At 35.8% G+C, this 60,982-nt stretch overlaps 3 protein-coding genes across 3 annotated transcripts; 1 reads left to right on the top strand and 2 right to left on the bottom strand.

The window, feature by feature from the left end:
* Nucleotides 1-14,463: 14,463 nt before the first annotated feature.
* On the bottom strand, nucleotides 14,464-18,273 carry LOC143588811 (replication protein A 70 kDa DNA-binding subunit B-like). Its single transcript, XM_077069723.1, has 9 exons — nucleotides 18,253-18,273; nucleotides 17,877-18,144; nucleotides 17,686-17,776; nucleotides 17,462-17,604; nucleotides 17,282-17,372; nucleotides 17,042-17,177; nucleotides 16,778-16,953; nucleotides 14,623-14,743; nucleotides 14,464-14,511 (listed from the first exon to the last, which is right to left on the bottom strand). The coding sequence occupies exons 1-9, from the start codon at nucleotides 18,271-18,273 to the stop codon at nucleotides 14,464-14,466; spliced, it is 1,095 nt and encodes a 364-aa protein (XP_076925838.1).
* A 3,686-nt stretch (nucleotides 18,274-21,959) lies between these two features.
* LOC143588814 (zinc finger CCCH domain-containing protein 41-like) lies at nucleotides 21,960-25,209 on the top strand. Its single transcript, XM_077069727.1, has 4 exons — nucleotides 21,960-22,909; nucleotides 23,021-24,034; nucleotides 24,112-24,459; nucleotides 24,590-25,209. The coding sequence occupies exons 1-4, from the start codon at nucleotides 22,262-22,264 to the stop codon at nucleotides 24,956-24,958; spliced, it is 2,379 nt and encodes a 792-aa protein (XP_076925842.1). The 5' UTR covers nucleotides 21,960-22,261; the 3' UTR covers nucleotides 24,959-25,209.
* A 349-nt stretch (nucleotides 25,210-25,558) lies between these two features.
* Nucleotides 25,559-36,266, bottom strand: LOC143588813 (protein RST1-like). Its single transcript, XM_077069726.1, has 25 exons — nucleotides 35,811-36,266; nucleotides 35,433-35,714; nucleotides 35,244-35,327; nucleotides 33,802-34,078; nucleotides 33,385-33,620; nucleotides 32,264-32,447; nucleotides 31,991-32,184; nucleotides 31,816-31,916; nucleotides 31,593-31,668; nucleotides 31,368-31,499; nucleotides 31,206-31,287; nucleotides 30,999-31,071; nucleotides 30,752-30,920; nucleotides 30,507-30,637; nucleotides 30,312-30,403; nucleotides 30,121-30,212; nucleotides 29,825-30,040; nucleotides 29,662-29,739; nucleotides 29,191-29,373; nucleotides 28,234-29,097; nucleotides 27,656-27,934; nucleotides 26,804-27,466; nucleotides 26,472-26,622; nucleotides 26,246-26,364; nucleotides 25,559-26,083 (listed from the first exon to the last, which is right to left on the bottom strand). Exons 1-25 carry the CDS (start codon nucleotides 36,198-36,200, stop codon nucleotides 25,727-25,729), a joined length of 5,505 nt encoding a protein of 1,834 aa, XP_076925841.1. The 5' UTR covers nucleotides 36,201-36,266; the 3' UTR covers nucleotides 25,559-25,726.
* Between the last annotated feature and the right edge of the window lie 24,716 nt (nucleotides 36,267-60,982).

The following is a 60,982-nucleotide window of genomic DNA, read 5'->3' as shown; positions in this document are numbered from 1 at the left end:
GACTGTAGCGGCGGTTTCCGGCGAAGGTGAGCTAATGGCTTTGTCGATCGGGACGAGACGGTTCCGTGGCCTCTTGAATCACTCAAATCGGAGTTCGTTTGATATGGTTTTGAGCATCTCGAGTGATTTCATACAAAAACCTCAAAGGTATGTTTTTGTTAAAAAGACTTACTTTTCATGAACGGATTTACATGAAAAATTATAGGATGATAGATCGGGTCATGATTATTGATAAAGTAATGAACTTGATAATAAACGGGTTAGTTGGTTCGTTTCGGGTAAAATGAGTAGTGTTTGGTTTGTAAAAAGGACGGGTAAACGAAGTCGGTTTTGCATGAAACTTAGTAGGATAGTAAATCGAGTATAGCTATACCATAAAGTTGCAAACTTGAGGATTAAAAAAAAGGACTTAACGAACTTATGGTTATGAACGGTTCATGAAATAAACCCTAGATCTAGCCTAAGAACGTTTTAAACCATAAAGGTCCAAGTTTTATGGTTACACGGGTCATGATTTGGCCGAACGTGGTTAAGGAAACATTAAGGGTTAAAAAGAATACCATAATATATGTATAATTAATGAAATACCCTTTTGATATAAGATAGAAATGAAAAGATGGACAAACAGGTCGAAAGCATCAGACCTGGGTTCTCTGTTAAGAGTTCTCGGTCCTGATGCTAGTTCTCGGTCAAACTTGATGGTATTCGGTCAGTAAGAGTTCTCGGTGCCATGAGTTCTCGGTCACAATGGGTTCTCGGTCAGACAATGGTTCTCGGTCAACGGAGGGATCTCGGTAGTGTTTTCGGTCACGAGATCTCGGCTGGGTTCTCTGCCTCAGAGTTCTCAGCCAGTTAGTGGTACATTGTGGTCTGTGGGCCTGGCTCAACTAGGCCCAGAAGCCAAAATGAAAAGTGGCCTGAACTAACTAGTTGCTCCATCTATATAAGTTAAACAAACGAGCCCAACTTAGAAAATGTGTTGGTTAACTAAATTATACAGTTAATTAACAAATATATATTTAACAGTAAGGTTGGGCTCAGTTAAAGAAGGGTATAACCATTAACGGCGAGCGTAACAGGATCCAGGTGAGTTTCTAGCCCCATTTCTTTGTTATGTTTTCGGGGCTGTGTGCATACTCGATGTGATAGTTAATACACTTACCTTAAATGGTAAGTGTATGCCATGTATGATTTATGTGATAGATATTATGTTATGTATGTGAACGAAAGCTTGTCGGTACGTGAACGATCTTCGGATATTGCACGTATTGACAAGGGAGGTATGTATGTGAAAGATGAATGTGTATGTTATATATATATATATATATATATATATATGTACAACATATGAGCATGTAATAATGATTAACGATAGTATATGTATGTTACGGGTATGTAAAGACAGTATGTACGAAGATGAAGAAGTAAGGGATTAGACCCTAATAATATCTTAGATAGAGAAGAAAGGGATCAGACCCTAATAATATCTGAGATAGAGAAGTAAAAAGGGATCAGACCCTAATAATATATGAGATAGACAAGAAAGGGATCAGACCCTAATAATATCTGAAATAGACAAAGGAAAGAGGGATCAGACCCTAATAATATCTGAGATAGACAAGAAAGGGATCAGACCCTAATAATATCTGAGATAGACAAAGGAAAGAGGGATCAGACCCTAATAATATCTGAGATAGACAAGAAAGGGATCAGACCCTAATAATATCTGAGATAGACAAAGGAAAGAGGGACCAGACCCTAATAATATCTGAGATAGAATGAACAATAATTATATAGTATGAAAGTAATAAAGCATGAACATATGTATCAAATTATGTAATGAAAGTAAGTTAGTAAAGTAATCATTATGTATCTTCGGATGCATGATTGAAGGTAAGAGTATGTATTATATGATATATGATAAACCAGAACTCACTCAGCATAGCTAACTTTTAGTATGCACGCAGGTGAGTAGAATGAGACAGCTGGCTTGAGCGGGGACACATGGCAGAAGAATAAGAGTCTGGCATCTGAAGACTGATGATGTTTTATACTTATCGTTTAAATTTGAAAGACAAGAATGTTTTAAGACAAGTTATGGTTTATTATTGTTATGTTATTGAAAGTTTTATATTCCGCGCAAAGCTTTAATTAACTCTGATATTTAGAACTGTGTTCATGAGTAAATCCAACGTCTAAATGTGAGGCACCGGTAACGGGGCCTGACAGTACATCATTCATACTTGTGGCTCTGATACCAATCTGTCACACCCCGACCAAAGGTGACAGAACATGCTGGGGTGCAACCGATTGCCCAAATACACAAGACACTATTTAAGTGACAATATTTAATCAGTTCATTTATTTCATAAATCAATAATCAACACATCTCGTTCACACAAACAATTTGAATACAAGTAACAATTATATTGTTCGTTTTACTAATACCCTAATGGTCTTGGTAACGTTTTTCGTCAAGTCCTCGAGTCAACAAAAGTCAAACCTGTAACATTTCATAAAATAAAGTTTGTCAACACAAAGGTTGGTGAGCAATTCATAAGATTGAGCATATAAGTATATAGTAATAAAAAACCACAAAACTTATATACAAAACAATAAATAAAAGCCATAATTTGGATAAAATCGCTAATAGACTTACGTTAGCGACACCTGCCATAAGAGAATACCAGATGGTTCAGGATTTAATAGAATATCGTTAATTGCATTACGTTAAAGACACCGTGCTATAAGAGAATACCAGATAGTTCACGGATTTATAGACTTCCACCAACGAAAAGCGATAAACACATAGGCAAATAAGCATAGAACATCATATCGAGCAAGTATTTAAGTAAGTATACAATCACGTTTGTGGGTTTAAAGATTCCAGTAAATAAAGCATTTAGTTTGATAAGTATGAAATGTCAGCCCAAAACGAAAGATGGAAAACGGGGTATGAAAGTACTCACCTCGATTGACGAATTGAGAAACTAATAAGTGATCGACATATAGAAAGCTTGTAAACGAAACGAACGAATCCGACTTGAAAGCTAATTGAAAACGAATAAATAAAATATGTTAATGAACTTGAACTTTGGTTGGAACTACATTTGAAGCATTGAATGAGAAGGTTCGGTTGTTAAATCGGGTTACCGGTTAGTTTTTTTAATGATTAGGTACTCATACTAAATTGATAATTAAAATAAAATAATATTATTTTATTGGGCTTTTAAATAGCTAAACCAATATTAAAAGAAAAAGACGGGTTTAAATCAAGAGTTCGGTTTTATGAAAATGAATAGATAATAAAGTTTATAATAATATCATTAATGATAATGCTAGTAATGATAATAATAATTCTAAAAAATATGTTATATATATATATAGATGTATAAGATAACGATGATAATAATAATATCAATAATTATTATTAATAAGACTAATATAGTATGATACTAATAATAATAGTTAAAGAATAAAAATCCAAGTATTAATTAAAGCGTTGTTGATAAAAATAATAATAATAAATAATATTGATAGTAAATAATGATACAATTCTCGATATTGGTTCGATTTCTAAACGAGTTCACGAAATAACTCTATTAATATTATTGCTAGTAATTAATGATAAAATATGATTTTAATAGATAATAATAATATGACCTTTAATAATATTAATAACAACTTTAATATTTATAATAATAATAATAATAACAATAATAATAATAAATAATTATAATAGTAAGTTATATGTAATAATACTAATAATAATCTTTATGTATTGATGTTAATACTAATAGTAATAATAAATTTATTAAGTATAAAAAGAACTAAAACCGATCTACGATGAGACCCGAACCCGAGACCTCTCGTTTAATGAGTAACGTACAAATCAACCGAACCAAAATAACGATTGTTAATTAAACCCATAATTAAACCCAAAACTGTTAAGTTACCTATTAGGTGTTCACGAGTCGTCGGAAGAAGGTTGTCGGAGACGTGATGGGTCACCGGAGCCAATTCCGGCCGCCAAAGGCGCGCCGGAAAATCAAATCAGAGAGAGAGAGCCGAGAGAGGTGAGAGAGAGGGAGGCGGGGAGAGAGAGAGAGCGAGCGAGAGAGAGAGAGAGAGACAGAGAGAGTGAGAGAGACGGAGAGGGATAGAGAGATAGAGAGAGCCGAGAGAACAGATTCCAGTCGCCGGAGGCGCGCCGGAAAAATGGGGCAGCGAGAGATGGTTGCGTCAGAGATGGTGGCCGGAACTCGGGCTCGCCAGAAAGAAGGACGAGGGAGGGAAGGAGGGTGGTGGCGTTGGGGTTACGGACCAGAGGGGAGACGGGGTGGCCGGAAGTGTCTCCGGAAATGGAGGTCTGCCGGCCACGGGAAATTGCAAAAGAAAGAGAGGGGAGGCTGGTGAGTTAATGTTAGGGTTAGGTTTATTTTGGTTTAAATATATGTTACATATTTACATAAAATGTCCTCCAAGTTCCAAGTGTTTTACGGAAAGGTATAAAACTAAATAAATGTTAATATAGGTTCGAAAATAGCAAAGATTACCCCTTACAATTTATAAACTAATTCTTATGTTAAATGAACAACGGTTAGTACACGCCTACATGACGGGTTTGATGGACTAAGTACGTGGAAGATTTAAAGATCGACTTAAAAGATGTATAAAATTACTGGGTCAGGTTTACAATACAATACGGGTTCGACGTATAATTTATTAAAATAAAACGCGAAAAAGAATAGAAATCCGAATTTGACGAATGTCACAGGCGTTATAACCTCACAGATATTATAAGGGTCTGGTCCCCAACATCACAGATATTATTAAGGTTTGGTCCTTATCCTCACAGATATTATAAGGGTCTGGTCCCTTATAATCATACAAGGCATACACTTACCACTTAAGGTAAGTGTATTAACTATCACATCGAGTGTGCACGCAACCCCGAAAACATAACAAGGAAGTGGGGCTAGAAACTCACCTGAATTCGGTTACTCTCACCGTTTATGGTTATTCCTTTCTTGAGTTGTGCACGACTAACTGTATATAACAATTACACGTATCAATTAACTATCACTACCCATATCGCGTTTCTTGACTAATTATAACCCTCAACGAACAGGGGTCCGGGGGCAGCGCCCCTAGAAGCGGGGTTCTAGGGGCGGTAGCCCCTATCGGGGTCCAAGGGGTAGAGCCCCTGGCTGGGGTTAAGCTGTCTTAACACATTTTCCATTAAGATTTCATGATAATATTATATTGTTAACCTCTCAATCCTTTAAGGTATCTTCTATATATTAATAAAGTTCATGAGCTATTTTATAATTAAATCATTCTTTTTTAAGTCCATGGACTGTTCTGTCATTTCATTAAACTTCTAGTTCGTTACTTGGTTCTTCAACGAATTGGTTTGTCATAACGAACTGGTCCTTGTAACGAATTGAACCCTCTAACGAACTGGTCCTTGTAACGAATTGAACCTTATAACGAACTGGTCCTTTGACGAATTGAACTTCCTAGAGAATGACCCTTCTGTAACGAATTGAACCTTCTAGTTCGTTATCTCCTTCTAACGAATACGAATGGTCATAACGAATTGGGGTTAATTGGTTATCTTTTCCTTAACGAATTGGGATACGAACTAAGGCTAGTTCGTTATGCTTCCGTTAACGAATCACTTGACGAATTACCTCTAGTTCGTTAACTCTCCGTTAACGAATTAGGGTTAGGTCAGAGAATGTCAGAGACATTCTCTAAACCTCGTACCCACTTTCCGGTGCCGCCTTTCCGGCGCCGTCGGCGCCGGAAAACCACGACTTCACCGAAAAACGAGATCTGACTCGTTTTCCACCGTTTTTCGTCACGTTCGATCCGGATATGAGCTAGGGTGACTCCTAGGCTCATATTATGCTCTGTTCATACCCGATTCCACCCGGATCTCGAGACTTTAATGGTTTAAAGGTGTCGGCTCGTCATTTTGTGACTAAATCTAACGGGTTTGAGTTCATACAATATCATACTATCATTACCTTAGATCGGGATCTGTTTTTGTTGCGTGCGCGTGTGGCTTGTAAAATATAAGAGGTTGGATTATTTGCTTTTGCACAAGATCTTGTTTTAAATATATAAAAGTGATTTCTACAAAGACTAAATACACACAAAATAGGCAAGTGTACCTATCGTATATGTAGAATAGTATTGGTAAGAACCAAGTATCGATCCGTGGACACAAATGTTTCTAGTAACAAATCGTTGTTTTACTTTAATCGAAGGTTTTAATCGTTTTGGGGTTAATTTTTGAACTTTTTATAAAATATAAATTCTTATATATAATATATAGGTGACCAAGACGAGAGATTCTAAACGAGTTGTTCAATTATGCGAAGGTTACCATCTAAGATCAAGAATCCACTCCATTCTAACATTGATAGTTAATATTTAAGCATGTGATAAACTTGCCATAGCAATATATGATAGATAGCTCCTTAAACCTTAAGTGAGCATCTTTGGCACTAAGGAGATAGCATGCGCATTTTAAAGTCCACCCTTTCCTAATGTCATGCCATCTCAATGATGTCAATTTAAGTTGGCAAGTAGTTTCGTAAAGTAGAAAGATTATAATTGACTTCGATTTCTCAAATACCAATTCTAACAACTTCGGGTGGTTGTAGTTAATCACACAACCTCCCCTTGGTTGATTTATGTAGGTTATGATTACACATTCCATTAACATATGATTTCTTTAACTAGCATGATATCCTAAGCAAAGCTATTTTCGGATTACCAAGACTTAGAGAAATACATCATAACTTATATCTCATCATTTCTAAGTACAATATAAGGATCCATGTTTCGATAATGTATCAAAGTATTTCTATCTTTCAAGAACATGAATCGATTATGAACGCTTGCCAATAGAATTGACAACCACCAACTTTGAATTAGTGATTTAAGATGGTGAAACATTTCTCATCAAAAGATAATTGTAATATAACAATGTACTTTACTCGACTACATTTTATATAATTATCAAGTAGAACAAAGATTCTTCATAGAATTTAGATGGTAAATGGAGTTTAGCTCATAATGAGCATGATGATAAAAATTAAGATGAATGATGATAACAAATACATGATTAAACTTGGAATGATCTTGTAAGGCCCCGTTCCCGGTGCCTCACTTTAACGTCGGATTCACTCATAAACACAGTTCTACAAATCAGAGTTTATTAAAACTTTCACGGAATATAAATCTTTAACCGTTTATTACAAAACATTTAATCTTTTCTTTAAAACCATAACATAAATCATCGTAATAAAACATCCTTTCTTCCATACTCAAATGTCAGCCGTTTGATCCATGCCATGTGCCATCCTCATGCTAGCTCTTCGGTCAAGTCACCCGCGTGCATACTAAAAGTCAGCTACGCTGAGTGAGTTCTAGTTAATCAAGCAACTTATCATACAACCGCTACATGCATTATATACGTATCCGAAGACACATAACCCACTATCTGACATGCTCATCTTACCACTTAACCTCTTACTTAATCCTACAACTTTGCCACTTTAATAACGAAGAACGTTATGCCACTTTAATAACGAAGAACGTTATGCCACTTTGCCACTTTAATAACGAAGTCACGCATAGGCTTACCCTACCACGCACTATCGTCATGCCACTAACACCGTTACTAGACCCTTGCCACTTCTATCACATTCTACCTCTGCTTGTCTACAACACACTTCCTATCATTACATCATTTACATAATAACCAAGTTACATAATAACATTTACACACACTAATAACCACTTAGAGATGATTCCCATTAGCGGTACGTGCAATATCCGAAGATCGTTCACAGCACCGACAAAGATTCGTTCATAACATAATACTTACTATCACATCAATCATTATGACATACACTTACCACTTAAGGTAAGTGTATTCACACTTCACATCGAGTATGCACACAACCCCGAAAACATAACAAGGAAATGGGGCTAGAAACTCACCTGAACTCGGTTACGTTCACCGTTAATCGTTATTCCCTTCTTGAGCTGTGCACGACAAACTGTATAACAATTATAAGTATCAATAAACTATTGCTAACATATCGTCCTTCTAGCTTAATTATTACCCTCAACGAACGGGGGTCCGAGGGCAGTGCCCCTGGCAGCGGGGTTCTAGGGGTGGCAGCCCCTAGCGGGGTTCAAGGGGCAGAGCCCCTGGCTTGGGTTAAGCTGCCAGGTCAGCTTGGAAAATTTTTATTTTCATTAACTGTCTTAACGCATTTTCCATTTGGATTTTAAGTTGTTATTCTATTCACCTACTCATTCGTTACAGTGAATTAAGCCTAATTCGTGGTCTAGTACTGGTTTACTTTTACTTAGCATTTTAAGCGAACTTAACATTAAGCGAACTTAATCATTAAGCGAACTTAACATTAAGCGAACTTAACATTAAGCGAACTTGACATCCGACGAACTTAACATAGGCGAACTTAACATAGGCGAACTTGGCGTGTTGTGAACTTAGCTGCGAACGAAGTTATATGGCGAAGTTACCCAGCAGTAGTTACGGGTTTGATTTTTATCAACCTTAACAAGCATCTTGCGATTTTAATACCCTTGTTATGGCTCGATATCACCCACTAACGTTTCCTAATCGTTTTCGTTCATATTTATCTCGCATATACCATAAAGCTTGGACCTTTAAGCTTAAAAACGTTCAATACAAGTCATTGTACATAGCCATAGGTTCATTAAGTTTGTTTCCAACGTCAAGTTTGCTACTTTACATTTCGTTTAGACCCGATTTACTTTATGTTTCAAGACTAACCTTACATGAAAACGCAAACTTTAATATGAAGAACATACCTTTATGCGTTCTTTAGGTCTCGGTTAGCTTGTTTATGGACTCTAAATCTTGTAAGAAGCTTGTTTAATGAAGATCTATCAAGAATCAACGTTTTTTTGGTCTTGGATCTCCCTCTCCCCCTCACGGCCGAAAGCGGCTATGTGTGTGTGTGTTTGGAGTGTGTAGGCAAATATGGAAAGATGGAAATGAGGATTAGGGTTTTAGGATGGTTTAAGGGGGGGTATTTATATCCCTTAAAGCCCATGGACCTAAGGCCCATTACCCTTTAATCCATCTTAAATAATCCAAGTCCATGATTATTTCTTGTTTAATATTAATTAAATATTAACACTCGCTTTTAAGTCATAGACTTCTTTTATTTATCATTATAAAATCGGGATGTTACAGATCTAACCAAATGTAGATGAATCTTCCTTCTTAATGATGGTGATGATGGATGATGATGATGGTTGAGGGTGATGATCTCCAAACATTCAAACTCTTCACTAAATCTTCTATGTGGGTGTTAGTGTGTGTTTTTATAAGAGAAAACCGGATAGAATTCTTTTCAATGCACACTCTTCAAATGGCACAAGAGCCACTATTTATAGGCTGTCTGGATATCTATATGAAATAGGAAGAAGGTCTTCTAATCGTGGAGTGAATCTTCTGTTCCAATGGCCGGCAAATATTGAAAAATCGAAGTTATATTATTTTTTATGATAATTAACAATAATAAATGAAGAGTCGTTAAATTTTAAAATTGTGAAAAGAAAATATTTGTATGGGCCTGAACTAATGGGCTTAGTATATTGAATCTTGTTAATAAGATATAAAATTAAGCAAAATCTTTAACAAAGATATATAAGTCAATTATTAAATTCTATTATCGATTTGTTACAAAATTACAATTTAAAATAAGTATTTTATAAAGATATTCATGAATATATGTTAAACATACTTAATGGAATCCGATTTTTATTAAGGTCTAACATTTAGTAATTTATTATATAAAATATTCAAAAAAATAAACTATATATTTGTAAAAAAAATATTAAAAGAAAAGCGTTGTATAGAAAATTAGACAAAAGTTGAAAAGCAAAAACTAATTTATTATTATACAAAAAAGGTCTTAAAACAACAAAAGTTGAAAAGCAAAAACTAATTTATTTACTTTTAATGACAAAAAAACCTTTTCATATTATAAAAATAAAAGGTTATTATAAATGAAAATATGTTTCAAATGTAAAACAAATTTGTTTCACATTAAAAGATTACTTGCATGGCATATTACAAATTAATAGATTATATATAGACCAAACAAAGAAACATTAACTCAAATTAAGTTTATACATAAATATAACCAAACATCAAAGGTAACATTAACTCAAATAAAGTATCAGTTTACACAAGGATTGACATTAGATAAGTAAGAAATCTATATAAACAACCATACAATATCATAAATATAGAACTATATATAAACATTCAAGTAGTCCAAATAAAAAAGTAGTAAATAACATTGTCTACATAATAAGTTGATAGATACACCTTGAATGTGTTATCAAAAACATTAAAACATTATATATTAACATGAATTCATAAGGATTTTCTTGAAAATTTCCCTCCTTATAAATCATCCGCCCAAACCACCTGAAAATAGAAAACAAACCATGGAAAATAATTAAGTAGAAAACATAATTAAAAATGTAAACTTATATCACAATGAATGTATGATAGTTAAATATCTACCTAATTATGTTAAAGTATATAAGAAAATTTGTTAATGTAACACAAACTAAATATAAACATAAAAAGTATATTCAAAAGTAATATATAAACATGTGGAAGTTTTGTTTACCAACCATCACTTTGAACCAAAATCCACCAAAAAAAGCTAACTGTCATGACAACCTAATAAACAAAAATAAACGATTATACCAGTGTATTGTACTTTTTACAAAGTTTGTAATTTAAAAGTAAACTAATAACATAAAGAACCAAAACAAAGTCAACAATAAAATAAAACTATGGACTTATCAAATAAATAAGTAACTTAATTCATATGTGTTACCTTAAACTTCCAAATCAGAATCCAAATAGCTTTCAATATCATCAAATTTGGATTCATAATTTTGACACTCTAACAACCATTTAACCTTCTCAGTGACCTCATTTTCCAAATCGAAATGTGCCCTTTGTTTTCTCACATTAGAAAGCTTCAAGTGATCCAAATCTCTTAAAAGATAAAGATAAGTGGATTGCAATATTGTTTTAGGTTGAACAGTAATTTGTTACCCATTCACATACTGATGTGCTTAAAACAGTCAATTAAATATTAACTAACTTAACAAGTAATGAAAACTAGACTTAAGACTCAACTACACAAAACACCGGCAAGTGAACCGGTCAATTGTACTAAAGCTAAGTAAGTCCGGAATATCGAACCCACAGGAATCTATAGATTACGTTAATTAACTAATTAGACTCGACTTACGACACGAATATTTATTATTAATGTTTAAAGGGGTTTTTTTAAACTAAGATTAAACTAAGAAAGCAAATAAACAAGTAAACTAGAAAACAAGCAATTAATCACAAGATCGAAACCAATCAGAGAAGGAATCTACCTAGCTAAGAATCTCATGCATCAACAATCATCAAGCAATGGACAAATAACATGATATGGAAACTGATTTCTAAACATATTCATCTAACAAACCCTAAGGACCCTTGACTGAATCAAACGAAATCCCAAAAAACAATTATTAGATTATTAAGCAATCAGTATTATTGATTTCCGCAAAGTCATCAATTAGAGTTAATTAATAGTATCAAAAGCAAGCAATCTTACGAAACACTAAACCCTAGATAACTTGATAAACTTAACATGACATCATGAACATGGATCAACACAATAAGCAAGAATATTGTCACTATTTATCCTAGCATGCAATTGACCGAGACACATGAATAAATCCTCACCTTACAGCTTTTGGAATTTAGCAAAGCATTTAAAATCCTAATCAACGATTAACAAGCTTCTATGATCTAATACGCATATTCAACCATAATAATCAAAACACCAAGTAATGATTAAACATGAACCCTAATATCTAAAGAACACAATCAATAGAAAGCAAGATCCATGTGAAGCAATAATTAATAATCAATCAAGATAATAAATACTTATACGCATCATGAAAACAAAATCAAGTCTTTACTATTAAAATAACGAAACCATAATCAAATATTATCCAAAGCAAAAAATCATGCATCAAACATGTTTATCAAACCTAGGTAGACATGAAGTCTATCCTAGAATCATTATTAAAAACAATCCTAAACAAGTATTAAAAACAAAGAGGAAAGACATCAAAAATAATGAACAAGGAACGAAGGTTAGAGCGATAAAACCCCTTTGCAATTGATCCTTGAACACCCGGATGAAAGAACTCTTGATACTCCTTGGTTCATAGCTTCAAATCACCTTCAAAACCTTGGAAACCTCTCAAAATCGGCTGCCATAGAGCTTAGAATCGGCTAGGTTAATAAAAGATGTTTATATAAGCGAGTATGGGCTTGGACTTGCAAAAACGAGCTGACCAGAAGGCCCAAGGCGCCGCGCGGCCCTCCTTAGGCTTGCCTTCATGCAGCGCGGGGCCCTCTTGGAGGGTTCCACGAATTTTTGTTGTTAAATGTTGCTAATTATTTGTTAAATCTTGATTAATCCCTTCTTGAACTCCAAGCAACATTGAGAACCTTCTAGAACTTGCTTCCCTTGCTTCTCCAAGCCATGAATCTATAAAGAACATAACAAAACACTAAGTGAAGCAATCACGTAATCATTGACGAACACGACGAACTTAAACTTCTCACGAAATAATAGAAAGAATTAAAGCTTAACATGCAAGACACCAAAAGAGTTAAAACACTATAACTATAACATACTTGACTCAAAACTTAAATAATAAAAGATAAACAAAACTCGAACTAAAACGAACTCAAAATATTAAAGAAACACAACTTTACACGGGAGACGAGATGTATAAATAGACGTGTATCACATACTTTATGACAACATTATTTTGCAAAGGATAATAAAACCACTCACTAAAATTAACCATCGGAAGTAGTTGTTGTTCATGTTGTTGAATTTTTTCATGAATAACATTCAGTAGTGCTTTCTCTTCATCGGTTTGAACTTGTTTTCGAGTACCGATGTTTCGTATTTGGTACTTAAACAGAATACTAAAAGACATAACAGACTGAATAGAATCCTTGTGGATTATTGACAGATCGCTAACAACAAAGTGATAGTTATTAAAATCGGATGAAAATTTCCAGTTAACAATTGTGGCCATGGTTGAAGAAATGGAAGAGAAGATAGGTATTCATGGAAGAAGTTATAGTGTGTATGTTGTTATTCAAAACTGAATTTTTTTTAATTAAAATGGAGAATGGCAGTTTACAACAATCAAGAAAACTCATCATTTACCCTATATGTTTTAGACTATTTATGAACATTAAACCTATTTTTATTTTTACTTTTTAATATAGTATATTGATAACTTATATAATGCATACAAAATATATTAGAATATGGATATAATCAACTATAATATATTAGGATATAAGTAAAAGGTTTGAAATTTAAATTTCTTAAATATTATACAAGAAACATAAAAAACATGTTAATAAACTAATATCCACTGGACTTGTTTCACACTTAAACATAAAACAACCAAACATTAATTAGTTCAAATTAAATCAAAACATAAATATAACCAAACATCCAAATAAGAATAAATTGTTCAAAACAACCAACATTCAAGGATAATCGTTCAAAAAAACAAATGAAAAAAACCAAACATAAAATATCCAAATCTCTCAAAAAGACTTAACATAACTGTAAACCGAAAAAAAATTAAATTGTTCACTTAGATTCCTTATCCACTTTAGGAGTTAAAAGTGTTGCATCATCGCATGATTCACTGGTGGTCCCTATCTCTTCGATAGTCTTAGACTTCAATTTAGTGGCCGACATGCTAGCATCATCGTCAACTTCAAAAACTTCCACCATTTTTCTCTTAAGTTTATCGTCAGAAGACGTTGACATTCCTTTTGTATCAGCTGCCACATCCTGAGCATCAACATTTGAACTTGGAGTTTGATTATCTCCAATATCAGAAAGCTGTTATTAAAAAAGTAAAGTCCAATACAAAATCATGTTACACATCTTTCTGTTAACTATATCTATAAGTTTGAACTATTATATTAAACAAAATATCTATACCTTAATAGAAACCGAACCGGATGACTGGAATTCAGAATTAGATGCTCCCAATGTAAAAGAATTAGAATCTGATTGCTGATAATACAAATTGGAACATCAACATATGTTAATTGAAATAATTATGAAATAAAATTAGTAATAAAACAATGTTAAAATTATATATTTACCAAACGACCATTCTGTCTTTTCTGTAATTCAGTGATTATATTAGTGTCATCAGTAAGCTTGTTTATACCATAGTCCTCGACATTGTTTCTGAAGTTGAAGTCTGCCACATCGACCTTAAAAGCGAACATCTTTTCTAAAGACCATCCAACTCAGCAGGGAATCCACCATTTTCAATATTATTCTGTAATAAAATAAGATGACAAACAAATGAATATAATATTAATCATTGTTAAACCTAACAATATAATGACAATGATGTATAAATAATAAAATAAACTAATTGAAAACAAACCTCATTTTGAGAATCAATCAATTCACTTGTTGTTTTGTTAGTCAGCATTTTAGCATCTCTATCAAAGAGAGTCAACGACACAACTCCAGTGGAATCTTGCACCCTTATCTTGATCTTGAACCTAAATAAGTTTTAAAAATAGGTAAATAGCAAGAAAAACATATATATACTATTATAATAAACAAAAATAATTGTTGTGTCACATGGCACATAATTGTCTTATTTTTGTGCCAAAGTGGCATAGTTATGGTTCATTTTCGAAAGTCAAAACTATCTAATTATAACAATTAATAAATATTTAAACATTCCATATTAATGATATCTATGATTTTATAATAGTAAATAAAGTATAAAAAAAGTTATAAATAAAAGAATGTATGTAGAACTTTTGAAACTCATTTTTGTGTGTGTAATTCGTATTGTATGTTTTTAGTTTTTTAGTGACCAGTTCAGAAGGTGCCATGATTTGTATTTACTCTAAGCAATACAAAAATGGTTCATCTCACTTGATTATTGTTTTACTTTTAATTATGTATAATAAAATTTTTTATATGTATTGATAACTTTTGATAAAGTTATATAATTCAACATTCAAGGAGAATAATTGATTGACGATGGTGCATATCGGTACTCTTTCTTTTAAATCTAATAATTATATGAATTTTTTGTCACATGTTAGTTGATAGTGAAATTCATTGTGCTTATATACTTCATTTGCAGGTTAGTGTATTATACAAACTTGCATCAACTAAAATTTCGGGCTAAACTAATGTACAAATAAGTTGTTTGATCACGTAATACAGTGGTACCATAGAGAGTTTTTGTTTATATTTATTTATATTTATGAAGCAAAATTCATATCTTATTGGATGAGTATCCTGGTGGTGATGACATTGTGTTGTCTATTATAAGAACAACACTCATTTTGTTTTTTTTTTTTTTTTGTTTTTTTTTTATTTTAAATCTTGCAAGTTTAGACCATAAATTACCACTAAAATGATAGGAAAATGGTTGTAATTATGGGTGTTGCAAACCGATTCTATACAAAATCATTGTAAGATGATTAGCAGGACGTTTGAAATACTAATCTGTTTCTTTTAAGTTGGTTGATTAATATTATGATTTATTTATGTTCTATCTTCTATACAAGAATCTTGAAGTTGTTTGATATAAGAGAGGAATGATGGTTTGTTTTTCAGTGAGCTACTTAATTCTTGTGAATAAAAACTATTGCAACAATTTTTTTATTCCGATTTACATATTGGGTCACAACAAGTTCCACTTGAAACTGCCCCTCTTCTAGTATGACTTGAAACATGTTGGGCAAGTTCAACTTGTATTCGGCCCTTTAAGTAAACATGTCAAATTTGCTACTTGTGTTCTCTTTTAGCTGGCAAAATGGACAGGTCATGTCAGTCGGCGCAACGCATAAGAACCTGTTTGGTCGGTGCTGGTCAAAACTGGTCATTTTAAGAAAAATATTACTTTCGGTCTGGAACATGTTTTCTTTACACATTTTTTTACTTTTACACACATATAAAACTCACTATTACCGTTAAGTTTCTTGTATATTGTTAGAGTTGAGTAAAATGTGTCAAGATCATCTAAAGTTATAACTTAAGTAAGACGACATGTTTGAAACTGAAAAAAAAATGTTATAAAATGCCAATAACTTTATTTGTATTACACTTTCTTTGACGATATTACCAAATATGTAGTTGCCCTTGCTTATAATTTTCTAACATAAGGCATGAACTAGAAAAAAAGAGATGAAGTAAGGCACACAAGTTTATTTATTTTTAGTTATGGATGGTTAATAATTTAATATCATTAACCACCCCCCCCCCCCCCAAATGTCTACTTTGGTAATTTTTTGTACCAATTGAAAATCTTGCAACTGTTAGTTCAGTATAAACCTATGTTGAGACTAACACAACAATATACTTGGAAACAGCATGTTCACATTTTTCAGCTCTTGTGGTTTTCTAAGAGTTTTGATGTGTTTTTAATATATAATTATTGCAATATAAATAATAAAATCATATAATAATATAATGAATAAGATTTAATTTTTCAAACCCGTGTAATACACGGGTTTCTAACCTAGTTTCTACAATGGACAAATTACACATTTGAATTTGTATTCAATAAATACCTAGGTGTAGGGAGAACACCTAAAACATTGCATCTTACTGTTTTGCATTCATACTCCTTTCCACCTTCACCATTATTTTCCATGAGCTTACGGCTACAAGTATTACAACCAATGTAATACCATTCCGTATCTGGACAGATGGTCTTAATTGTACTAAGGATAATGATACTTTTAGGCTGCAATAAAGTAAAAAGCTCTTAATTAATATTCAACTAGTATTGAAAGATAATTAGGATACCACAAAGAGTGTAATAATTAACTTACAAATATAATGGTACAAATATCACAAATGTTAAAAAAAACTGTTGCTCTCAAAAACTCATCATCAACAGACGACAACATCTTCACCGGAATCGGTTTACGAACAGAAACATCATTGCTATTTAGCAAACCCAACAAACTACAAAATTTAAAATTTATAAATTTAGGAATCAATAAGATAATATAAAATTTAAATAACAAAATCTATGAACTAAAACAATAATTACTGGTTTAATAATATACCTGTTTTTGTATTCTTTTATTTCAAATAAAAAGTCGTTTATAAAGAAACGGCTAACATTAGATCCAAAAGAATTCGACACATACACTTTCTCTAACAAAAATAAAGATTATACAAGGAAACATTAGTTTAAGTTAATACATTTAAAACTCAAGTAACTTCAAAACAGTAGACATAGTTACCTTTACCATCAGAGCCGGTGTAATACTTAACCCTACCAAACTGCAGTACAATAATGGTCTGGCCTTCATCAAAATGTTCAATGACATATTTAGAGAGCTCCAACGCATAATGATCCCATAGTCTGAGATATACACAATTTTCACTGAAATGAGAGAAGTGTTAAATACAGTATAAAGTATATTAACTAAAATATGTCATCAAATGTTAGTGTAGATAGTAATACTTTAAATCACACATCTCCATTGTACGCTTGTTTTTGTCCTTGACATTTGAAGCATTGCTCTTGAACACATGAACCACGTGACCAATAATATCTAAGAAAAAGAAAATTAATAAATAATTAATTAACAGATTTAATGGAAATCTAACGGTAAATTTATAAAATAATTTATTTGAATTAAAATTTAATTATACCAACTGTGGATTTCAAATAAATATCTATATTGATTAGTGATTCAAATGAAATCATTTTGAAACCAAACATGCGACCATCAAACTCTTGACATGGATTTACATGTGTGTTTGGTCCCAACACCAATTTGTTGGAACAATCAATCACTCGGTAGTTGGATCCATTTAGACCAACGCTAGGATTAACAATAGTCAGAGTAGAACTTTCCTTCAAGAATCTTTTGAAACGAAAGATATCTTGTTTGTAAATGGTGGCTTGGATTCGATTCTCCTGTCATTAAAGAACAAAATATATATGAGAATTACAACTCAATCAATAATTAAGATATAAAAAAGTAGAATCTGTAACATATATACAAATTCATAAATAGATACTTACATCTTCATCCATTAGCACCATCTCGATCAAAAAATCCTCGTTGACATTTTTGTTATCTTTGATGCTTCAAAGTCTTAGAACTCTAACCTTAAGAGTTGATGGTGATGTTTTGAGAACATCGATTTCATTTAGCATGGTAAATTTTTGAGCTTCCATTGTCCTATGAATAAAATTAAAATATAAAACAGTAGACTAAATTATTTAAAACATAAAAACAATTATTAAAAGGGTAGATTGTTGTAGAATATATGATTATGAAAAGTATGTTAAAGGTTTATGTGATTAGTTAGATATTATATAGTAGGATGTACTGAATATAAATTTGGTAAACTTATTATGTTTATAAACTTTCTAAACATAAGTTTGAATATAATTAAAGCGGTTTAGTGTAAATGTTTTATTCCAAAAATAACCGATTGATTATATTCAAAATGTATATTTAGAATGTATTATTATACAATAAATATTTTATTTAAATATTTAAGGTTTAATGAAAATCAGTTAATATAATTAAAACGGTTTATTGTAAATGTTTTATTCCAAAAATAATCGATTGATTATATTCAAAATGAAATTTAGAATGTATTATTATACAATAAATATTTTATTTCAATATTTAAGGTTAATGAAAATCAGTTAATATAATTAGAAGAATATGTTGCTTAATTTAGGAATGAAATATAATAACAATAATAAAAAACATAAATTCTTTACTTAATTATTGTTATTATAGTCAACATTAAACTTTTTGTTTAATTTTAAAAATCACAATTATGATTTAGAAAATTTACTAAATTTACAATTCAGTAAATATTAATAAAAATTTAGAAACTTTTTAATAAATATTTCTTGAATATTAAATTGAAGATTAAAGATCAATATCATATAAGTAACAGAATTCGAACTTTTTGTTTTTTGTTTAAACTGAATAAACTTTGGGTGGAAAAAAAATTGAACGGAAATTAGGTTTGTTAATATTTATTTAAGAAAACAGTATCAAATTGGAGGCAAAAAAAATCATAAATTGGACGGAAATTAAATTACAAATATTTACAAAACAAAACAATAAGAACAGTTTAGCCGGAAAATTTAAGAATTGGACAAAGAAAACAATAAAAAATTGAACTGAAATATATCCAAAAATTGGTCGAATATAAACTTCTTAAAATTCACTAAACAAAACAATAAGAAATTGACCGAAAAACTCAGAAAACATAAAATATCCGTATAACAGTTGGCCGGAAAGATCCATCGGATGTTAAAAATAAAGAGTGTTAATTGATAAAATAACAAACTAACTCTATATGCAACAATGGATTGTTAATTACCTTTAATATATTCATCGGAGAATCAATCAGTTACAATCATCAATAAATAATATAACATCGGTTTCGGTAGGAATCGAACAAACGGTTTCTTCAATTCCAAGGTTATTGTTGTCTCCAATATGTTCGATTCCGAGCGGCGGAATTAGGGTTCGTATTGTTGGTAAATACTGTAGAGGTTGGATGTTGGATCTGAACAACGTAATTAGGGTTCGTATATTCATCGGGAGGTTAGACAGAAAATCAGTGGTGGAATTGGTTATGGATCTCAGTGACGAAATTAGGGTTCGTATATTCATCGGGAGATTAGAGAGAAAATCAGTGGTTCGTATATTCGTGAAGAGGTTAAAGAGAAAAATTAAGTCTGGAATTGGGTTGTGAAAATTAGACCGAGTTTCTTTTTTGGGTGTTTGGTGGACAAGTGGCAGCATATTAGAGAGGCCACGTGGCAGCATATTAGGGAATCTGATAATGAAAATTTGCTGACTGGATTGACTATGTGGACAGCCTAGTAGAAAGTCATGTGGAGGAATGGTATTGCTTTAATAGTATGTATAGATTTAGATTAAATAAATTGAAATATTACTAAAAATTGAATATGTTATGAATAATTATTATTGATGATAAAAGATTCACATTGTTAACCTACTTGTTAATATTATCTATCATCGGGGTTGTCTAAATTGTTCGTTGTTATGAAATTCGATAACTATTGGTATCATATTGATCCCAAAACCTCAAAAAGTTAGGATTGAAAACTATTGGTACCATACGGATCCCAAAACCTCAAAAGATTGGGATTGAATTGGTACAACGGTACTCGATTTGATACAAGTATCATTTATTCATCCCTATATAAAAATAAAAACGGAATAACAAAAAGTTATGATTAAGCGCAATAAAAGTTATGATGAAAATATGAAAATCACATGGAAGTTATTTTTCGGAAATGATTTCCATGCTAATCAGCATTCCATAATCCAAGTTTGGGAATTTTATAAAAACTAGTCCCTCAACTTTGCAGGACTTGTCATTCATTTCATAATTTGATCTCCTGTCATTTATTTAACCATTATAAATCTAAGCAATAAATTGGTATTCTGTTTTAGTCCAAACATAACTCTTGAACGACAAACTTTATTTACTTAAACTATATGCACATGTGTACGTTGAGAAAAAAACATTAGAGAAGATAAAAACAAAGAAAGAGTGACAAGAAAGAAAGAAAGAAAGAAATCATTCTTTTTCTTCAAATTGAACATTTGCATTGATGCATATTATATGCAGATATGGCTCTTATGTGTCTCGATCCATACCGCATAACTAAAAGAAGTTTGATACGAATAAATTAACTGAAAAGAAAATGTACCAAGTATTAAACTTATAATAAAGTAGAAGGGAATAAACTGTTAATTCCTCACATCCCATTTGTCCGTGTGTATTTGTTGGCCTGTAAAACCTTCCTTCCCGTGGAGAAAACGATACATTCATTCATATTCATATTCATATTCATATTCATATTCATATTCATATATAACACTCACAACCATTACGTGTCTTCCACCATTGTTGAGACGAATAGAATAGGTACTACACTCTCGAATGCAGCATTTATAACCCTAACTCTGTCTAATTCTATTGACGGAGGTTATATTCTCACATCGTCTCGTACTATATGTGTTCATTGTGTTACATAATTTGTAGTAATTGTGTTATTTGATCCATTGATTCGTCTAATTCAATTCTGATTTGAAATTACTTGCCTCTGTAGTTTAATATATAGGTTTCATTCAGTGATTATATATAATCTGAAATTTTCAAGTTTTTAGGGTTTTTTTGTGTCATCATTTCATTTCATTTCATTTGTATGATGCCTGTCGTCGTTTACCGATTCCTGCATTTCGTTATGTCATTGTTTACTTGGAATCGTTATTTTCAGAGTGAGATTTTACATCTCTAACTATGTATATTATATGATGATTGATAGATTTACAATACTGATTCTAACTTCGGACTTCTATGTCTAGAATTGAGTTTAGTGATTCTGCATTATATATAAAAATGGAGTTTGCAACAACGGTTCATATATAGTATGAACACTGCACATTATATCTTGTGATAGGCTAGTTGATGTCTCATGTCGTATTGTACTAGTTCTATTCACATGTAAATTCAAGGTTGTTGACATTGTAAGATTCGTTTTGGTTTTGAATTAATATGTTTATATCGTTAGGACTGATTTATAGTTTTCTTTGAATCACATTGTATTTGATGAATAATCATATGGAACCGTTTTTTAAGATTTGGAAGCACGTACTGTATCAAAATTTGTTACCATATTTGTGTGGTACCTACTGTATGGGGAGTTTTTCAATGTCTTTATTGCAGTTATGGAATTGAATACATGTTCTGTTTTTTTGTCTATTTCTCTGAAATCGTGACTAGTGTAATCTCTTTCTTCTTTGTTTCGGTTATGTTTTTCAAACTTGAAAATTTGAGTTACATGCTTTAACGAATCACAAGTTATAGAAGAAATAAGCTGGGAAGTGTTTTGCTGTAGTTTTTTTTCTTTCTTCTTTGTTTCTGCATTAAACTTTTATCTTTTGCAGCATACCCTTTGTGTGGTCTCATTGTCTCCTCTCTGCGAATTCTTTGATACTTGGCTGTTCCTTTAGTAACGCTTAATGGAGCTTAGAGTTTCATCCCGAAGGCCACACATGTCACATGAAAGTTATCCTGATGACAAACAAATCAGTGACGATGATGATGATCGCAACCATAAGCATCGTAGAAGGGGCGACACGAGGTGTCGGTTATTAGAGGATGAAGTTACAGGACACCTATATACAAAATCATACATAAAGGGAAGTAAATCCTTTCAAAACGGGCGTCTTAGTGGAGAAGCTGGTTCTCAGTTTAATGAAACATGGAAAAAGTATAGTTTTAATACTCTGGATGAAGAGATTTCTGTGAAGTTCAACCAAAAAGGACCTCAGATTTCTAGAGGATTCTTAGACGTAAAGCAGAAAAGTAGGTTAAACCGATCATTTTCTGGGCATCCTGGTCCAGTTAGGGGTTTAGCAACGGTTTCAAATTCTCAAGGTCAATCCTGGAACCCATTTGGATTGGATCAAGGAATTCCAAATGGTGGTCTGGATTTGTTTCACCCTATTGGCTTACAAGGAACATACAGACCAAGTATTAATTCTTCTTTGAACATGGGACTTGCAAGACAAATGTGTCAGGACTTTGAGGAACAAGGTTTTTGTCTAAGAGGTGACATGTGTCCAATGGAGCATGGGACAAACCGTATTGTTGTAGAAGATGTTCAGGTATCCTATTATATTTAACCGCAGATGCAAATTGGTCCTTTGGAATATATGCTTCATGACAATTTTTTGACCTTACAAATGCTTATTTGTCGTTTTTTTTTCTAATTACAGAGCCTTTCGCACTTCAATCTTCCTATATCACTTGCCAGTGCAAATCTATCTATAGCACCAGTTGGGACAGGACCTACACCTGCAACTAGTGTCGTGACAAACACGTTATCCAACAACAAAGGCCCACATGGAAAAAATATGAAGCATGGAGTTGGTGACATTGATTCGGCTGCTGACTTTTATGATCCTGATCAGCCTCTATGGAGCAATGATTCACATACATCAACTGGGCTTCAATATTTAAGTCATCCAAATGTTGGAAAAAACAATTCTTTGCTGGATCATGGTCCATCTGGTGATCATCTTGTTGGTCAATCTGATGGCTCTGATGATGAACTTGTAACCTCTGGTAGGGCTGTGGCAACACTGACAACAAAATCTTCTCTACAGGGTAGAATAACCAGAAAGAACAGAATTTTCAAAGCCACCCCTTCAAATTTCTTGCAAAATGAGACGATGTCGAATCGTACTCAAAGTGGAAATAGACGTATGAACCGTAAGCCTTCACAAAAAGCGCAGCTTACATTATTTGTTAATGGGATTCCTCATCAGAATAACAAAAGGGAGCTCCTACTTTCACATTTTCAAAAATTTGGAAAGGTTATCGGTATCTCTATTCCTTTGAATAGCGAGCGTGCGTTTGTTCAGTTTTCTAAAAAAGAAGAAGCAGAAGCTGCTCTTATGGCACCTGATGCTGTAATGAGTAATCGCTTTATTAAGCTGTTTTGGGCTAACCGTGACATCATACATGATAACCAAACAGTTAGCGCCCATGGATTGAAAGTTTCTTTTGTTGCAAACAAAGTATTGCATAATAACAAAGGCTCTCATGCCCCTGTATCTGCTTTTGATCACCCAAAGCCTATTGTTGTCGAGGGCAAAGAAGTAAATCCCCCTTCACAAAAGAAGCTGGAGAGTTTGGAGCTTTTGAAGGAGGAACTTAGGAAAAAACAAGAAATGCTTGACCAGAAAAGGAATGACTTCCAACGCAAGCTGGCTAAACTTGAGAAACAAGTAAGTTTTGATTTTATAAAAACTTTATTAACCATGTTATAGTTTGTTAGTTTACATGGAAGTACTCTTTTCTGCAGGCTACAAGTCCAAAAGGTGAAGTAGCATCTGAACAGCTTGCTAAAAAGCAGAAGTTGGGGATTCTTGCTGATTCTGTAAAGGCCGCATCCCCAAGTGGTGGTGGTCTTGATGCTATTGTACCATCCGTACAAGATGAAGTGGCAGGTACTACTAGCAACGTGGGACTCTCTGGGAAGCAAAGTTTCAAAACAAATCTTGCATTAGTACTTCCAGAATCTTCAAGCTTAAAATCATCTTCACTTTCATTGGTCAATCTTGGATCACCTGTTGGCAACAATCGGTTCAAACTGGATAATCGTCCAACTGCGTTTACGGTTGTTCCGCCTCTACCAGATGGTCTTGCTAGGGTAAGCTTCCATTCTCAGTTTCTCCATATTTACATCTGAGTTGAGATTGCCTCTGGTTTTCAAGATTTTGTTGAATGAGTTGATGACAATTTGTGAAGTAGAGCACCTAATGCTGAAATTGGTTGTGCAGGTTTCCGTGTTGAAGGAACACTTTGCACCATATGGCGATCTTTCAAAGGTGCAAGTAGATGACATCGACCCCAAAACATCCAATGTTACAGCTCAGATATATTTTAGAACGCGCCATGCAGCTGAGAAGGCGTTTTTGGGCGGTAAATCCTGGAAAGGTCACAATTTGCAATTTGTGTGGCTAAATTCTACCGATTCCAGGAAAGATGATGTTGCTAAACAAACTTATAAAGATTCTCCTAAAGCTACCGCCCAACAGTCATACGCATTTGGAGATGGAGATTCTGAGAATACCAAAGGAGCAGCTGTTAAGGATCATATGGAACCTTCTGAAACTCATCAATCTAATTGCATTAGTGTTGCTGAATAAACCTTATAAAGGATGACACGGTGTACACTACAGTGAAGTAAATAGTATATCAGCTGCTTTAGTTAGTTGCCATAGGGCAATAGCTCAATTTTGTTGTCTCATGCTTGCAGTTTGTAAAAGTGATTCTTAACTGCTAGTTGGGATGCTTTGTTTGGTTAGCCATGTCTTCGTATTTGTCAGATCCGCCACGAATCAAGGATTATATTGAAAATTCGACTAAATGATTTTAGTTGTGTCTTCGTATTTGTCGTATTTGCAAGCCGGTTTTATCAGTTTCACGGTTTAACATTTGCTTGTTTAATTTTAATTTCTTTTTAAAATAATTATTTTGTATCAAAGATAGTTATGATTATAATGTTTCACAAACTACATATTTTTAAAATTGAAAAAAAGAAAATCCAAATACAAAAAGCTAAACGTTAGTTCCATATGGGCCGCCAGCCGGTTGTAAGTTTCAAACCTGGCCAAACAGTTAAATCATCATAGTTGAACCGTTTGAAACTCAAATCGGCTAAGCAAGTTAAACAACTTGCTTCGTTTTGGACAGCATTTGTTCCTTTCTGTCACAACTTTTGGCGTCACTTTAAGTTGATTTTATTTTTGTTATTGGTTAAAAACTCACAATAACCATCTCTAAATGATTGATCATGAAGAATAAAACAGATCTTAGTAATTCATCATTTCTATAAGCAACTATAAATAATTTTAATCTGTAATCATGTAACAATAAACATAAATCTACTAGTGTACATACACGCCAGAGCAAGTTCAAGGGACGGTCATATTGGCAAGCATAAGCCGCTGCTCGGGAGGCAGATGGTCTTTGAAAGCAACACAGGTATGATGCATCACCTTTAACAGAAACACACTCGTGTCTTTCTCTGATTCATCAAGCGACCCTTGGCTTGAAAAGTCAATAGCATTAGTAACAAATTCATATATACGCTTAGTTGAAGTCCATATAAGCGAAACCACCGAATCGGCCACTACCGCCCAGTTATTATCATCTAACAGTAGAGAAGTAAGGGTTACGGGTAGGTCACTCAATACAGTATTAGGTTTTAAGATCAGAAGTGGCATATACTTGGACAAGCTGCCACATAGCAAACTAATAAACTGCATTGCCTGCAATAGAATTAGAATAAACTGCACCTCATTAGATGGATAGCATACTTCATGTATAATATGTTTGATTTAAAAGTCTCAAAAGCTACAGAAACAATTAATGTAGATTTAAATTTCCCTTTTCAGGTAATTATAGTGTGTGATTAAAGAATTATTACTTACTGTCGTTGGGTAACTTGTGACACAACTAATTTCAGCAGCAGCAACAAGCCACTGTCGTTTGACACTTCCTTCAGCATGCTGCAAAGCCATCACTACTTCAACCAAAATATCCCATATAACTGCATCAACATATACAAACATTACTCATGCAAAAAAAACAATTTTATATACACAAACACAATTATATATGCATACAAGTTCAAAAGACAGGTATTAGAACACTGACCATCAGATCTGAAGTTTAGTATGTAAGCTTTTAGTTTTGACAATTGGATTAGCGAAACAGAACCCATCTCCACCAGTCTTGCTCTAGCTATCATTTTTTTCTTCGCATCAAGAAACTGATGACTTTCCTGACTGAAACTCGTCTCTGGAATCTGTACATGGTAACAACTGAATCAACTTAGGATATCCAACGACAATAGGGCCAAATTTTCAAAATCTTGATAATCTGTGTTAAATATAACATATGACTTTATAACAGATCTTTTTAGTAGGTTGTATTAAGTAACAGTACAAGTAAATAGATTGAATCTACAAAATGGAAAGATACGTCACCTGCAAAAAATGTGACAACCAGTCGGGACGGGCCTTCCCCAGACATCTTACTGCTTCAGACCACTCCTCCCTCTCATAAGCTCTGTTATTTTCTGAAAACCTTAACCCCGGAAATTCTGACAACAGTGAAAAGAGCAACTCCATGCAATTCTCAAATTTAGGCATAAGTTTTTCACAATCAAGATAAGCTTCTTCAAAACACAAGCGAACACCCTTCCAGAAAGATGTTCTTAACAGGCTTTTCTGTTCAGGATTATAAACTTTATCAGACGAAAAAGGTGACTGTACAAAATTTGCCACATCATCAAATAACATTTCAAGTCTAGATCCAGAGAATATCTTTAACGTGTGTGGCAGGTGAGAAAGTATGCACAGCTGCAGGTTCATTTCAAGCATTTTGAATCTCGAGAGGTCAAACAGCTCATCAAGGAAAGTAAGCAAAGCATCAAAGTTGCTGCCATGAACCAAAGAGAATAATAAACATTCCTCCCTTAGTTTTCGGTTTTCATGATTATATTCTCCTTGTGATATTTCAGAAACCTGCTCCTCGTATCTCATGCACCTTCTAATGATTGGCCCCCATTCAAGCTGTGGCAACCTTGGAGCACTGGTGAGACATCTCAAAACAGTTGCAACTGTGTTGACGTGTGAACATGTAGCAATCTGATAACAAACAAGTGAAAAAAGTATAATGTCAACAAAAAATTATTTATTAAATTTCAAAATTAATATTTTCAGCAAGGATATATGCATAAAAATTATTAATACTTTAAGGTTCAAACAGCTGTGGATTAACGAGCTTATTTAGAAGGCAGTTGAGGCTTAAAAGTATAATAAAGATAGGCTACGCACCCCAGAGAAGTTCGGATTCATTAGCCACATGCTAAGTTTCATGACAATGCTATCCTCAGGGAATGATTGGGATGTAGAATTAAGTTTTGCTCTGTCTTCATTGTGAAGATCACTAGACCATATGTAATGTCTAAGAAAAGAAACTGCCCAAGAGGCATAGTGTTGCAGTTGTTTGTCATCAGAATGTTGAGCAACAAGAAAGATATCTTGTATTAATGATGTCAAATTTTGCTCCATAACAGAATTTGAGAATAAAGGACCAGTAATGTATGAAGAATCCTGTTGGAAAACCAGTTAGCAGTAAAGTTCAGTTATAAAGAAGCTACAAAATGCAACTCATACAATGACAATGCTGGATAACTAAAGGTAGCAAAACACTGAAACAGACAGGTCAAAACATGCCGGGTTATGCTGACCTGTTGACTCTTAACATCTCTTTTTTTTAGAAAAATCATTAACTTTCTAGTTTCAGCCCGTTCAAATTGATTTAGCCCATTTGACCCATTTGAAATGAAACAAGCCCAAATGGACCCGTTCAAAAGTAAACGGGTCAAAATTTGCACATTTAAATAATGTACCTTATGTTTGGAATTAGATGAAGAAAAGGATAAAGGGCAGTGAAGAAACAAGGTCCCACCCCCTGCTCCTAATGCATTTACAACTCCAAGCATTGCACCCAAATGCATTAAAGGCGGCTGCGGATTTGAGTAGATTTTCTTAAACATATCTAGCAAATCCCCAACACACTTGACATCCAGTGAATGGATCCCTTCATTTAAAACACATCCAAGAAAATTTCCTGCTCCAACACAAGATGCCATCAACAAGCTCTGACGGAAGGTTCCAGAACTTTTGGTAGAAACCAGTTCGTTAATGAGGTCACGATACCCACTCACAAGATATTCCAACTCAGCACCATCAATCAATTCTACTTTCTGGGAAAATGATACTACAAATGGAATTGCAAGACAAGCCCCCATTGACAAAACTGGTTCTAAGGGATTCTCAAGAGAAATCCATGATATAATTAAGTTTTTTATCTTCTTAACTGCATCTATACGCCCTGTTCTGTATATTGCAGTAACAGAACTTCCTAAACCAATGATAAGTCCTGAAACACCCCATATATCTTCCTCTACATAACCAGAACTTTGGTTAAAAACGTTTGGAGTAATATCTGGATTAGTAGTGTTTGTTACTTGGGGGAAGTATTCAGTTAGGGTTTGGAGAATGGTAGTTGAAGATTGTGCATACTGATCTATTAACCGACATAAAGTCCTAACAATCTTTCCAAGTAATTCGGTTTCATGTGTCTCGTAAGATTCTTTATTCAAATAATGGTCATCTCCTGCTTGAAAACGTGTAAGAAGATCTTGACATGAATAACCTAAAGCAACTCCACAAGCCCCTCTTACCAAAGTACTTTTACTTGTACATGCAACCTACAAAATGTGTTAATAACTTATCATTTAATATTCTTTATATAACAAGCGGAGAAGTTGAAGGTCTATGAAAAAGGTCAGAGATGTTAGTACCTCAATAAGTGCATTGACGTTTTGGAACTTTTGTTTGTGATCAGTTACATGCAAGCAACTTGAGATAATTCCAAGCGAAATTGCAGCTGACCACTGTCGATATTCATGTTCATGCTGAAATAGCCAGCTCAGCAGATACTTTGAGGCACTTGCTTTTGAAGCATGTGCAGATGGGGGAAGAACCTGCCACGTCACACCACTAAAAAATTACCAACAGTAATCACATGCTAATCAAGTACTAGAAAAAAGAAACAAGAATATGTTTTCTGTTCGTCAGATATGTTATGTTTTGCTTTTGCTTGTGATTTTTTTTCAACTTATGTGTTATTGTATTTTGGTATAGTTGTAGTTTTAGTTGGTTATTGGAAGGTTGTATTCAGTTGGTTTCCAATTGTAGGATTGTAGTTCTGGTCAGAGGTTCAATAAATTCTCAATCATACAATTTGAGTAAGGAACCAGGGTAACATTTACCTGACAAAGTGCACCCACAGCAAGTCCAATATTCTCAGCAGACCTAGGGATAGATTTCTCAGCTATTTGTATCATACACTGCATGAACATCATTATTAATAAGAACATCAAAATGATAGAGATAAGGTAGAGTAATATATAAAAAATAGACGAAAAGTTGAACCTTGAGAATATCATCTGCTGCTTTGGAAGTTGTATCCAGCACACTAGAGGATGCCTTAACATTCATTAATGTTATGCAACCCTGTAGCCAACGTTTCAGAAAAGGTTTCCAAGATTGCAGTGACAGAAGTGCAACTATTATATTCCTTAACAGCTGTAGTGAAGCAGCTATCTCCACTAATGCATTCTCGTATCTGCCATGTAAATCGTGCAAGGCCTGAAAACTAAGAATTGCAAATGTAACAACATGGTGATAATATAATGATGACAGTATCACAACTATACTACATGTTTTACCTTCGATCCTCCTTGATTATTTTCACCTTTTGCACTAATAGAAAAATGAAATAGAGCTGCGCCTGGGAGTGCTCTAAGTTTACTATTAGCTCCTGCAAGTAAGATGGTAATACAGCTTAAGCACACATGTTGTATATGCATACACACTAATTTTATGCATAATTACATTACAGTTATTTTCATATTCACACCTGAAAGGCCAATAGCCCGAGGAAAGACATCTAGCAATTTCTCAATCTTATTGGCTGGTGCCCTTTTCTCCTTTACTAGTCTTCGCCTTGTGCTGGTAATAATAAGAACAAAACAAGAAGCATGTCTCAGAAACATGATATATGATCACATAACACTCAAGTATAAAAAAAGTTCAAAAGAAAACATGTCTTAACATGTGTTCGTGTGTTATTATCTTCATTTCAAATTTCTCCATGGCCTCAAGAACCTTGAGATCAACCTCAGAAACAAGCACCTCCATGTTCTTTTCCCTGAAATCCGGCAAGAACTGTCGAATATGAGGTACCTAAAAAATGTCATAAGGTTGAACGCAAACAACTCAGCCAATCTAGAATAAAGGCCGTCAAATAGGTCAAATGGTGCATCATTGACTTTTCATAAAATTAGATTAGAAATATACCTCATAACGAGTTAATGCCTCAAAAGCAGTTACTCTAGCATCTGCCCATGAAGGGATATGACAAGAGCGTTTGGATGTGGCAACTTCCCATAGTATCTGCAAAACATGTGTTGCGTATTCTGGATATGCTTCAGCATCCATCGCACCCCATCTTAAAAGCAAGCATGTGCTACACAGAAATGAAGTTCAAAATTGTTAGTTGAAACAAGTTTTTAAACGCATATACACTAAGTCATTTTGGACTTACTTCTTTGCAACAATTGGATCTGTAGAGTAGCTAGAGACATACTTTCCTATGACGCCCCAAGCAGTATAAAAATCTGGATAACATTTAGAACAAATATTTTCAAAATCAGCTGATCTTATAATAAACATAATCTCTCATATAAAAACAAAGAAGCACACTATCACTTGTGCCTTCAACACTCACAACATTTAATCAAGTAGGTCTTACCAATCACATCAGCTTCACAGAGAAGGGAAAGGCTTTGAATACCAAGAGTTTTAACTATAGCATCTGTGCTCTCAATGCATGCCTACAAATTGCATGAAAAAATTAGAGAGCAGAAAAATATGTTTTTGGAAAAATTAAGGAGAAATTAGTTACAAGTCCTACCTCGACAGACAAAATAATGTCTACACCCCTGTCAGGATTTTTTTTACAAACATCCCGAATAGTAACAGCCGTGCTTATACAAATACTTCTCTCGTACTTGAACAGAGTGAATGCTTCTGGAAGTAATAAACCCTTACAAGAAAATAAAATTCATAGTAAAGTGATAATGTAAGAAAATAAAATTCATAGGTAAGAATAGTGAATGCTTCTGGAAGTAATCCAAACCTGCAAACTTCCAAAAACACGGTCGCTAATCTCCCAAGTCTTACAAAGCAAACGCAAAGCAGTAGCATATAACACTCTAGAACACAATAAGCCAAAAAAATGCTTATTTAAAATAGACAACAATCATAGAATTCGATACTAACAACATTGCTACACAACTTTGCTACTAAATATTCACAATTATGAATACAAAAACGAAAGAATATATGTGTAGGCAACATACGGATTTGCATCTTTTTGAAGCATTGGTAAGATTGTCTGAACTACAAGTGGTATCATTGCAGGATGTGACACAAGTGAGGGAAGCATTTTTAAAAGTTTTAGCTGCAGCAATTGCAATAGATTAATAGAAGTAAATATAAAAGTTAAAGAATAAAGGCTAACAAGATGTAGCATACCAATATATCATGGAAGTCTATTTCTTCAGATTTACCAGAGAATACATTATGGTAAAACAAAATTACTAGAAATAACGGAACACCAAGTTTGGGATCCATATTGCCAGTAACAGCTAGGAGATCTATTGCAGAGTCCCCCAATGTAGGATGTACAACTAGAACACTGGCAATTGCACCAAGCAGTGGCGGAATTTCTACAATATATAATTATTATATTCTGTTATTAAAATCATTAACAAATAATATCTTGGCAAAGAGAAAAACCAATATTACCATGAAGAAAGATCTCCTGTGACTGAGATTTAGAAAGGGGTGATTTTTGATTCTCAACCATCCATTTACAATAGTCTGTTACTGAGGGTGTCCAAGTTTTCGCAGAATTCTGTTTTTCTTCTAAAGCTTTATCATCAAATGATACCCATTGTAGATAAAAAGAACCAGATAAGAAAGTTTGATCCTGAAATAACAACAGTCCATGGTTACATACTCAGATGCTATGCTATCAATATCGGTGCTATAGCGGTTAGCGGCTCATCAGTAAAATAGCGGTCCAAATAGCGGTTCCGATATTTGCGGCGGTATTTACCGCTATTTGCCGCTATTTGACAACCGATATATCGGTTTTATCGGCGAGTTTATCAGTAAAATATTTTTGACCCAATTTTGTTATTACTTTCTGGCCCAAACCCTTACCTATTTTTGGAATTTGGCCCATAGCCCAATTCCATTTTATTTAATCCTAAGCCCTAAATCTGATTATTATTGAAAGACTTAAAGACATCGACAGTCAACTTCCTGTTTCTTCTCCAGTCTCCAGCCACTCATCTCACCATCAAATTGGTTAGTTTTTTCATCTCATATTCTCATCCGGTTCATCTCATATTCTCTCCAATCAATTAGTAATTTGTTATCAGTTAGTAATTTGTTAATTATTAATTTATTAACAAATAGAGATGATGGTGATGCTACAGTTGAAGTGGACGATCTTGAACAACTATTGGAGGATTTGGTTGATGTGGACTCGGAGGATGATTTCATGGCTTTCGATTAATTGATTGAATCATGTCTTAAATTAAAAATATTGTTATTTTGTATTTTGAATTGTTAGACTTTTATGATTTTGGTATTAAGACTTTAGTATTAATATTATTAGATAACTTTTGGTGTTATATATATATACAAATATACACACACACACACACACCGCTATCCCACCGCAATAAGATATCGGTCATTGACCGATATCCGCTATTTTTTGGCATTAACTGCATAGCTCAGATTTCCGTCCCATTGCAACATGACGAAGCAAAAATGCAATGCTATGAATTAAGATACCGTGTTTGAAGAAAGTAAAATGATTGCATATCCCCTAAAAAGGGAGTAAATAACTTCACCTGAAACCACAAATGACGGAAGACCCTAAACAGGATGTCTTCCAATCTGCTGACACGTGGAAACCTTTCTTCCATAAGCAATTCATTTATGGGAGTAACCAAGAAACTAGCAGAGAGCTTTCCTAATATAAGAAGCAACTCAGAAGCTGCTTCTTTAACATATTTGGAAGGAGATGACATAAGATTGATGGTAGGGAAAACAAATAAAATCTCTTCATGCAAATCAATCATCGTTTCTGCGAGTGTAGAATCAATATCAGCTGAATAAAAAACACAAAAAAGAAGATGCATCTCGAAAGTGCAACATAAAACAACTTTTTACTCTTCAGTAAGCTAGCAAACACCTTTAGCAAGTGTAAGCTTATTGCATTTTAAAAATAAAACATAAGTGAGTCAGAAAAATCTGACCATATTTACCATTTCTGTTTTTCCACTTTATAAGATCGAGAACCAACTTTAGTATTGATAATTGTATGTGTTCCAGCTCTGACTGAATGAGACTAACAAACAATGACAACATCACAGATGATACTTCAGGTATAAACTTCAAACCAAGTTCTGCCTGCACAACTATTAAACGCCTTGACATATCAAATATGCACTCTTCTCCACCAGAATACTTGTGAATATCTGTGCACAGTGAAAACACCATCTCTAAAAGTTCTGCTCCGCATAATTGTGCTTCATGAATCAGCTGGTTGTCAAAGATTAAGTCAAACACAAAACTTTATAACTTTTCATGTTTATTCAAGCCCAAAGAGTTTTCTTAAGTAGTAACACCATTTCAAGGAAAAATACAATAAAAAGCCAACTGTTTTTTTTTGTTATAAAAGTTCCTTAACAACTTTTTACACGTAAAAGTCCCTGTACATGCTAACTTTGAGCACAATCATGAAAAAAATATTTTAAACAAATGTTTTGTTCATGAATGAGTTTAAGAACACATGTTTTGTTCATTCATTTATGTCCGTGAGCGTCTGTTTATGTTCGTTTATTTACGTTTGTTTAAATTTTAATAAATGCATAATTATTTATATTTATATAAATATAAACATGAATACATATGTTTGGATGAATTGTGATGTATTAGACTTGTTCGTTTGTGTTCATTGGCTATGCAGTCGATATCCCCGATATATCATCGATATATCATCGATATATCGGTCCCTTGGTAGAATATCGGTGCAATATCAGTTATAACATCGGTCCCGATATTATCGGCAATATTAGCCGGTATATCACCAATTTTCCCGATATCAGATTTTTTGTTCGTTTTTGTTTTTTAATAATAATAAATGTCCATTTAAGCTTGTTTGTTTATGTTCGTTTGTGCTTGTTTACGTTCATGAACCATTTGTTTAACTTTAAATGGATGAACATGAATGAATACGAACATGCCCATTATCTAAATGAACGAACATGAACAAATTAAAAAGTTGTTTGATTATGTGTTCGTGGTGAGTTTAAGTTAAATGAACGAACACGAGCGTACCCTCGTTTGTGTTTGTTTGGTTCGTTTACATACCTATACGATATCCAATTCTTAACAACTATAATTCACAGTATTCATCCCAAATTTTTAAATCCAACAAGGAAACTCAATATTGTAAAAAATGCTTGCATCTTAACATTTGTAATTTTAAGATGATGACTTTGAGTTACATGAAATTAGTGGTTTGTTCTTTAAGTTAAAAGAAAAATTCCACGAGTGTGTTCAAAATCAGCATGTACAGGGGCTTTCATGTGCAAAAAAATGCGGAGGAACTTTTATAGGAAAAAACTGAAAGTATATTGATTTTTTATGGTAATTTCCCTTCAATATACAAAAACATCATCTAATCTAAATTCAATTGACATACCACGCCATCACCAGCCAATTGGCTCAAAACCGCAACAAATGCATCCACTATAGTCCCCATGAGGTAAGAAACATTAACCACATCCTATGAAAACATTATCAGGAAAGAAATCAGTATGCAACACTATGATAATGAAAAGATCAATAAAATCAAACACAGCCTAAAAACTTCAAGAACACATTCACTTACTTCTGCACTATCACAATGAATATACTTAAAGCATCCCATCAACAGCTTGAAAACAGGAATCGCATCTTGAGAAAACGAACAACACAGCGAAGCAATCGAAGACAAAAGATTCCTCGCAAACGAAGCTGTCGTCGCCGATGACGGCATCTGTACGACCAAAAAGTTTAAAAACGGTCTCAAGAATTCACAAACTGCTTCCATTCCCAAATGCCTATTCCGCATAATAAATAAAACCACCTGCCGCACAAGCTCCAATTGAACCTCTGTTCGCGAAGAAACAATCTAACAACCATCAAACATCCAACATCAACACATCATAAACTTAAGCAACAGTATTAAATTAAATTGATAATCAAATAAATAATATTCAAAATATACCTTAACGAAAGGATGAGCCTCGGGCGATTGAAACCGAGACCGAAACGAAACATTATCATTTTGAAACCCTAACTGAACGAGAAACCCTAAGGCTTTAACGAAAACATTAACAAAACGGGAATCGGAGCCTTCGAGAGCAGACTGGAGCTCCAATAACCCGAGAGAAAGATCCAATTTGGAGTCTTTAACGAGTAGGCAAAGCTCTCGGACAGACTGGTCGATAACTGCCGGTGAATTTGAAGTGAGGCATTGAGCTACGGCGTGTAATCCGGAGTCGGATTCGGGTCCGGTGGATGAACGGAGGTTGTGGAATATGGATGTAACGGCGAGTTTCTGGAGTGATGGTTGAGGTACACGTGTTCTCTCCAGGTAAAGGTTATATGAGTCCATGGCTGTTGACGAAATATTCGCCGGCGAGAGTTGTGTGGCGTTACCGGGAGAGGACGGTTCGCATACTTGTATGCGAGCGAGTCTCACGAACCGGGGGGTTATAACCGATGGTTAATTTTCAGTTTTTTTTTAAAGATCAAATATTTGGTTTTGGTTTGGTTTTCTTTTTTTTTAAAAAAAAAAAAAAATTCGAACCGATTGATGTTGATGAAGATTATGAATATGATAAATATTGAGGCTAATGTTTGAAGATGAACAAGATAATGAATGAAAATTGAGACTAAACTTTTATTGTTTTTTGAATATGAATTTTGTTGAATTCTAAACTTTATTACTCTAGCAATTTTGAATTCATATGGTTCCACGACTCCAAGTAACTCATGCATATTTTTGTTTTTTGAATTTGGTGCTGCTTAACGTACCCCCTGTAACGATTCCGGTAAATTCAGGTATACCCTAGCCGGTATATACTATTTATGTGTTATTTAATAATGAATATATGAATTATAATGCGTTTATACGAGTATGTAAGATTCACTTTACGGATTATACTCGATTATACAGTTAATCGTATTGGAAATACGATTAGCCGATTAACGGTTATTGAAGCCCGAACGATCGGGGATTGCATTATAGACGAAATATATAATAATTAGTGATGTTTACGAAGTATTAAAGCTTCGGGATAAGTGAGTTAAAGCACAGAAAAAGGATCTTCGATTTAATGGTACGTCGGTACATTAAACGAAACCTTTAATACCAAACCGAGCAAGAGACGATCGATTAAGCCGAAAAAGATGCGCAATTATTAATAATATGATGTTTTAAGCTAATTAATGTCATGGTTTAAGTTTTTAAAGTTTTTAAGTTGGTTTTATATAAACTTCATTTTTAAGCCGAAAACGACCATTTTAGCCTCGTTTTAAGTTAGATTAAACATTTAACCGAAAAAACGAACTGAACCAGATTATCCAAAACGTTATCCAGATTTCAGAGATCCAAATAAGTGGCTAAGAATGGAGAAGTGGGTCCCACCCCACTCCCCCCTTTACACCGATCGGACAAGGAGGGTGAAAACCCCCTTGCCTCTCATCTTTTTTACATCAACCCTTCAACAAATCTTCCTTCTCTCTCAACTTCATGATCTAAAACCGAGATTTTGTAGCAAGAAAACAAGGTAAAGATCGAGTTATTTACGTTTTCATCTTCGTTTCTTGAGTTTATTTGCAAGAAAATGAGGTTTCAAAGATGAAAACCGATTCTTGCATGATCAAGTGATGTATACGGGTTATACAAGGGATCTTAGTCCAAGAAAGGGTTAAACGAACCAAAAAAAACGAATTTTTACGGTTTAAATCTTTGTTTTCAAATCATAACCGAAACCATGAAAGAAATGGCTTGATTGTGGATGTAACTTGCTTGGTGTGGTGTTATTGTGCTTGTAGGTGTTGTATCTAGTTGTTAGCAAAGGCTAGAAAGCGAGATCCTTGCGATTTGAAGCTAGAAACACAAGGTAGTTCGGTTTTTGTATGATGTTTGTGTTTTGGACAGATTGTGATGTGTTTAGAGTTAGGTCATGAAATTTTACAGAGGTGTTAGATATATGAAAATATGAGTTCTGTGAAATTTTGGTAATTTTTTGACAAAGGATGAATATTTGGTGAATTTAATGCTCGGTTTTGGCCAAAAATGGTGAAAAATAGTTAAATATCATGAAAAATTCTGGAAAATTCCAGATAAGCTTTTTATAACATGTATAAGTCACACACAAAATTTTAGGTCAGTTGGAGAAGTCTAAGTAGGCTTTTCGGTTAAACGAGTTCTAGGGTTTTCTAGCTCGGTTTTAGTGAAAATGGCATGTAAAAAGAGATTTTGGTTCTGGAAAAATTGCAGGGGACTATGGGGATGGCAGGGGTCATCCAGGAAAAATTTGGGATTTTTCTAAGATCGTTTAGTATTTACGACATATTTAGTGTTTAAATGGTGTTTAAAAATAGATAAATAAATTTTAAATATAAAAATTAATTCTGGAAATATTTTTATAAAATTCCCCACTGTCAAAAAGTGATTTGTGCAAAATTTCAAGATCCGAGACTAAACGGATAATTATTTGTGCTAAAAAGAAAATAAAACAAACTTTTAAAGCTTAAAAGGCGGTAAACCGGTAAAGTTCGCCTAAACGAGCTGACTGGCGTATAAAAACCCTAAAAATGAACTATTTTCATATAATTGAGTTATAAAAGTAAAAATGAATCATCCGAAAATAATCCGGATGATTTGAGTAATTTTATCCGATTTAACAGTTTCCGGTGCATTAAAGACGGAAACAGGTCCCACGGCCAATCGGAGCGTCTAAACCGAGCTCTAAATTCACAACTTTAATTAAATTATCAGTCAACAACTATTTTCGGGTCGTGTGTGACCAAACTCATTTTTGAAACGTAAAAACGGATAACCGTGCTAGGCACGCAAAACGGGGAAAAACGACTAATAGTGATTTTGACTAGTGAACTCTAAACGATATCACAATCTGAGTCCGGAGAAATGTTTCTGGGTTAACATTGCCCCCGGAACGGTTACAGTACTGGGTTAACAGTGTCCCCAGATGTACCGGTTAACACGGTTAAAGTTATATTTATAATGATTGTATAGTAACAGACTTAGGGATCATATTACAGATCCGGGCTAGTAGCTGGCGTACTGTGTTACTTAATTGCTTACGATAAGGTGAGTTTCACGAGCCCCTTTTTCTGAATTGTTTTTAAATATTTTCCCGGGGCGGAAAGCATGTTACTATTGAAATGTTTAAGTACATACTGAACGCATGGATTTGCGTGTATTTATAAATATTTGATTGTACGGAATGGGTACAGTACTGGGTTAACAGTGTCCCCCAGATGTCCTTAGAAGTGTTTCTGGGTTAACATTGCCCCCGGAATGAGTACTGTACTGGGTTAACAGTGTCACCAGATGTCCCTAGAAGTGTTTCTGGGTTAACATTGCCCCCGGAATGGGTACTGTACTGGGTTAACAGTGTCTCCAGATGTCCCTAGAAGTGTTTCTGGGTTAACATTGCCCCCGGAACGGGTACAGTACTGGGTTAACAAAGGTTTCACTTGTGGGTTCAGCATAATTACATCGCTAATATATGATTATTATAATGATTTGTCACAGTTGTTTAAATTAGTGAAACTCACCAACTATTCGTAGTTGACTCGCTTTCTTTATATGCTTTCTAGTTACTCCCAAACTGGAATAAGTGCTACATGCTTGACGATGCGTGCTTTTTGTGGAAGCTTAATGATCTTTTTGTATTAAATATGTTAATGTATTGTTGGTAAAACTTATGTGTTAACGCCTAGATGGTAACTAAACTCGGAACAATGTAATATGATGTAAATTAATGTAGTGGTGTTTTCTTTATAAGCAATGCTGTTGATATCAGACGTGTCTGTTGCATCCCGTTTACGTTTCCGCTGCGGTTACGGGGTGTTACAGAACTTGGTATCAGAGCCATTGGTTATAAAGAATTAGGATGTCTTTAAAAGATACCTAAAATATAACCAGTAGCTCAAGTATTATAGGATCTGAATATCAACTAATAATTTATAGTGACGAGATCTGGATGAACTTGGATGGACAAGTGAGTTATTATGGTCCGGAACATAATAACAGACTTGTCCAGACGAGGGAATTCATGGGAAGTCACGGGGAACGTTAATAGGTAAAACCGGCAACATATGTGTAAGTATATGATAATATTTTTATGTGACAAAGTTGTATAAGTATGTGTATATTAATTGTGATTTACATTATGGAAGGAACTATATGTTTGCTAACTTGTGTACAGGTAAGGATGTCGAGGTCTCGAAGTCTGTCAGTGGAGGAGGACCCGGAGGAGGTCAGTTCCGGGAACTCTAGGAGCATACGCTTAGCATCCAGCACTGAGCCTAGTGAGACTAGCCGTAGGAGTGCTAGCTTGTCCTCCCCTACTAGGGTTGCCAGATCCCCCACCCCACCCGCACCACAGGACACCCCTACCCCTCCCAGACCCGGTCCCCGCCTCACAGCGCGGATCAGTGTTCCTTATGTCCCACCTACCTCTACCCCACCCAGACCCATTTACCACAGGGGCGAGTCCTCCCGCCCCCAGCCTGAGCCTGTGCCTCCACCCGTGTGGGGTACCCCTAGGCTGGAGAGGGATGAGCGTCCCTCCTCCGAGGCTGCATGGCTCCGAGTGCTCACTGAGCAGGTGGTTGATCACACCATCGCCTTGACGGTGGGGATCCAGAGGAGGAGGCACTTGGCGGACTGCGTACTGGACAGCCAGTACGCGATTGGCCAGCTGAGGAGGGAGAGTGCATACTCCCAGTGGATGATTGACCGGATGGAGACACGGATCCGGGGTTTGATGGCGGTGTTGGTGGTGATGGTGGCAGTGTTGGTGTGGTTGGTATACCACCATGTTTAGTTATGTTAGGGTGGTAGTAGTTAGGGTCCGCTTTTTGATACTCTGTGTAAGCAGTTAGTGGCGATGCTAACATAGAGTGAATCTTGGGTAGTTATAGTACAGCCACTAGCCCATAGGGGGTCTTTTTTTTTTTTTTTTGGGAATATCATTGTAGATACTTTTGGTGTATCATTCAAGCACTGACCCATAGCGGGTTATGTCGAAATGATGCCGATGTAGGACTGATGTATGAAAACTTAATCTATGGGCTGATGTTTATGTAATGTGTACTGATGTTTATGTAATATGTACTGATGTTTATTAATGAATGGAATGTGTGTTGTGTATCGATATTGGAATTTGTATTAATTATGTGTATTTCTCTTAATGTTGTGTAGAATGGCACCAAAACGGTCAGCTCGAACGTCAGAAGTGGATGTGGACAGTCTGATTGCTCGTCAGTTAGAGGCGGCGATACCGGATATAGTATCGCGCATCGCCGCCAGTATTAATAATACGACCAATCCAGCCCCTGCGAGCAATCAAACGACCACCAATAATGATGGGGAACAAAATGTGAACCCTCCACCGAACGGTAACCCGATTCCGAGTAATGACGCACCGCCTAGGGTGGTCGTTACAGACAGTAATGGCCCTGTACCTAGTGTAGAAACTAACCGCACTGAACCGACTCCTGCAACAAAGGGGTGTTCAATTAAAGATTTTATGTTGTGCAAGCCCCTAGAATTTAGCGGGTCTGAGGGACCAAATGGGTTGGTTAAGTGGATTGAGAAAATAGAGTCTGTTGTGAACATCAGCAACTGCCCTGAGGATTACGTTGTTAAGTATGCTACCTGCACGTTCACGGACCATGCCTTGACATGGTGGAACACAATAGTGCAAACTCGCGGTCAGGCAGCGACAAACCGCATGACCTGGGCAGAGCTCAAGGCCCTTGTACTGGAGCATTTCTGCCCGAAAAACGAACTGCAGAAATTAGAAAACGAATTGTGGAACCTGGAGATGCAGGGGGCAGACCACTTGGGTTATACGAACCGATTCAATGAGTTGTCGCGATTGGTGCCATGGTTGGTCACCCCAGAGTCAAAGAGGGTTGAGCGTTATATATGGGGACTAACTCCAGTAGTAAGGAGTATAGTCAACGCTGGGGGACACAAGACGTTTGAGGGTGCGGTGACGCAAGCTGGTATCGTCACATACGATTTCGTGAGGAGTGGGTCACTGAAGGTGGCAGGAGAGTCTGCTGGGGGAAAGCGGGGTACGTATGACCATAGGATCCAGGAGAAGCAGCAAAATAAACGTGCTAGGCCCGCTGCCCAGAACCACGCCATGACTAGTTCAGGCGGAAGGCAGGAATCGCAGAAATGGACGTTCCCTAAGTGTGGGAAATGCGGTTACCAGCATGGTGGCGTGTGCAAGGAGGTAGTGTGCCACCGGTGTGGCAGGGATGAGCACTACGCACCGAGATGTAGGACAAACCTGAACAAGCAACCAGGGGGGTACATTTAGCCTAACCCTTAATATATATGTGGTAATCTAATACGCTATTACGAGCATAGAATCATCATTTTCATTTTAATTTTTTTTCCAATGAATATAGAATCGAAACAAAAAAACTGACTATAGCCAAAATCGAAACCGAAACCGAAACCGAAACCGAATGGTTTAAATATTCAAAAAACTGATGACTTCAGTTTCGATTTCGCCTAATAACCGAACCGAAACGTGCTCAGCCCTAACTCGAATTGTACACGTGTTCGGACGAGAGGGGAAACAATTGATCAAAAGTCGGTGAGGACATCATCGTCACTAGAGGTGCACAAACTGGTGTTTTAACCTAAAATGGTTTCGGGTTAAACCGAATTGGTGTCCAATCAAAGCAGTCAAAATCGGTTTTGGTCCAAAACAAGTTAGAACCAAACCGGTTATAAGCATCGGCAACTAGAAACTAATGTAATAGGCTAGGATCGGTTCCAAACCGGTTTTACTGGATTGAATTAAAAAAAGAAAAAAGAGTTTACATGTTTGATTGTTTGAGTATTATTAAATGTTACATTTGAGTATAATTCCATATTATTCAAGTGGTTAGGAGTGTTCACAGTCCGGTATGAACGGCTTTTGAGGCAAACCGTAAGCCAAACCGTTAGTACAGTTTTTTATCATCAAAACTTGAATTAACCGTATAAATTTAAAACCGAACCAAACTGAACCATTACTAACGATATGGTTCCGTTTTAGCTTCACGGTTTTAAGAGTTATTGATTTTTTATATAATATAAATGTATAATATATAATAAGTCTCCAAACATAACACTTTATAAAAATAAAAGTCTCCAAACATAATTTAAGAGGTTTTCAAATATTTATGTGATCTTACAAATTACAACCAAAACTACAAACTAATTATCATGTATGTTATTCATAGTGTACATTTCTCAAAAGAAAATAGAAACCATGTTTTCATTACTTTTCAATTATCTTCATTTTCATATAATAAGTAAATGGCATGCTCATATTAAGAGTGATTGTCATTATCAAATTTAATCAAAATAAAATTAAATAAATAATTAATAATGTCTAATATCAATGATTTATAACAAATAAACTATATATCAACCTTACGGTCTGGTCCGGTTTTATACGGTCAGTTTTCAACGTAAACCGCAAACCAAATTGTTCATTGGGGTTTGAAAACAATGAAACCGATCGACCGAAAGTGAAAGAAAAAAACAACAACATTGAAACAGAATTGTTGACCGGTTTGGGTGGTTTCACGTTGAAATAGGATCCATCATCTTGGCGGGAATTCTTTTAAAATTGGGAACCTACGGCTTTTTAAGATTTTCAATACCCATGTTTCCTGAAGCGACACTTTGTTTCACTCCTTTCATTTATACTTTAAGCGCGATTGCTATAATATATACTTCCTTGACCACTATAAGACAGATTGATCTTAAGAAGATCATTGCTTACTCCTTAGTAGCTCATATGAATCCGGTGACTATTGGTATGTGTAGTCTGAACATACAGGGAATTGGAGGTAGCATTCTCCTGATGTTAAGTCATGGACTGGTTTCTTCAGCCCTTTATTACAATTGCATTGTTTACAATTATTAAAAATTCTTATTTCTATCATCGAATAATCAGCTTCTGGTTGTCATTCTTGGTATTTTCTACTTTCTCCTTTTCTTTTCGCCTTTCCTCAACATCCATTTCTTTAGTGTGAGCAAAGTAAGGATCTTGCATCGTTAAATAATTTTCCTGTCCCTGAGGATTTTCTTCTGGATAAGTCATTATTTCCTTTTCTTTCGACACCATTGGTTTCTTGCATCTACTTGATACGTCTCCATACGTGTTCTGATTTGGAATAATCTTGGCTAGCGGGATGTTAGAGTCAATTGAATCGGAATCTTCCTCTATTGTTGTTTGGTATTTCGTCACTAGATATAGGAATTGGGAGAAAAGATATTCCCACATAGTCTTTCCCCTTACCGGATCGAAGCTTAACGAATTCTTCACTAGATTGACGATCGTACATCTATACGAGGTTATATTAATGATAGAAGTGTGTTTTTTCGTATCTTATCCGTACTTATTTTATATCTTATTCGTATTATTCAATGATTATTTTCTTAATATCTTTATTTGAATCCTAATGATTATTATAATCTTATTTCTGATCGAAGCCTAGGTATGATTTAAATACCTAATTCGCTAAGATCGATGACTCTGATACCAACCTGTCACACCCGAATTTAGGGCCTAGGCGTGTGACCAATAGTTGGTACCTGTTTTGTAAATATATCAGAGTTTTAGCGGAAGTCTTTAGTTTATAATAAAATATTAATTTATATTTTGAAACATTAGTTTATTTGTAAAATCTTTATTTATAATATTTGATTTATTAGAAAGCTTTTCGAATAATAAATATTCGAGAGTTTGATTTGTAAACCTCGTTTGATTTATAAAACTTGTTTATATATTATTTGCAATAATTTAATAATTTTAAAATTGAGCCATCTCTACCTTGTGAGCGTCTATCTTCTTGAATGGCTCTAATTCCTTGCTACCTGTACTAACTTTTATTTCCTGTAATCATGGGGGGAAAATACGTCAGCGATATGCTGGTGAATCGTTGACTCTAAAAACATTTTATAAATCTTTCTCTGACTGACAAGATAGTTTTCATGAAACAATCTCAGCAGAAACGTCTCTTATTTCTGGGATTCGTACCACTTGCCATACACACACAATTACGGTTCTCCGGGAACTGACGCCCTTTGGGAACTGACGCCCATTGGGAACTGATGCCCATTGGAGAACTTTTATTATGATCTCTAGTCTGCGGCCACGTAGCCTTGACTGATAGACTAAATTGATTATGTTTGGATCCAGACACATGTGTACTCGGTCTGAGTTGTTTTTATTTTATATCTTGTATTTTAATAGGGATCACGTAATCCCATAAATCTTTATTTGACTGTCTTTATATAAGATAAACAACCCGTTTATCTTGACTAAAAAAGGTTTAACGTATTCACCTGTGACTGTCTGTTCTGAATGATGTGGTGATCTCGTTTGAAACATTTGTGAATGAATGATTGATTGATTGATTGACCTATAATAAAATAGGTTTAAGTAAATACCCGAATCGTCTCTTAATCCGGCTACAGACCTTTAGTCTGGTTTTGATAACTTAAACCTTGATTGATCTTTTGTTTGAATGAAATATTTTGATATGAAATTTTTCTCTATATTTGCTAACTATGTGATATGTTTCTTCTTCAAGAAGAAACGTCAATTATCTCTATCCTTTGTTAATATCTGTAGGTTCCCTGGATGGATCTGCACGGGATATCTCGATCTACACAGGTGCGGAATCCCTGCGTAGGTTGTTACGAGCGTAGAACACGAATCAAACAAACACACGATACGAACACACGTTATATTATAACCGAAACACGTGATATAATCACTGAATACAGACTCAATACTCTCTGGTTCTCACGTCTCTCAACTCACACACGTCTGTATACGATTGCCTTCAACTTCCTAAACAAGTCGTGACCTAGCTTATAAATACACGACAACTTCGCCTGATATGTTCAGGCGAAGTTGTTGCTAACTTCGCTGGACTAACAAGTTTGCCTGATAAGCGAACTTGTCAGTAACTTCGCTTAAACATAAACAGAACACAATTAACATTACAGACTGGATTACAGACACTAGACTATGAACTACTGACATTATGCACCAACAGACTCCCCCTTGGCAGTAGCTTCATATCTTTATCTTTAAGCACTTGTCTTGTAATCTTCATGCATGCACTCCCTCTCTTACACAGACCGTGACTACTCGCTGATATTTCCTCGCTTCGCCTTTCCAAGCAGGAATATAGAATATCTTCTTCTCGTTTAACACCTGCAGATCAGCTTTAGATAAATTAACAAGATGCATCAGATCATACACTCTTAGCACTTCTTGTTCGTCTTCGTCTTCCATCACGGCTTCAGCAGTCTGGCAATCCACATACCACCATTTCAGATCTTTCAGCACATCTTGAGGCATAGTCTTCATTGGAACCTCTTTCAAACACCGAATTGGCTTATATTTCATCACCATCCAAGGTTTGCCATCTGCTCTCATTCCTCTTTCAGTATCTTCAACTAATTTCCCTTTCTGTGGTTTTAACAACTCAAACTTTTTCTCTTTAATACTTTCTTTCCATACTATCTTCTCAATAACTCTGGCCATATTATCATCACTTCTATTAATCAACCCCAGTCTGGCCAAATCCTTTACCTCACACTCAGGTAAGGTATTTAGAGATCTCAACGTCCTCTTAAAGTATTGGATCCCATCATATCTTTTCACCACGGACACTTTTAGCTGTTCATCATATAACCAACAGATAATGCCTTTCTTTGACTTAGCGTACCCTTTAATATTATAACTTTTCTTGAACATTGTAGGTACCACTGGCTTCTTCGTTTTGATAAACCAATGAGCATAGCCTTCCTTCCATCTAGGCTGCTCCTCCCATTCTGTATCATCAACTACTGTATCTTCACATACCTTCGACTTCTCAACGGTTGGAAGCTCGTGTTCAACATTCTCCTCTACAATTTCACCTTCTTCAACATCATCTTCTATCACTATCTGTGCACCAATCTTCTCAATTTCTTCTAATGGCAGCACATCATCATCACACACATCATCAACATCTAACATATCATCATCCAACTCCTTCAAGGCATCGATCACATCATCTTCCATCTCCTCGTCATCTACCATCACCACCTCATCACCACCAGAACCGCCAGCTGCACCTGCAGACTCCCCCTGAGCTGTGGTTGTCCCAAGAGCTTGAGTAGTTCTTGGTAACTCACCACCTGCACCTTTCGATGCATTGGGATCATCGTCTCTGTCATTCTTCTTCTTTGTCCTGAGCTCGTCGCCTTTACAGCTCGTCTCCCCCTGAGATGCCAAGAACTCCTTCATAGCATCTATAATTTTTCCATGTTCAACCAGGAGGGACGACTGTAGTTGATTTTCTGCTACTAGGCGCTGAATAGCCTGGGTCTGGATAAGATATATCCTAGTTGTGGATAACTTCGCCTATCAGGCGAAGTTATGCAGAACTTCGCTGAAATTAAAAATTTTTCAAAACAAACCCCATAATTTGAACAATTTGCAACTAAGTTAGAAAACATCCTTTAAAGCGTTAAATGAAATGATCAAGACCAAGTAACCAGGTATAAAATAAAAGTAACAAAAATTTGAAAAATTAAAGTACACGGGATCAAATTTCAGTCTCGACAGGGACTACCATGTTTTGGAAAAGATCCGAACAGGAATCATACTAATTTCGTGACTGTCACACAGATCCGTGTTCAGCTGTATTATGACATAAAGAAACAGGTTGTAAGCAGGTAATCTACTTAGAATGGTTTTCATCGTTTCTGTGATACGAGTTAGGTTCAATTAAGCTCAAAACTTAAGTGGGCAACAACTCAGAGATTATGATGCCTCCTATCTATTCTCAAAGCGTATTTGGCTTTCCCCAAGTCACCCCGAATTGACTTCAACCCATAGTGTCTGATTAAGTTTGTAAGTACTTTTCATCTGCTTCCCGTTCTCTTTCTTACTCCATGATTGAGAAGTCTTGACATTGTCAGCTCTAGAATGTTTCAATAACTCATAAGGTTTTTTTTTTTTTTTTTTTTTATTTTACGATAAACATTTACATAGACTTCAGAGTAGTAAACAACTGCAAGTCCCGAATCTGGATAACTGCAGTTTCTTCACACACTATCTTTACGGGAATCAGAACACTTACGGGCTCGTGTATGACTGGGTAATCGCTTTTCTGCCTATCATTCGGAAAGATATATATGAAGACATGCAAAACTCTTAAGGAGTTTTCCACGTAAAATCGAGTAGATTTAGTTTGTATCACATCTACTTTTACGCACCATAAAAAGCTACCATGACATACAATGACTGTTCTAAAGCCTTTTAAGCATAATAACTTCACTAGTTAAGCACACAGAATCAGTAAATCTATCATTTTCCAAGGTTGGATCAATTTTCTGTTGAAACATAGTAACAGAACTTCTTACGAAGTAGTAGACTTGAAAAATAATTTCATTTCCCGAAAAATTTTTTTGACTTCAATCGCCCCGATCAGTTCAAAGTCTTCAGGTAAACGGTTATCCTGCGAATCCAATGGATTAGCTGGACCGACCACATACAAGTATGTGTCCTTCTAACTAAGTATGATCGACTAATTTTCAGCGAAAGAATAAAAAGACATCATAATCGCCCCGGTCACTTTCAGTCATCTGGTTAATGGCAACCCTCATACTCTACAAGTAGAAAATGAGGACCAAACATATCCGAGGATATGTCCTTCAAACTGAGGTAACCGACATAATTTTAAGCGATAGTGACATTTTTTTTTACGATATATATACACAAAAAGCATGGTTACTCGGGATTGATCATCCCATTCAACTCAACAAGGTTTTGAAATCTTGATTTGTCAAACGCTTTAGTATATAAATCAGCGAAATTATCAAGCGTATCCACCTTTTCAAGCACAATCAGTTTCTTCTCAGCACAATCCCGTATAAAATGATGACGTATGTCAATATGTTTAGTTTTACTGTGCTTTACGGGATTATTAGTTACCGAGATCGCAGCAGTGTTATCAATACAAATTGGAGTAAGTGAGAAATTCAGACCATAGTCGCGTAACTGTTGTTGAATCCACAGAACCTGGGAGCAGCAGTTGGATGCTGCCATGTATTCTGCCTCACATGTTGAAATGGCGACTGATGTCTGCTTCTTGCATTGCCAGGACACTAATCTGCCTCCTAGAAACTGACATCCTCCAGTAGTTGACTTCCGACTCTGATTGCACCCTCCATAATCATAATCTGTGTAAGCTACCAACTCCAAGTCTCCTCCCTTCGCGTACCACAACCCCAGCTTAGGTTTGCCTTTGAGATATCGCAAGATCCTCTTCACACCCTTCATGTGAGATTCCTTTGGGTTTGCCTGAAAACGAGCACAAAGACAAACTGCAAACTTAATATCAGGCCTAGAAGCAGTTAAGTACATTAAAGAACCTATAATAGCCCGATACTGAGTTGGGTCCACATCTGCGTCATTGTCTGTCTCAGCACCCAATTTATGGTTGACGCAGATTGGAGTATCGAATGGAGTGCTGTCCTCCATCTTGAAGCGTTTGAGCACATCATGGACATACTTGGTCTGATGAATGAACATCCCATCCTTCTTTTGATCAACCTGCAATCCTAAAAAGAAAGTTAGTTCACCCATAGCACTCATTTCAAACCTTTTTTTCATGACGGCCTCAAACTCCTGACACATGGAGACTTTTGATGCAGCAAAGATAATGTCATCCACGTAGACTTGCACCAGCAGGAAGTCGCTTCCTTCTCTCTTGAAGAACAACGTGCTATCTATCTTCCCTCTTTCAAACCCATTTTCAAGCAAGTAATCTGATAAGGTTAAGTACCAGGCACGAGGTGCCTGATGTAGTCCATACAACACCTTGCTTAACTTGTACACGTGGTCTGGAAAGTCTGGGTCAGGAAAACCCGGAGGTTGCTCAACGTACACAACCTCATTAACTTTCCCATTTAGGAACGCACTTTTCACGTCTAACTGAAATACCTTCATCTTCTTATAAGCAGCAAATGCCAAAAACAATCTAATGGCTTCCAATCTTGCCACAGGAGCGAACACTTCATTATAATCAATCCCCTCTTGTTGATTAAAACCTTTAACGACTAGCCTCGCCTTGTTTCTTATAATAATCCCTTTCTCATCTCTCTTGCACTTAAAAACCCATTTTGTGCCTATCGCATGCACATTCTTTGGTTTTTCAACCAAAGTCCAAACTTCCATTTTCTTGAATTGAGCCAGCTCTTCTTGCATGGCTTCGACCCACGAGCTGTCCTTTAGAGCCATTTGATAATTCTTTGGTTCAATCTGGCTGATAAAGCAGGTGTACAAGCATTCGTTGATTATGCCTGTCTCCTTAATGCTTGTGTAAACACAGGTGTGCTCATTCAAGCTACGTCTTGTTTGTACACCGGAGGACACATCACCAATCACATTCTCCAAAGGGTGATCTTTATGAATTCTCGTGGTCGGAACCGAACCGACATGCAAATTGTCTTCCAAGTTAGAAGAGAGCTCGTCAATGGTTGTTCCTTGCTGAGAGTGAAACGGATTGAAAAATTCTTCTTCAGGAGAGGCAGCAGGGGTATCGATAGCATTTGATGAGGAAGGTTGACATTTATCAAACAGCTGTCTTTGCACTAGATTTTCTTCCTCATCAAGGATCATCTTCGTAGCAACTCTTTCTTCTACTTCTGCACTATCCAAATAAGGTATGTTAAAAGACTTAAAAAGTCTATCATAGTCGAAAAACTCAGCAGGCCCGTTGCTTGGTTTTGGCGGTTTGTAACTTGTGATATCAGTGTTACACACCACCTCAACCTTGCCGGTCGATGTATTAAAGACACGTCTGTTGGGAGTCCTAACAACATAACCGACTAAGATTCCTTCATCGGCTACTTCACCAAATTTAGAATTTGTCTTTAAAATCGAACAACGGGACCCGAATGGTTCAAGACCACTCAAGTTGGGCTTCCTCCCATGCATAAGCTCATAACACGTTTTATTAAGTCTTTTAACAGTCAAGACTCTATTCAGGATATAACAGGCTGTAGCAACAGCTTCAGCCCAGAACACCACAGGAAGCTTCGAATCAGCCAGCATAGTTCTGGCTCCTTCAATTAACGTTCTATTCTTCCTCTCAGCCACTCCATTCTGTTGCGGAGTATACGGAGCGCTGTACTGGTGCTCAATCCCTTTCTGAAGGCAGAAGATCTCCATTTCATAATTCTTGAACTCCGTTCCATTGTCACTCCTGATGAATTTAACCCTTTTATCCATAACGTTCTCAACTTTGGTAATCAAATTCTTCACCATCTGAGCCGTTTCATCTTTTGATTTCAGGAAATATACCCACGAATATCGTGAGTAATCATCAGTGATCACCAAGCAATAAGAAGTACCTCCTAGACTTTTTGCATTCACGGGACCGAAGAGATCCATGTGAAGCAATTCTAGAGTACTAACAATAGAATTGACCTTCTTGGTGTGATGGGATTTCTTGTGCTGCTTTCCCTTCTTGCACGCTAGACATTTGTCTTCAAAGTTGAAACTTTTCAAGGGAACGCCCAGCACAAGTCCATTCTTGACAATGTGGTTCATCTTCCGAAGATGAATGTGCCCCATTCTCCTATGCCACAATTCGGATTCCGATTCGCTCGCTTTTGTCATAAGGCATGATTCTTCCGTGGCCATTTCAGTCGACCTCATATCCATAATATACGTATTCCTCTCACGTGGAGCCTTCATCACAATCCACTCCTCTGGTATCTGAAAACCTGGATGCAACACAATCGCTTCATTCTTTGTAAAATGTACGGTGTACTCCTTATCACAGATCTGCGACACACTCAGCAGATTGTGCTTCAATTCTTCGACAAAGTTTACTTTCTCTAGAGTCATCTTTCCATTAGACACCGTTCCCATTCCTGTAATCTTGCCTCCACTTTCTCCAGCAAAGCTCACTCTCCCTCCTTGAACAGGTTTCAAATCGTGTAACAAGATTTTGTTACCCGTCATGTGCCGGGAACAGCCGCTATCCACAACCCAAAGATTATTGGCAGCCCTGTTCAACTGTTCCTGCACGATTAAAGCAAAAGATTAGAATCTAGGGACCCAAGACCAATTGGTCTTGGATCTATACATCCCGAACTTTGGCTTTCCAAAGTTAGTCTCTGTATAATTCCTGTAAGTCCTATTAGTATACCTCCTTGTAGATTGATTGTGAGGCCTTCCAAACCTTTGTGAATTGAAAGAATTATAACTTACTGTTTGGTTATCAGCAGTGTGAAACTGAGATTGGTTTCTTTGAAAACCTGAATTAGTCTGATTTCTGAATTTTGAATGGTTTTCACTTTTACCAGTATTATAATTACCATTAGGCTTAGTCTCAGTTTTGGTATGCCTCACACCTCTGAATCGCTACTTCAGAGGGCAATCTGCAACTAGGTGCCCTAATTGATTACACCTAAAACAACACCTATGCTCAACTTTCTTTTCAACAGTTGTTTTGGATGTCGAGGCTGTACTACCGCCCGTTCGTCTCACATATGGTGGGACATAAGGGTTTAGCGGAGAACTCTTTTTAGTTGTTTTATCTTTCTCTCCACTATTTGGTAATACAACCTCCTCCTTTGTCTTACCCGACTCGAATGACTTATCTGAATCTGATGAGACCGGACTCGGAACAGAAATTTTAACACTTGACACAGGTGGACTTGTTTCGCCTCTACTAACATCTGGTTCTTTACTAGTTACCTTAATTGGAACTGTCTGAACAACCTCAAAGTCAACAGATTTCTGATTACTAGGATTAAAAGTGTAATTGTGATTATAAGGTGGTGGAACCTCATGATAACCAATTCCTCCCCTCTTAACTGAGGAACCTTGATCACTAACAAGGTGATCAAGAATAGCAGAGGAATTTCTGAACTGCTCAAGTTTTCTATTCAGTTCCACCACTTTCACCTGGTGATCAACAATCTGTTTTTCTCTTTCAGCTATTAGTTTGGTTTTTTCTTCCAAAACTTCATAGCTTAGATCAATCACTTGAATTTTTTCAGCAAGTTTTGCTTTTAGACTTTTAATATCTTTTTCACACGCTTTTATTTTAAGTTTATAGCTATTTTCTCTTGCTTTTGTAAAATGATGATCTTCTTTTAGAGTTTTAAACTCAGCATCCAAACTAACATACTGATCAGTTATAGTTGCTAATTGCTCAGACAAGTTTTCACATTTAGAACAAGTAGGTTTAGAACATACCTCGGAGAGCTGGTCTTTAGCATCAGCCATGAAAGCTTTTTCTTCTCCAGTAGCTTTCTCACTTTATTCATTTTCCACATTCGCCAAATTTGCCTGTTCAAAGATTTCTTCAGAATGCAGGTTCCAGTTATATTCACCATCTTCTCTGGAAATCATGGCACTATAATCTTTACTACCCCCATTATGCTGTGTAGACTTGCCTTGACCACGTTCTACATGCTCATTTCTGCACTCCTTAGCAAAGTGGCCGTTTTGCTGACAGTTGTAGCATCTTACCTTTGTCTTGTCAAACCCTGGCCTTCCACCGACAAACTTTCTTCCGGTCTTTTTCATAAACCGTTTCACTCTTCTCACGATCATAGCCATCTGCCATTGCAGATCCATTTCTTCCAGATCATCAGCATCAATCTGGTCATAGTCTTCATCCAACATAGCTGGATCAACAATCTTCCCCTGAATGTAGTTCTCATAGGAAGCAATAAAAGAAGCATAGAGAGCAAACTGCTCTTCAGCAGATTTGACACTCATAGGCATCTTAGAGTAGTTGTTGCTAGGAATACTTGGAGAGCAACTACTCTTGCTTGCTTGCGGTTTAGATGCACTAGATCCACCTGCTACAAAGCAAACATCACCATTCGTGTTGACTGACACATGCCCCTCATGTGATGAGTTGGCGCCCGACTCTCCCTTCGAGTAGTAGGCAGCTGATTCAGTCTTCGAACCTGAACTAGAGTTGACTTTAGCACCATACATACCTGGATCTTGAACCTGATCCGTAGGTGTCTCCTTTCTAACCATGTTAAGCTCAAAGGTTCGGAGCTTGTTAACTGCTGTCTCAAGGTCATAGTCAGCAAAGTCTTTATATTCTCTCATCAACACAGTGTACATCTCCCATTTTGGTGGGAGAGCATCAAGAAGCTTCTCAACAATCTCATCTTCTTTGTATGCAATTGAATAGTTGCTGAGTTCAGTCATCAGATGATAATATCTGGTGATGATATCATCAAGTGATTCGTTTTTCAGATACTTGAAGACCGAGAATTGAGTTTTGAGCAATTTGATCTTCGAAGCACGGATTCCCACATTTCCTTCAAACCGGTTCTCAAGAGCTTCCCAAAGCTCTCTTGCTGTCTTGTACTTTCTAAAAGTATGAAGGATCTCTTGTGGAAGAGCCATAGTGATAGCAGCATGAGCCTTGCTCTCGGCCTCATACATCTTTTTCTCTTCTTCTTCCATTTTGCTGTACTTTTTGATCTGATCACGACCTTCGTACTCCATAGTTGGTGGAATATAACCATCCTGGATGCATACCCACATTTTCGCATCCTGGTACTTGACATATTGTTCGAACCGATCCTTCCAAGCAACGAAGTCGGTTCCTTTAAGCAACTTTGGGGCCTTAGTAGCTGACCCTGCTTCTACTTCCATCTTAACTAACTCTGAGATGTTAATTGACGACATCTTTCTCAAAAACTAAGAAACCCGAAAAACAAAAAAAATTTCTTCTGAAAAGTACTGTAGGCGAAGTTACGGATAACTTCGCTTAAGTCTTAACTTCGCTGAAGAACTTCGCTGATTCTTAACTTCGCTTGAGGTAAGCGAACTTAGGAGGTAGGCGGAGTTGTAGAGAACTTCGCTTGAGTTAGGCGAACTTGAGAAGGTAGGCGAAGTTGTGGATAACTTCGCTTAACCTTATATCTTCGCCGAAACCCTACGAACAGTGACGGCAACTTCGCCTGATGAACACGAAGTTTCTACAGATCTGATTTCTGGGTTTTTCGAGGTTTTTGATGGTGTAAAGGGTTGAATACGATGGTAGGAGGTAAGAATGACACAAAAACACAGAAAACACGTCCCGCGAATAGTCGAAACGGGACGATTTCTACACCCGCGTGAATATCCCGAACCACACAATTGAGCAATTGCTCTGATACCAATTGTAGGTTCCCTGGATGGATCTGCACGGGATATCTCGATCTACACAGGTGCGGAATCCCTGCGTAGGTTGTTACGAGCGTAGAACACGAATCAAACAAACACACGATACGAACACACGTTATATTATAACCGAAACACGTGATATAATCACTTAATACAGACTCAGTACTCTCTGGTTCTCACGTCTATCGACTCACACACGTCTGTATACGATTGCCTTCAACTTCCTAAACAAGTCGTGACCTAGCTTATAAATACACGACAACTTCGCCTGATATGTTCAGGCGAAGTTGTTGCTAACTTCGCTTGACTAACAAGTTCGCCTGATAAGCGAACTTGTCAGTAACTTCGCTTAAACATAAACAAAACACAATTAACATTACAGACTGGATTACAGACACTAGACTATGAACTACTGACATTATGCACCAACAATATCTTATATTTCTTAAAAATGAAGAAATAATGTATTAACTATATCCTTTAAAAATTCTATATTTCTTAAAGAAACATTATTTTAATTTATTCATTATATTTATAATTCTTTGATCAAGGTCTAGGCTATACCCCTGACTAGGGTCTAAGCATTTATTATTTTATTAATATTTTATTCGGACAGAACTCTTACCTTGCTTAGCCTATTATTTTCTAGATTCTAGGGCAACACTTCGACGCTTGCACGTACTTTGAGAATCTTGATCAACAACTCCTCGGCACGCAAATCGACGCAACGCTCGGGGGTTGCCGGGTCGTGCACGTACTTCGAGGCAGAATGTCGGGTCGTCTCGGGTCGGCACGGTTTACGTGTTCGTCACGCGTTATGAGGTCGGCACGCAAAACGAGGTGCGCCGATTGTCGGGATTGTCGGTACGAACTTCGAGGTGTCGTCAGTATATGGTGCGTATTACGAGGTTACGATTGTCGGGTCGGTGGCATGGAAATCGAGGTAGAGAGAGAAAGTATTCTAGAGAGAGAAAATATTTCTATAGAGAGAGTGGAGTTGTGTGAATGAAATGAGCCTTGAGACGTCTTATTTATAGCTGAAATTTGGTCCCATCGCGGTACGCGATGGAACCTTTCCTTTTGGTCATCGCGTATCGCGATGACACGCGTTACTGAGAGAGTGCCACGTGTCGCCACGTGGCGGACACGTGTCACTGTCTTAACCACCCTCTGCCACATGTTGCCACGTGGCAGACACGTGTCATTTTCTAAGACATGTTCAGCCACGTGTTGACACGTGGCCTGCCACGTGTCACCTCTGGGTGACACGTGTTGATGTGTCATCAAGGACCATCGCGTATCGCAATGACCTCTTTGGCTATGCCCATCGCGTATCGCGATGGGTCAATAAATCAGGATTTTTATTTTTTTAACCCATTTAGTTTTACTAACTTGTCATTTTTGTATTGAAATTTTGGGGATGTTACACGTAGCAACACTGCGCGTAACGAACACTGACAATACACCGGGAAGTTGAAAAGTTCAAAATAGTCGGGGATGACCCGAAAAATTATATTATTGGTAAAAATAATGGACATAAGTGATAAACTTATTTTTTAGAATTTTTCGTTGTGCGAAAATCAATAAGTTTGCAGCTAAGAGCCGGTAGCGGACATTGTATGGATCCGAAACCCATTATAACCAAAATTATGTTCTTAGGCTCATTTCGTCAGGAAACTAAAATCGGATAAAGTCTGACAAAAATTATTGAAAACGAAACTCGTTTGATTAGTTAAATTGTGCCAAGCATTAAACTAATAAATTGAAGATCTTGTTTATAATACCCAAAATCCCACCAAACCCCTTTTCAAATCCCGAAATATCTGACCCCTCTACTTTTCCCCAATCCAATGGCATGCAATGTAATGATTACCCTATAATGTATGTTGTAAAAATATCCATATTGCTGAGATCATCCAATTACCACTTGTACAATCTATCATGTCTTACTCAACACTCTACTTTTTATTTTCTCTTCTATAAAAACCTAACCATCATTATAATAATCTTTCATCTTCCATTTTTTATTTCTCTTGAACAATAATCTATGGAGTTTGCTAAAACATAAGAACACCACCATCTCACCTCACCACTAAACCAAATACCAAACACCCTCTTCCCTACCATCAAGCCGTCGGCCACACCACCCCCACCCCCCATTTGACCTTACATTGTCATTATTACTCACATTTCATCTCTCCAAGGTTTAAAATAGCTCTAAGGGTTGAACAAGAATCATAACGAAACTAGGAAGCTTTGTAACAACTCGGCTTTTCGGGTACCGTATCTTTATAAAAAAACTCGACCCATTTTGGTGTTCGGGAAATTTTTACCACATTTATCGAATACATGAACTCTTATCATATTATTATTTAACCTATTATATATATAGTAATAACTTTCAAAGTATGCCAATATTGACCTAAAGTGAAACTATTATCCCTTTTTGTATCCACTTTCTAACTACAGGGACTAGTGTGTAAAATTCATATTATAACCCATATATCATGCAACCCAAACCCGGACCCGTATACAGTTCTTGTACCCGAATTATCAATTTGATTTCTTTAGCCACAATTTTCGTTATATAGTTAGAATTAGATCAATATATTGATTCATCTTACCTAATTACGGCTAACCGACACTCCTAATATGTTAATTCAATCAAAGCGAATCTGCAATTGATATATTATCGAGTCGACCTTAACCTGTTTATTGATATACACGTAAACGATCACCAAAATTCAATTAATCCTCCCTATACAGTCACTAAGCCATAGGCAACATTAACCCTATGTATAATCACGTTATAAAGATCTGCAGTATTGTGTTCTTGAACCTCCTCGGTGCCGTCTGCAACTGGTTCTAATTAACCAGTGTACAATCAGCTTTATAGGTAATAAAATACATCGTTATGTTCATTTTCTTCTGCTATAAATTAACCCTAACTTTAATCAAATCAAATCTTAACGAATTAATCGATTTGGGTTTTTAGGGTTCATAGCCAATTGGGTTTTATCGTTTGTTTGTATATAATTATTAGTTCTTATGTTTAAACAAAGTCATTGAGTAGCGCAGCTGGTTGTGTGCTCAATGTGTAAAACTCCAAACGGTTGGGTACACAGGTTCGATTCTCCCCAGCCCGTTTTTGTAGTAATTTTATTATTTTATTGTTTATAAATTTATTAATCATTTTATTTATATGTATAATCAATTAATTTATACTATAAGTATATTAATTAATCAGTATTTTATTAAAATCAACACATTAACTAGTCTTTTCTGAACTTTGGTTAAAGTCATATATATATATATATATGTTTATAAATATTTGGTTAAGTATTTTTTTTATGTATTTTAAATAATAAAAACCAATTTTATTTATAATAAATCTTTGCTAAATAAAAGTGATAATAAATCTGATAATAAATTTAAGTAATGTATAACTATCGTAAGAAATCACTCGATCATCGAATCCCGAACCTTTATCTAGTTTTAGCTTTGTTATACAATTCATGTTTATTTTCCTCAACTATTGTTACTTAGGATTTCTCGTCGATAACTTTCGAAGAGCGTGACTTTTGTTCACTATCGTTCTTACTGCATTCATTTATCTTTGGTTATTGCTAAGGTGAGTACCACATTCCCCTATTTTACTTGTTTTCCACTTTTTGGGGACATATGCGTAAACATATTTCTCATTATATACTTATATTTAAAACTGCAACTTTGTCATATGTGTTAACAACTTATACCTTACTTGTTTATGTGCTTAATTGCTTTGTATGCTTTCGCATTCGGAGAGGTTCAACATAATCTCAGTCTAGTATGATCATACGCCAGTCGTTAGCCTTGTGCTTCTCGACATCTCAGTTATACTTACTCATTTGGTTAATTTGTTATTCTCATATGAATTGTTGCAACTATATATTTTTGTTATATACTATATGTACATTTAAACTGGTGTGTTGCTCACTCAACCTTGTGTTGACAAACTATATTATTTTCAACTCATATACAGGTTATCGTATGACGTGATTATCAAGACTGTTTCAAGCAACTTAGGATTCATGTTAGAGAAAAGATACAAGAACTTAATTTTGGATGTTTAATTTAATTGTTTATTTATAACATTGATGTACATGAATATTTGTTTTACTTGAAATTATTAAATAGATATTGAAACTTATATTGTCATGATAGTAACCTTTGAAAAGCTGTGAGCAATCAGTCCGCCCCGGCATTTCCGCCGTAGGTTGGGGTGTGACACAACCCCTAGCAGGGTCCAAGGGTCAGAGCCCCTGGCTGGGGTCGAGCTGCCAGGTCAGCTTGGAAAAATTTTATTTCCATTAACTGTCTTAACACATTTTTCATTGGAATTCTAAATTATTATTTTATTTGCTAACTCATGATGTTCGAGGGCTTCTTTGTAATTAATACATTTTATTCTAAGTCCAGGGACCTTTCTGTCATTCTTTCGAAGTCTACTTCGTTATCCAGTTCGTTAACGAAGGAGGCTCCTTCGTTATTCCTTAACGAATTGGCTTTTATAACGAATTGGTCCATATAACGAACTGCTGCTAATTCGTTATTTCCTTTAACGAATGGGCATGACGAATTACTGCTAGTTCGTTATTTCCTCTTTAATGAATAACTACTAGTTCGTTATTTCCCCCTTAACGAATTACTGCTAGTTCGTTATTTCCCCCCTAAAGAATTACTGCTAGTTCGTCATTTCACCAAAATGAATTAGGGTTAGGTTAGAGAATGTCGGAAACATTCTCTGACACTTAACCTCGTACCTGACTTTTCCGGGCGACGTCGTCGCCGAAAAACCGAGATCTCGCCAGAAAAGTGAGATCTCAGTTATTTTCCACCGTTTTTCATCGTTTTTCGTCCCGTTTGATCCAGATCAGAGCTAGGGTGACCCCTAAGCTCATCTTTTGATCGGTTTATACCCGTTTCCACCTGGATCTCATGAATTTAACGGTTTAAGGGTGTCGGCTCGTCGTTTCGCGACTAAATCTAGCGGGTTTATATCCATACAATATCATTCTATCATTACCTCGGGTCGGGAATCAATTCTTCTTCTTGGTTTCGACTTAGAGAAAGAGAGATGAGAGAAAGAGCTTAAGTGCATGTTTTGGGTGGTGTATGGAATAGATGGGAATGAATTAATAAATGGCTAATTATGATATTTTTATATCATGGGTCATGGGCTTAAGCCCATGGTCTTTTTCCCCCTTTCCTTATTAACCCAAGTCCATTACCCAGATTACTTAACCCAACACAAGCCCGACTCATAATAACTCATATTTTACTTTATTAACCGAAACGAGAAAACGGGATGTTGCACAAATATTTTACCTTAGTTTTTGGGTAAGATAATAAAGAAAAGAAAAGATGAATCTTGAGCTTCCTAGACCTTAATAAGCTTGTAACACCCTTGGCAAACACAACATCGTCCCACTCTTAGGCAAATCCCACATCGGCCGTGGACAAGAGAGATCCTTGGTTCATAAGTAAATGTCCTGCCTCTTCAATCACCAACGCGTTTTGGGCAACCAAAAACAAATCCGTGAGCTCTTCGTGGGCAGAGCGGACAATATTGGTGGTACGAGGGGCCAGATGTTACAGGTTGCCGCCTCTAGAACCCCGCTGCCAGGGGCGCTGCCCCCGGATCCCCGTTCGTTGAGGGTTATAATTAAACTAGAAACGTGATATGTGTAGTGATAGTAAATTGATACGTGTAATTGTTGCTACAGTTAGTTGCGCACAACTAAAGAAAGGAATAACCATTAATGGTGAACGTAACATAACTCATGTGAGTTTCTAGCCCCACTTCCTTGTTATGTTTTCAGGGCTGTGTGCGTATTCGATGTGAAGTGTGATTACA

The sequence above is a fragment of the Bidens hawaiensis genome, unplaced genomic scaffold (assembly GCF_021521415.1).
Source record: "Bidens hawaiensis isolate Kalapana, Puna unplaced genomic scaffold, B.hawaiensis_p1.1 tig00036779_1, whole genome shotgun sequence".
Taxonomy (NCBI): domain Eukaryota; kingdom Viridiplantae; phylum Streptophyta; class Magnoliopsida; order Asterales; family Asteraceae; genus Bidens; species Bidens hawaiensis.
Note: the sequence above shows the minus strand (reverse complement) of the source record. Positions and strands in the feature narration are given on the sequence as shown.

Bases quoted from the DNA above. Each gene is read 5' to 3' on its own strand.
- LOC143588811 (XM_077069723.1), bottom strand. From the start codon at position 18,273: ATGGTGCTAATGGATGAAGAT. The intron at 17,605-17,685 runs GTATTACTATCT...CTCTCATTTCAG, and splicing joins ATGGAGATGTGTGATTTAAA to TGAAAATTGTGTATATCTCA. The intron at 14,744-16,777 runs GTATTTATTGAA...AAACTTATTTAG, and splicing joins GGTGTTCTCCCTACACCTAG to GTTCAAGATCAAGATAAGGG.
- LOC143588814 (XM_077069727.1), top strand. From the start codon at position 22,262: ATGGAGCTTAGAGTTTCATCCCGAAGGCCACACATGTCACATGAAAGT. The intron at 24,035-24,111 runs GTAAGTTTTGAT...TCTTTTCTGCAG, and splicing joins TGGCTAAACTTGAGAAACAA to GCTACAAGTCCAAAAGGTGA. The intron at 24,460-24,589 runs GTAAGCTTCCAT...TTGGTTGTGCAG, and splicing joins TACCAGATGGTCTTGCTAGG to GTTTCCGTGTTGAAGGAACA.
- LOC143588813 (XM_077069726.1), bottom strand. From the start codon at position 36,200: ATGGACTCATATAACCTTTACCTGGAGAGAACACGTGTACCTCAACCA. The intron at 32,185-32,263 runs GTAATATTGGTT...TATATATTGTAG, and splicing joins ACAGGAGATCTTTCTTCATG to AAATTCCGCCACTGCTTGGT. The intron at 29,098-29,190 runs GTACTAACATCT...CACATTTTGTAG, and splicing joins ACGTCAATGCACTTATTGAG to GTTGCATGTACAAGTAAAAG.